This window comes from Ipomoea nil, unplaced genomic scaffold, assembly GCF_001879475.1.
Source record: "Ipomoea nil cultivar Tokyo-kokei standard unplaced genomic scaffold, Asagao_1.1 scaffold3170, whole genome shotgun sequence".
Taxonomy (NCBI): Eukaryota; Viridiplantae; Streptophyta; class Magnoliopsida; order Solanales; family Convolvulaceae; genus Ipomoea; species Ipomoea nil.
In genome coordinates, this window is record NW_017619598.1 from 2,434,854 (window position 1) to 2,506,942 (window position 72,089).

General features: G+C 36.9%; 3 protein-coding genes and 1 long non-coding RNA gene across 5 annotated transcripts; 1 reads left to right on the top strand and 3 right to left on the bottom strand.

Annotated features, from left to right (window-relative positions):
* Nucleotides 1-1,379: 1,379 nt before the first annotated feature.
* Nucleotides 1,380-32,193, bottom strand: LOC109167815 (LEAF RUST 10 DISEASE-RESISTANCE LOCUS RECEPTOR-LIKE PROTEIN KINASE-like 1.1). Of its 2 annotated transcripts, XM_019316894.1 has the most exons (6): nt 31,415-32,193; nt 31,271-31,324; nt 7,591-7,638; nt 4,893-5,129; nt 2,751-3,682; nt 1,380-1,391 (listed from the first exon to the last, which is right to left on the bottom strand). In XM_019316894.1, exons 1-5 carry the CDS (start codon nt 32,163-32,165, stop codon nt 2,760-2,762), a joined length of 2,013 nt encoding a protein of 670 aa, XP_019172439.1. In that variant the 5' UTR covers nt 32,166-32,193; the 3' UTR covers nt 1,380-1,391; nt 2,751-2,759. The 2 variants fall into 2 exon arrangements, with proteins under 2 accessions (XP_019172439.1, XP_019172438.1); XM_019316893.1 differs by lacking the exon at nt 1,380-1,391 and having other exon boundaries at nt 2,703-3,682.
* Nucleotides 19,596-20,518, top strand: LOC109167816. The gene is made up of 6 exons (XR_002051913.1): nt 19,596-19,657; nt 19,745-19,811; nt 19,889-19,981; nt 20,068-20,113; nt 20,274-20,349; nt 20,426-20,518. It is a non-coding gene; the product is annotated as an uncharacterized LOC109167816 (long non-coding RNA).
* Nucleotides 32,194-36,932: 4,739 nt separating the features above from the next.
* Nucleotides 36,933-38,270, bottom strand: LOC109167968 (zinc finger BED domain-containing protein RICESLEEPER 4-like). The gene is made up of 2 exons (XM_019317048.1): nt 37,735-38,270; nt 36,933-37,000 (listed from the first exon to the last, which is right to left on the bottom strand). The coding sequence occupies exons 1-2, from the start codon at nt 38,238-38,240 to the stop codon at nt 36,991-36,993; spliced, it is 516 nt and encodes a 171-aa protein (XP_019172593.1). The 5' UTR covers nt 38,241-38,270; the 3' UTR covers nt 36,933-36,990.
* A 14,387-nt stretch (nt 38,271-52,657) lies between these two features.
* On the bottom strand, nt 52,658-53,191 carry LOC109167879 (B3 domain-containing protein At1g10455-like). The gene has a single exon (XM_019316950.1). It carries the CDS (start codon nt 53,189-53,191, stop codon nt 52,658-52,660), a length of 534 nt encoding a protein of 177 aa, XP_019172495.1.
* Between the last annotated feature and the right edge of the window lie 18,898 nt (nt 53,192-72,089).

Genomic DNA, 72,089 nt, shown 5'->3' on the forward strand with positions numbered 1-72,089 from the left:
CAGAGCTGAAAGGTATGGTAGAAAGTCATATTGACAGAATTGCGTCAAAGTCGGAACCACTAGCAGAAGAAGCTTTGAAGAGTCAAGTCACCCTTAATGTGACTGGCACTAATCAAAGAGGTGGAGGATCTGGTAGAGGTCGTGGAAGAGGAAGAGGAGGTTCTAGTGGAAGAAGTCGTGGTAACTTCAACCAAGGAGGAGGACGTGGTAACTCCAACCAAGGAAGAGGTGGAGGTAATACCAAACAAGGTAAATTTCCATTTCATTGCTACAATTGTGGCAAGTATGGGCACAAGATTGCAGATTGATGGTATAATGAAGACAACAATCGTGGAAATCAAGCAAACATTGCTAAAAATACTGCTGAAAAGTATGGTGAGAATTCTGAAACCTTACTTTTGGCCAGTGATAGTTTTTCTGCTGATAAGAACATATGGTTACTTGGTTCTTGGATACTGGGTGTAGTAACCATATGTGTGGGAAGAAAGAATTGTTTTCCGAACTAGATGAATCAGTCCGGTCTGAAGTAACGTTTGGCAATAAGTCAAAGGTGCCAATTTTGGGAAAAGGTAAAATCTCTATTCAGTTGAAGGATGGTACTCACAATTTTATATCCGATGTGTTCTATGTTCCTGAACTACACCAAAATTTGTTGAGTTTGGGTCAATTGTCAGAAAAAGGATATAAGATACATATTGCTCAGGGGTGTTGTACCATTGAAGATGCTAAAGGAGTTTTGATTGCAAAGGTAAATATGTCCCAAAATCGACTATTTCCTTTGAAAATTAAGCATACTCTCCTTGATTGCTTTAATTCTGAAGTTTGTGATGATAATTGGTTATGGCATATGCGGTTTGGGCATTTCCATTTCTCTGGGTTAAACTATCTTGCGAGAAAGGAACTTGTTTCTGATTTACCTGTTGTGAATGTCCCTGATCGTATATGTGAGATTTGTGTGATTGGGAAGAAGCATAGAGATCCCTTTCCCGTGGGCAAGTCAATGAGAGCTACAAAACAGTTGGAGATTGTTCACTCAGACCTGTGTTCGTTGGAGGTTCCCTCACATGGATGTTGTAAGTACTTTATCACTTTCATTGATGATTTCAGTAGGAAAACATGGATTTACTTTCTGAAACAAAAGTCTGAAGCATGTGATGTTTTCAAACAGTTTAAGGCTTTTGTTGAGAAGCAAAGTGGTTATGAGATTAAAATCTTGAGAACTGATAGAGGTACAGAATATATTGCTTGTGATAATTTTCTGAAAGAAAAGGGTATTCAGCACCAAATGACAGCTAGATACACTCCACAACAAAACGGAGTGGCTGAGAGGAAGAATAGGTCTATCATGGATATGGTGAGGTGCATGTTGAAATCCAAGAATCTGCCTAAACCTTTTTGGGCAGAAGCTGTTGCTTGTGCTGTCTATGTGTTGAATAGGTGTCCAACTAAAAGTGTCCGTGATAAGACACCCGAAGAAGCTTGGAGTGGGAGAAAACCCTCTATCAAATATCTCAAGGTTTTTGGATGTTTGGCATATGCACATGTGCCAGATCCATTGAGAAAGAAGTTGGATGATAAAGGTGAGAAATGCATATTCATTGGTTATAGTGACGCTTCAAAGGCTTATAAACTATACAATCCTGAAACTAAAAAGGTTGTTATAAGTCGTGATGTCACTTTTGATGAATATGGTGCTTGGGATTGGTTAGCTAAAGATGAAAGTTCAGTTGTTATTCCTGTTGTTGAAAATATTGTTGATAAGCAACCGATTCCAGATCATGTCCAGTCTCCTTCACAGCCAGAATCGTCAGTTCGACGATCTCAGCGCGAGCGCCACTTACCAGCTCGCTTGCAAGATTATGTTTTGGGTCATGATAATGACCTGTCTGATGAAGAGATTATTCAATTTGCTCTCTTTGCAGATGCTCTCTTTGCAGATTGTGATCCTTTAACTTTTGAGGAGGCTGCTACAGAAACTCATTGGCTTAAGGCGATGGATGAGGACATACGTGTCATTGAAAAGAATGGTACCTGGGAGTTCACAGATTTACCTCTTGGGAAGAAGCCAATTGGAGTAAAGTGGGTTTACAGAACGAAATACAAGTCAGTATATCCAACTTGAAGACAGAGACATTTCTTAAATTGAAGAAGGAGATATTGGGATGACCAATACATCCAACTTGGTTTAAAGGAGGCAATGTTATAATAATAATAATAATATTATTATTATTATTAGTAATATTAAACCAAGTAGTTAGTTAATTGGTTAAAAATAATGGGAGTAATTATAGGTGCAATACATGGTCATGATGTTAGCTTTACATGGAGCATTAATTCCTTAATTTTAGCATTTGAGTTATCTTATCTAGTATAAATAGTCTTTGTATTCAAGCTTTTATTATCAATCAAGTTATGTATTCCCATCTCTCTCTCTCTCCTCAATATATATAAATATAATATATATACATATTATATTTAATATATATTATAGATATATTATATTATATTTAATATATATTATATTAAATATATTATATTTAATATATCTAACATTATATTACATACCACAACAATCTAATAATCTCTAAGAGATAATCTAACATTCCGTGAACCAAACAGCCTTAGGTGTATTGTTAAGAAATTAACTTGTCAAGCCTTAACCAAACTTGCACACACTTTTAAAAAGTTCTAAAACAGTCTATTCATCCTTTCTAGAAACTTATAAATAAAACATATTTAAAAACTGTAACGAATTATTTTCACACACTGTTTCTAGTTGTACTAGTGCTGCAAATCCACTTTTCAATCACAGAATTCGGTGAAGTCGCAAATTTGTTCTTCTTCATCAAAACCTCTTCTAGTTCTCGTGAAGGAGGGCATTTTGCAAATCCACTTTCGCCTCCTTGAATATCCAACAAACTCTCAAGGACATCATACATAGTAGGCCTCATATCCTTTCTGGGTTGCAAGCATCGAAATGCCAACTCTGCCATCAAAGTTGTCATCCTCGTAACCTCGGGATCTGTTCCGAACCCCAAAGATGGATCAATCAAAGCATCAAATGCGGTTGCTTGTATCCTGTTCAACGCAAAGTTTGCCAAGTTGATCTCATGTGAATCCCGGTCCATATCCACCGCGGGCATGGACGATATGAGCTCCACAAGGACAACACCAAAACTATAAACGTCACTCTTATCTGTTAACTTATAGCAGTCATAGTACTCGGGATCAAAGTACCCGGGCGTCCCTTGGGGCATAGTGGAGACATGAGTGACATCAATTGGGAAGAGTCTCGAAAGCCCGAAATCTGCAACTTTGACAGCGAAGTTGCAGTCGAGGAGAATGTTGGCAGTCTTGACATCGCGGTGGATTATGTCCGAGGCGTGGAGGTAAGCCAAAGCGTTGGCGGTTTCGATGGCGATGTTGATGCGAATAGGCCATGTGAGTGATTTGTGTTTTGCTCTTTCGCCGTGCAAATGATCCGCGAGTGTTCCGTTGGGGATGTATTCGTAGACGAGGAGGAGGCTACGGCTGTTTCTGGAGGAGCAACCGTAGAGAGTTACAAGATTGCGGTGCCTTAGCCGAGTGAGAATTTCTATTTCATTTACAAACTGTTCCATTCTCTTGCAATTTCGCTCGTATAAACGCTTCACAGCTACTTCTCTCCCATCTCGGAGTTTGCCTGTTGATTGATAGCGTTAGTGTTTAGACTTTTATCTAGGATATAGATTATTTGCTTAACTTATTCAATAGAAGACAAAATAATCCCCAAAAGAGGTGTACGAGTAGATAGGTAGAGTATGATTCTTAGGTAAGAAATCATGAAATTAATTATTACCAACACCATCAATATCAGGTACATTTTTAATATATTAAAAGTACATCATTTTTGTACTGAAGGTACATTATATAAAATAATGTACTCTTAATATATTAAATATATATATTTTCAAAAAATGTATCTTACGTACATAAATAATGTACCATTAATATATTAAAAATGTACTTTTTATTTATGACCCACACAATTGTGTAGACCATGGTCCATACAATAATTAGCAGGTGGCTTATGGCAAATTATACCCTGGAAACGTGTTCACCGAGAATGGTGAACACAAGGCCAAACGACGTCGTTTTTAGGCAAAAAAAAAAAAAAAAAAAAAAATCGCGGATGTGGAGTTAACGGCGCGCGTTGATCAAATTATGAATTTTCTATTATGAGATTATGAATTTTCATAAAATTCATAATCTCATAACAGAAAATTCATAATCGCATAACAAAAAATTCATAATCGCATAACATAAAATTCATAATCGCATAACAGAAAATTCATAATCTCATAACTGAAAACTTTTTAATAGAGAGGTTAAAGAAGAGATTCATCTTTTAGATGAACTATATGCTCTATTTGGAGAGTTTATATAACTCATTTTAAATTAGAAATAAGTTATAAACTCTATTTAATAAACCATCATGGAGAACATAAAGTAATAGTTTATTTTGAAACGTTACACTAAGGCTCTGTTTGGCATGCCCAGCTACAAAGTTTGTATCTAATAAGCTAACTAATTTCTAGATATGATCCTTTACAAAGTAGTAACTGTTCTATACAAGCTAAAAGCTGAAAAGTTAGTATCTAATAAGCTAACTAATTTGTAGGTATGATTCTTTACAAAGTAAGTTCAAACCTATGATCACACATTTAGAATGGTAACCAAGATGTCATCACACTACATGGTAGTTGGCAGTTAATTAATATTTAACTTTGAGTGATTTAAAAATTAATGTAGTCATATTGTAATGTAAGATGTGTGCTTTGCAATGAAATGTTAACGATTTAAATAAATTACGAACTATACAAAATGTCACTTTTAACTAGAAGATTTCTTACCTCGATAAACAGTTCCAAATCCTCCCTCTCCAAGTTCTTTTGATGGATCAAAATTATTCGTGACTTTTTGAAGTTCAGAGAAAGAAAAAATAGGAACTCCCAAGTATTTACTGCTCCTTTCTATATCTTGTTTTGAAAAGAAGCTTGAGAAACCACCAACTTTAGAAGTATTGTAATGGCGACGAGCAAATACGAGAACTGAACTCATAAAAATCACCAATGCAAGGCTACACAAAACTGTATTCAAGTAAACAGTTAGTCAAGGTTTCAATTAGGTAAAGATAAGCAGCATTATTAAGAATAGTGAAGATGTTCCCGACAGCACAACTTGAGAGTTAATTATATTCAATGTGGCGGGCTCCATACAAGCACCAAACACCGCTCCTCTTACCTAATGAGTTGTTGAGTCACCATGATTTATCTCTCCCACTATTTTATCGGGTGATACGGGTCAATGTGTGGGGACTTTAGGAGCGAGAGAATTTTGTCTTTTATGGGCAAGAATAATGAAGATGTTTAACAATGATAGAAATAATTTGATCACATGCAATAAAATCAGTTTTGACTTGCTCTAACAATTTAAAAACCATTTGAAAGAAAATACAATGTCAATTTGGCACGATTGTAATGTCCGGGCTGCATACGACGCGTATATGAAATTGCTCCGTAGTTTTTCTTCTTATTTTTCAAATGTTGATCAACTCAAATAAACGGAATAGTTTTTTTCACATTTTATGCGTGAAACATTAATTATTATCACTTGAACACACACATACACACACATATATATAGGGAGGGGTTCAGTTGTGATAATTTGCTCAGGTGCGGACGTCCAGTTTAATCTAAGTCGTTGATCTAGGTGGCTCAAATCAATGAAAATTTTTACAAAAAAAAAAAACGCGCATCTAGAAGGAACCAAGCAACTTAACTAAGCCTGAAAATAGCACACCTTCAGTACACAAATCACACACCTTAAAAACACAAATCACGCACCTAAGGTTTTAAAATGGCGCACCTTAAGTTTCAATAACTCACGCACATTAAGCATACAAATCACCCACCTTAAGAAGAAAACAACGCAGCTTAGGCTTCAGGTTGACGCACCTTAAGTTTCAACAACTACTCACATTAAGTACACAAACCATGCACCTTAAGCACAAAAATCACGAATCTTAAGCACAAAAACCACGCATCTTAAGTTTCAACTACTCACACTAAGCACACAAAGCACCTTAAGCACAAAAACCACGCACCTTAAGTTTTAACAACTACTCACATTAAGCACAAAAACCATTAACCTTAAATTTGATCTAGATGTAAAAATTACCAAATTGCAACCGCATTTTTTTAAAATTTTGTTAATCTTGGACGTTGAATTAAGCAAGATCAATGGCTCAGATTTAACCGCACAACCGCACGTAACACACTCAACCGCACGAGAACTGAATTATATATATATATATATATATATATATATATATATATATATATATATATATATATATATATATGAATGGATCTTGTGAGAACCCACTCATATATAGAATCTGCAAATTGATCTTTGATGGAGACAACTCTAAATACTGCTAGAAATTTTTGATTTTTCGACCACTTAAAAAATGACCGTAAAGGTGACATTTTTCAATTTTTTGTCAAAGGGAAATAGGTCAGAATTCCGACCACTAAGTACCTTTACTTAGTGGTCGGAAATACTGACAACAAAATAAAGGTGGTCGAAAAAAATTCGGCAATTTAAATTTTTTAAATTGAGTTAGGAATTTTCGCCTTGTCGATTTTTCCGGCCACTTTACCCATTGGATGCTATTTCCGACCACCTTGTCGGTCGTCGGGAATAGCGACAAAGGTTTTTGCAAATACCAAATCGGAACAAGGCTTCCAACTTGATTTAAGATAATTTTCGGGTGGTCAGAAATTTCATAATTTTCAACTGTGAAAGTAAGACAATCCGAAAAAAATAAATGCAGTGGTCTTTTTACAAAAATTTCAAATTTTGAAATGCATAGCACACAACTGCAAAATACATAAGATGACATGTAAAATTGAATTAAAGATGTTGCACTTCACATATAAGTAGGACAGTAGGTGCATATCATATTATTGTTCAATGCACTTTGTACTGTTGATCAATGAACTTTAAAGTTTGAAATATTTAATAATTTTGTCACTGCTTTTTTTTTCCAGATTACTTTGGTCTAGATCTATTGGTCATTCTCATATCGCTGTTCAAGATGAGTTTATAATTTTTTAAATGTTACTTACTCTATTAGTCTATTACAATATAGTATCTGTTCATATATACTTTATCAACCTATTGAAACACAAATAGTCAATATAATGCCCCCACACTGAAGATCGAACGTGAAGAACCTGAGACCTCTCATTTGAGAAGCCACACTCGACTACAAGGCCTTTGGCAGATGAGTTTATAGTTTATATGTGTGTGTAAAGTTTGTGTTTGTTCGTGTGTTCAAAGATAATAATTTGACTTAATTTTATGTAATTTAACACTTCTATTAAAAAGTAATTAGTTATATCTATCTCTTTTTTAAAAGTAAATCTTGTGTAGTATTTTTTTTTTAAAGTTTGATCTATACTTATAAATACTAAAATAAATGACAGAATGCTAACAACTAATAAAAAACTATCTTCTAAAATATTGTTAAAAGAAAATATTCACCTGTTATTAGTATCAACTTCACTTTTGACGACGACTTATTAGTTTTTCCTGCAAGGGGAACAAATAAGCAATTGGTAAAAATAAAATATCAAATATTATTAATGGCATCTACATCTCAACATGTTATTACGATCTAAATGAGATTAGAACAGCCCAAAGTTGGGTAAAGGCAGACTGGAACATGGTCGGGACTGCAAATTATAAAGCTATGTGGATCACAGTCCAAAACATCGTCATGGATATTATGAGTAAAAATAATGTACATTATGAGTTAGAATAATGTACATTTGTATTAGAATAATGTAAACTATATGTTAGAATAATGAAACATCTGGGTAATATAATATACATTGCATTTTAAAATAATGTACATTATGCTTTAGAATAATATACATTATGTTTTAGAATAATGTACATTATGAGTTATAAAAAATGAATGTTGCAGCTGGGCGCGTGAAAAAATTAAATTAAGCAAAACGACGTCATTTTTAGACCGTGGTCCTAGTTCCCCCAAAACATTCCCATCCCTATCCCTATCAGGTTAGGGTGGGGATCGGGGATGGGAAAAATTGCCATTGTTGGGGGTCGGCCGAGTTTAGCCCCTATTCGATTCAAGACATGTAATTGTGGCTTAGTATGAAGGGGTGTGGTTAAATGGTTAACATCAACCTATTTATCAGCAATTGGTTTTAAGAAGGATATGACAACCTGATAACTAAATAACTTCGTGATTAAGCGTGCTTGACTTACCGAATGGGTGGCCATTGGGAAGTAAGCATATAGTCTAGCGCTTAGATCCTTTAATTGGTATCAAAGCTGAAGTCACGGGTTCGTATCAATGGTGAGGTGAAAACTTAGTCCAGTCTCGGATGGGATGAGCCAAGTCTAGTCCCGGGAGGTGGATAATTGACGTGGAGGCTAATGATCGACTATGTCAGACATGCTGTGCAACTGGTATTTTTGATCAAAGGTTGCGATATGTGTTGGCCTAGGCATGCTGCACAATGGTATGCTGCACAACTGGGCTCTATGATCAAATGTTGTGGTAGTTTCTAGGAGGCGGATTGTTAGGCATATGCCAGGTCGACCGAGTTCAGCCCATACTTGATTCGAGATGTGGCGTTCTGGCTTACCATAGAGGGATGTGGTTAAACGGTTAGTATCCACATGTGGCAACATGTTCACCAAAGAACTCTATGGTTAAGTGTGCTTGACTTATAAGATGCGTAACCCAATTAGAAGTAAACATAGTACAGCACTGAGATTCATTAGCCATCCTCACTAAAGGGGAGGACGAGCGTAAAACGGGGATTTTCGAGGAGTGATCATTATGGTTTGTTATAATAATAATATTATTATAATATTAAACCAAGTCAATTAAGGTGGAAATGTGGCAAAATACATGCATGCGCAGTATGTGGGTTGTAGCAGCCAGTACGTGGAGTATGGATGAAGGCATGAAGCATTAGTTTAGCAATATGGTTAATTTCTTTTAGTATAAATATGTTCATTACAAAGCTTTTTAATCATCAATCAAGTGAATTCAATTCCCCCCCCCCCCCCCCTCTCTCTCTCTTCTCAAATATATATTATAGATATATTATATTATATTTAATATATCTAACATTTGGTATCAGAGCCAGTCAACCTTTCAACCCCGAGATATTGTTCATAGTAAAATATGGCTGCAAATTTCAATATTGTATGGTCGGGTCCCAAATTGGACGGGAAACTCGATTACAATTATTGCCAAATTATGATGTCCACACATTTGAAAGCTCAAAATCTTTGGAGCTTTGTTGATCCCGGTCTACCCGAAGGAGCTGACGCAGCCGCTATCCGACGAGATCAATTGGCCTTGGGACAGATTCACCAAGGTGTTCACTACTCCATTTTTGGTGAATTAGCTCGTGCTCAAACAGCAAAGCAAGCTTGGGATATCTTAAAGGTGTCAAACAAAGGAGTCGATTGGGCACAGAAATCTAAGTTACAGTCGTTGAGAAGGTTGTACAAAAATTGTGAGATGACCTCTACAGAAACAGTAGATGCGTATTTCACTCGTCTTATTGATATGGTGAATAAGATGAGGTTATACGGAGATACAATTGAAGATGGTGCAGTGGTTGAAAAAGTTCTATGAACTATGCCGATGAAGTATGACCATGTGGTGACTTCGATCACAGAGTCACACAAAACTGAGCTCTTATCAATTGCAGAGCTGAAAGGTATGGTAGAAAGTCATATTGACAAGATTGCATCAAAATCGGAACCACTAGCTGAAGAAGCTTTGAAGAATCAAGTCACCCTTAATGTGATTGGCACTAATGAAAGAGGTAGAGGATATGGTAGAAGTCGTGGAAGAGGAAGAGGAGGTTCTAGTGGAAGAGGCCGTGGTAACTTTAACCAAGGAGGAGGACATGGTAACTCCAACCAAGGAAGAGGTGGAGGTAATACCAAACAAGGTAAATTTCCATTTCATTGCTACAATTGTGGCAAGTATGGGCATAAGATTGCAGATTGTTGGTATAATGAGGACAACTATCGTGGAAATCAAGCAAACATTGCTGAAAATACTGCTGAAAAGTTTGGTGAGAATTCTGAAACCTTACTTTTGGCCAGTGATAGTTTTTCTGCAGATAAGAACATATGGTTCTTGGATACTGGGTGTAGTAACCATATGTGTGGAAAGAAAGAATTGTTTTCTGAACTGGATGAATCAGTCCGGTCTGAAGTGACATTTGGCAATAAGTCAAAGGTGCCAATTTTGGAAAAAGGTAAAATCTCTATTCAGTTGAAGGATGGTACTCACAATTTTATATCCGATGTGTTCTATGTTCCTGAACTACACCAAAATTTGTTGAGTATGGGTCAGTTGTCAGAAAAAGGATATAAGATAAATATTACTCAGGGGTGTTGTACCATTGCAGATGCTAAGGGAGTCTTGATTGCAAAGGTAAATATGTCCCAAAATCGACTATTTCCTTTGAAAATTAAACATACTCTCCTTGCTTGCTTTAATTCTGAAGTTTGCGATGATAATTGGTTATGGCATATGCGGTTTGGGCATTTTCATTTCTCTGGATTAAACTATCTTGCGAGAAAGGAACTTGTTTCTGATTTACCTGTTGTGAATGTCCCTGATCGTATCTGTGAGATTTGTGTGATTGGGAAGAAGCATAGAGATCCCTTTCCCGTGGGCAAGTCAAAGATAGCTACAAAACAGTTGGAGATTGTTCACTCAGACCTGTGTTCGTTAGAGGTTCCCTCACATGGAGGTTATAAGTACTTTATTACTTTCATTGATGATTTCAGTAGAAAAACATGGGTTTACTTTTCTGAAGCAAAAGTCTGAAGCATGTGATGTTTTCAAACAATTTAAGGCTTTTGTTGAAAAGCAAAGTGGTTATGAAATTAAAATCTTGAGAACTGATAGAGGTACAGAATATATTGCCTGTGATGATTTTCTGAAGAAGAAGGGTATCCAACACCAGATGACAGCTAGATACACTCCACAACAAAATGGAGTGGCTGAGAGGAAGAATAGATCTATCATGGATATGGTGAGGTGCATGTTGAAATCCAAGAATCTGCCTAAACCTTTTTGGGCAGAAGCTGTTGCTTGTGCTGTCTATGTGTTGAATAGGTGTCCAACTAAGAGTGTCCGTGATAAGACACCTGAGGAAGCTTGGAGTAGGAAGAAACCCTCTATAAGAAATCTTAAGGTTTTTGGGTGTTTGGCATATGCACATGTGCCAGATCCATTGAGAAAGAAGTTGGATGATAAAGGTGAGAAGTGCAAATTCATTGGTTATAGTGACGCTTCAAAGGCTTATAAACTATACAATCCTGAAACTAAAAAGGTTGTTATAAGTCGTGATGTCACTTTTGATGAATATGGTGCCTGGGATTGGTTAGCTAAAGATGAAAGTTCAGTTGTTATTCTTGTTGTTGAAAATATTGTTGATGAGCAATCGATTCCAGATAATGTTCAGTCTCCTTCGCAGCCAGAGTCGTCAGTTCGACGATCTCAGCGCGAGCGCCACTTACCAGCTCGCTTGCAGGATTATGCTTTGGGTCATGATAATGACTTGTCGGATGAAGAGATTATTCAATTTGCTCTTTTTGCAGATTGTGACCCTTTATCCGTTGAGGAGGTTGCTACAGAAAGTCATTGGCTTAAGGCGATGGATGAGGAGATACGTGCCATTGAAAAGAGTCGTACTTGGGAGTTAACAGATTTACCTCCTAGGAAGAAGCCAATTGGAGTAAAGTGGGTTTACAGAACGAATTACAAGTCAGTATATCCAACTTGAAGACGGAGACATTTCTTAAATTGAAGAAGGAAATTGGGATGACCAATATATCCAACTTGGTTTAAAGGAGGCAATGTTATAATAACATTATTATTATAATATTAAACCAAGTCAATTAAGGTGGAAATGTGGAAAAATACATGCATGCGCAGTACGTGGGTTGTAGCAGCCAGTACGTGGAGTATGGATGAAGGCATGAAGCATTAGTTTAGCAATATGGTTAATTTCTTTACAAAGCTTTTTAATCATCAATCAAGTGAATTCAATTCTCCCCCCTCTCTCTCTCTTCTCAAATATTTATTATATATATATATATATATATATATATATATATTATAGATATATTATATTATATTTAATATATCTAACATGATTTCGGGTGGGTGAGGAAGGTGAGAGGGGTGTTGAGGAAGAACTTAGCGGTTGGGATTTTATGGGAGTTAATGATGGGCTTAATGATGAAAGATTAATGCACTTGAATGTGAGTGAGATGAGGTAGTCAGGTCACGTGGGTCAAAGGGGTTTTAGTCATTATGGGCCTTCTACAAAGGATGGGATGGTTTTGGTCAAACAGAAAAGATGTAGAGTTGTGGATAGTGGGCTTGAATATGATGCTAGGCAGGCTAGTACTTCTACCTTTATGAATATTGATGGTGTTCAGGAGTTAGGTTAGGGGAACTCTGATATGTTATTAGGGTGGGTGTTGGATTCCATACCCGCCAAGCCCAATGAGTGTAATGGCATGAAATTGTCATGGGCTTAATTGGCAATCCACAAACAATTCGAGTTTTGTTGGACTTGATCAAACTAAAGAATCAAGGGGTGGGTTTTCTATTGGAAATATTCTGCACTAGGAGTGATGTGGATCTAATTAAGTGCCAACTGAGTTCTGCGTCATGTATGACAATTGGTTGTACAGGTCGAAGTGGGATTTTGGCTTTGCTTTGGAAGGAGGAGGTAGAGGTTTAGTTATGAGGTATTATAGTAATCACGTTAATGTGCGTATCTGAGTGGTTAGGACGGAACCATGGTGGTGTCTTATGGGCTTCTATAGTTTTTCTAAGCAGGGTCGACATATGGAGTCTAAGAATTTTTGCAGTATTTGGTGGGGTTGAGTTCATTATGGTGGGTGGTTTTAGTAGATTTTAACAATTTGTTAGAGGGGAGTGAGAAGCGAGGGAGGGCACTGCATAAGCCTCAAATGCTTCAAGGGTTTTGGGATGTAGTTCGAGAGTGTAGGTTGGTGGATTTTTCCTTTAAGGGGTATCAATTCATTTGGCATAGGGGGTGGGGTACTATGGATTGGGTTTATGAGACGTTGGATCTTATTCTAGTGATTGAAACTTGGCTGGAATTGTTTGGGAATGCTATTGCTTGCTCGATTATGAGGCCTCGAAAAGTGATCATTTTCATCTATGGTGGTGTTTGGGTAGAGTATAAGTAGTTGTTAGATAGGCTATCATCGTCTAGAGGCAAAGGGCTAAGAAATTTTGGAATAAGGAAGGAGATTTGAATTTTTCCACACAGCGGTGAATAACAGGAGGCGTAGGAATGCTATCCACTAGCTTTCGGATGAAGTTGGGAGTAAGGTTCGGGATAAGGATGGATTAGTACAGTTGATGGTGGGGTATTTTCACCGACTATTTTCCTATTTACCTCTAACTAGGCGGAGATGGGGTATGGGTTGGATTATTTGGAATGTAAGGTTATAGAGCAACAGAATGTGCAGTTACTTCTCCCTTTGGCACAGGAGAAGGTGAATGATGTGTTATTCTCTATGTTTCCATTTAAATCTCTGGGACCAGACGAGATGTGCCTAGGGTTTTATCAACATTTTTGAGACATGGTTGGAGATGATGTCATGGAGTTCTGTTGAGGGATGTTTGCTTCTTGGAAATTGCCAACTAGCATTAACCATACACATATTGTGCTTATTTCAAAAAAGATGAGATCGTAGTCCATGATAGATCTGAGACTTATCGCCTTGAGCAATATCCTATATAAAAAAATTGTGAAAGTGCAAGCAAACCAAATGGAGGTGTTTTGTGTGTGTGTGTGGGGGGGGGGGGGGGGGGGGGGTTGCTTATCTTAAAGGCTCAAATTGCATTTGTACCGAGGGAGAATATTGATAATATGCTGGTAGCATTTGAAACTCACCATTTTCTAATGCCTAGGTGTTAGGGTATGGAGGGTTTTACGATGAAACTAGACATGAGTAAGGCATATGATTCGGTAGAGTGGAATGTTTGAAAACATGCGATGCTGTGGTTGAGTTTTACGAAGCATTGGGTGAGTTTGGTCCTTAAATGTGTATTTATGATGCATATTATGTCTTCTTTGAGGGGTATGTATGAGTATGGGCCAGTGTGTTCGTTGTGGGGATTGCCTCAATGCGATCCTCGATCACCGTACCTATTTGTTTTGGTGGCTGAGGTTTTAAACCCTATTTTTTGTACGTAGGAGATGTATGGTTGGTTACATGGGGTGGCAATGGTAAGGGGGGATCCAATGGTATCACATTTATTGTTTGCTAATGATTATTTCTTGGTTTTTCATGTGACGCATGGTGAGGGAGAGGGTGTGGCGGATGTGTTGCAATGTTATGGCTTTATGAGAGGGCGCATCGGGTTAAGAGGAAAACATAGAGAAGTCGTCGCTTTCTTTGAGAGTAATGTGGATGACAATGGGAGGGAGGCTGTAGCGGATGTATTAGAGGTGCAGCAAGGGGAGGGAGTTGGTCGGTATCTGGATTTTCCATCTTTAGTAGGGAGATATAAGAGGGAGATTTTGCAGTTTATTGGGGACAAGATTCTTGCTAGGCTCTGTTGTTGGAATAATGGATGTTTGTATAAGGCGAGTAGGGAGGTGTAGCTTAATACGGTGATTCAGGCTATCCCTAAGTATACTGTGTCTATTTTTCTTCTCTTATTAGGTATTTAGGTCAATGTTAGGAGGTGAAAGTGGTTATGAATGGATTTTGGTGGGGAACTCGTCGAGAGAAGGGGAAAGGCATTCGATGGTCGTCGTGAGAAGAGTTGTGTTGGCTGGAAAAAGGTAGGGAGTATAGCGTTTTATAGATTACGTTAATTTAGCAAATCAATGTTGGGGAAGCAAGATTGGAAACTTAAACTCAATTCGGCGCGTTGGTTTCTCAGGTGCTTAAAGCTTAATATTACCTGCGTACATCGATTCTAGAGACACATTTAGGGAGTAACCACTCATTTGTGTGGCATAGTGTGATGGCGGTGCAAGGGGTTGTGGCGGGGGGGTGTATGTAGAAGGCGGGTAATGTGGAATCAATTTCGGTCTGGGCAGATCCTTTGGTCCCTAAACTGTCTAGCCTTTTATTCAATCGAAGTAGCCAGATGGATTGGGAACGGTAGATGTGAGTTCATCAATGAGAGGGATGCCAAAATTGTGGGACATGGATGTGCTTAGGGTAATCTTTGATGAAAGGGATAGAGTTGTGATTGCGGTTTTTCCTTTATCGTTACTTGATGTGCTGGATGCGAGGTTTTGGTTGTTTGATTTTGAAGGGGTGTACACAGTTAGGAGCTATTATACGTATTTGGTTGGGGGATGAAGAGCAGGACGATTGAATGGGATGGGCTAAGATGTGGAAGTTTCACATTCCTCTGAAAGTGAAGTGTTTTGGAGCCTATGCAATCTTTACCTTCCAACCCTTGATAGATTCAAGTAGAAGCGGGTAGTAGTGGGGGAAGTTTGTGTTCTCTGCCATTGGGAGTTGGAGATTGCATTTCATCTTTTTGTTGGGTATGAGGTAGTTAGAAAGTGTTGGGAGATGTTAGGGGTTGCTTGTTCAACAGAGGGCTACAACCATTTGTTACAATGGATTGAAGTTTGTTTCTTGCACTTAGAGGAGGAGAAACTATGCATGGTAATTGTTGAACATATAATATATATAAGGCGCAAGTTTCAAATAGGCACATCTAGTACTTCGAAATGCTCAATCCCCCCATCAACTAAAACATAATCTAACACTACAAGAAAAATGCACATAGACAACACTAGAAAGACAACAGTTTTTAAGAAAAGTGTTGTCTTTTGTATAAAAGACAACAGTTTGGTCCAAAACCGTTGTCTTTGATGCAACACTTTTGTCAAAGACAACGGTTTTTACTTAACCGTTGTTATAAGTGTGTTGTCTTTGTGCATTTTGTGAAAAGACAACACCACAACGACAACGGTTTTTTAAAACCGTTGTCTATGTGCGTTTTTTTTAAATAAGACAACGGTTTTTTTAACTGTTGTTGTTGGTGTGTTGTCTTTAAGCGCACTGGAATACACAACACTAGAAAGACAACGGTTGTTTAAAACCGTTGTCTTTGTGAGCTCTTTTTTTTTAAAAAGACAACAGTTTTATTTAACCGTTGTCGTTGGTGTGTTGTCGTTAAGCGCACTCGAATACACAACACTAAAACGACAACGGTTTTATATAACCGTTGTCGTTGCGCGTTCTTTATTTGTTTAAGACAACGGTTTTATTTAACCGTTGTCTTTGGTATGTTGTCTTTAAGCGTATTTGAATACACAACACTACAAAGGCAACAGTTTTAAATAACCGTTGTCTTTGCGCATCATTATTTAACAGGTATATAAAATAAAAACAAGGATGTTAACAACAAGAATTGAACTTATGACCTCAAACTTAACAAGTAAGCAATCTATCCAACTAAGCAACACAAACTCTTATGCCTAAAGGTGCAACATCTGGTATATAACTGAGTTGCTTCTGTGTTGTTTGTGAAAACCAAAACCACAATTTTAGAAAATAGTCGAAGAATTCCCCCTAAGAAGAATAGAACTTAAGATCTCTAATCTCTAACATAATAAACTAAGCTAAACCCACCAAGCCACACTAACACTTATGTATTTAAGTGCAACATCTAGTATATTACCAGTTTGCTTATGTGTTGTCTTTGAGAACCAAGACAATGATTGCATAAAATAGGTTAAGAATGCCACCATAAAAGATAGAACCTAAGACCTTTAACATAATAAACAAAGCTAAATCCACCAAGCCATACCAACTCTTGTGTACTAAAGTGTTACACTTTATGTTTTACCTATAATTTAACAGAGAAAGAATACAATTCAAAAGTTAATTTAATAGTTCTATTTTCGTTCATATTTAAATATAAAATTATTCACCAGAATTTCAAAGTAAATTTATTAAAGTTTTATTTTCAATTATATTACAATTACGACCAATCTATGAATTCAAAAAAATAATAATAATTATCAAGTATAAAAAACAATATGGGGTGGTGTTCATAATGGTGCGGGATGATGTGTAGGGGTTAAGGGTTGTATGATAGGGGCCGGGGTTGGTAATCGACACTTCCGGCTAGCGCATGACTGACAAGGTTAGCTATATATATGTTAGTAATCGACCATTCCGACTAGCGCATGACTAACAAGGTTAGCTATGTTGGTAATCGACCCTTCCGGCTAGCGAATGACTAACAAGGTTAGCTATATGTTGTTAATCGACCCTCCCAGCATGCCCGGGACACGTTGAGAATGGATATGAAAGAGTAGTTGATCGATGCCGTACAGTTAGCTATATCCCATTTCTTTTGCCGCGATTTTAATTAGCTCTATGTTCATAATTACCAAACTATATATTCATAATTTTTGAATTGAAATGCATATTCATAATGATTGAATAACTCTGATCTATATTCACAATTACTGAACTTTATGTTTATAATTTGCGATGTTCATATTCCCAAGTGTTGATAACTATACAGTTTAGAAATTATGAATCAACAATACAGAAATTATGAATCTGTAGTATAGAAATTATGAATTTACTGTATAGAAATTATTAATCTATACAACTGTATTTAAATTAGAAATATACTGTATAGAAATTATGAATCTACATTATAGGGAAATGGGACGTGATCTTTGTATTTGGGTCGCCAGTCTAGGCTTGTACCTCGGGCTTTATACGTACTATTTTGGACCTATCACCACGAGCTATAAAGCTAATATTTTCTTGTCCCCCGTTCTGTACCTATATACCTGGTACTCAATCATTATTGCATGGACCATGGTCCACACAATTGTGTGAACCATAACTAACAAAATACATTTTTAATATACTAAGGGTACATTATTTATGTACTTAATGTACATTTTTCAAAAGTACATTATTTTATATAAAACTACTATTTTGGACCTAGCGTCCCGAGTAATAAAGCTACTATTTTCTTACCCATGTTATATACCTATATACCCGATTTATGGTGGATCCGGTCCCTATAATAAATCATCAATATAGTTATTTAATTTGTAAAAAAATGAAGATTTAGTATAAAATAAAAATAAAACTTTCGTTATTTTGCTTATTATATTAGATATATATGTTATTCTTTAAAAGAAATAAAAGTTAAAATAATTTTGACTTTAATATATATTAGATATATATGTTATTCTTTAAATGTTGAATTTCAAAACTTGCACAATTTGTAAAAAATCTTCTTCCCTCTCAAATAAAATAATTCCCTCTTTGTAAATTTTGACTTCATTTGAATATTAACACTAAAGCGCCAAAGAAGGAATTAAAACACAAAACAAAACTAATTTTGCCAAAACACTTCAGCGCAAACACACAAAACCACCGTCGCCTCCCAGTGTCGAAGTCCAGAAGATACCGCCCTCGCCTCCGACAGTGCCGTCGCCGCCTCCAACCTCTGCCGTCGTCGCCGTCTCCAACTCCCGCCGTCGTCGTCGTCTGCAACTTCCGCCGTCGTCGCCGCCTCCAACCTCCGCCGCCGTTGCTGCATCATCCCTCCAGGTTAGTCCTCAATTTTTTTAACCCTAATTCCTAATTTCTTTATTGTATTGTTAAATTTTCCATATGTGAAAGCTATGAGTGTTCTTGGCTATGATTTTGTCTACCCTATGTTTTAGTATTTTACTAGGCATATAGCTTTAGTTTGATTTTGGCTATGATTTTGACTGAGTTGATTTTCTGTATATGAATTATGAAACCTGGGCTGTACGAGTAGTAACTTTTAGTTTTGCTAAAATCCCTAGTTATTTGCTTCATCATACTTTTAGAATTAAACATTTAAACCTTACTTTTAACCTTAATATAATAAGCACTGAAGTTTAACAAGATCACTTTTCAAGCAGAACTACTAGTGCTGTCTATTTAGCATTTGTTCATGTCAATTAAAAAGAAACATTTGCTTTACTCATTTATATGATTAAAAATTTAATCTGTCAAAAAGATTTATACAGGTTCATAAATAAAGTAAGAAGCAAAATGTACTTTGAGATGCAAACACTATATTTTCTAAACCACTCTGAATTTTGATGTTTATAGAAAAAACCACAGCTTACTACTTGCATCTAATAACATTCTAATTATGTTAATTCTGTGTGTTCAACATGAAATATTATTGAAATAATTTGGAGAACTTGTATGATGTGAACAAAACTAGCATGTCCAACAATTAGATAAAGGAAACAAAAAGGGTTATTTTGGAAATTTTACAAAGTTGATCCAATATTCTGATCTGGTTTTTGATTCTTAAAAGCTAATGTCCAGAGATATCTCTTATCCAATCATAGCAATAATTCTTTATTATCCTTATAGCGAATCATCTCTTTTTTCTCTTCTTGTTTGCTTTTATAAATGCTCTCAAACTGGCACATCAGGCAGGGCTGTATCTTCATCACCGCATTGGGCCTTATATTTGTGGAGAATGGAATTATGGGTAAGATTATTTTATATGCATATACATTTAGTTATATATGATCATGTAAAGTGGGATCCTAGCTTAATTGTATGAATTGTGGTGCAGGGGATTCCCTGTTTGGCTAAAATTTGTGCCTGGGATTGAGTTTAGAACAGACAATTAGCCTTTTAAGGTTGTCTACTTAATTAATTTGTTCATATATATTTTGCTATATATTCTGGTTTACTAAACTATGGTGATTACAACAAGGTGGGTATGCATCGGTTTGTTGAAAAAATTGTGAACATGATGAAAGTGGAGAAAATGTTTGAACCTGACGGTGGACCTATTATTATGAATCAGGTTAGAATTGAAGCTAAGGAAGAAGATGGATTATATTATATATTGGCTTAATTGTATAACTATTATTGTCTTTGTGTTTACTGCAGATTGAAAACGAGTATGGACCAGTGGAGTATGTTATTGGTGCCAAAGGTAAAGCTTATAGAAAATGGTTTTCACAAATGGTTCAATTCTACCTGATTCAACAAATGGTTGAAGCTAGGTTTTTTTTTTTTTTTTTTTTAAATTTTTTAAAATTTCATTCTTTCGATTTATTATTACATAATCTGAATAATCAACAATATATATGAAGGGCTATTAAAATGGTCCATGCGTCCTCTACGAATGGAAAGAAAGGACGCAGTAAAACTGCTTGGGAAATTGTCAAGGTAATTTCATATTTTTAACTATATAAGTGTTTGTATATAGCTAAATTGTAATGCAAATATTATTTAACATTCGTAGGCTCCTCGTCAACCGGATAGTAACCAATGCGGTTTCTTTGTCATGGCGTACATGAAAACTTTAATTGAGAATATGCCAGACTTCGATGATAAAATTCTGTTCAAGCACTGGTATATATGTACATGAAAATTCTGTTTGAAGTGAAAATCTGTTTGTATGTGCATATATAAGTGCATTAGGTGATTATTTAAAATGAGCATATAGTCATGAAATGAAGAATCATGTGAGCTTAACTGTTTGTATGTGCATAAGTGAATCAGTGTGCTGTTCTGATTTGTTGTTCATTGAAATTATATGGTCAGCAATTATTTTCTTAATGTCTTACCTTTTTTGGTGATGAATAATGATAATTCATCTCTTATCTTTCCTTTTTGGAAGACTGGAAAGCATACTGTATTGATATATACAAATTAAAGTGTGCTTAATCTTTGTGGTTTGGTGTTAAGTGCCAAAATCCTGCCTGCCAAAATCCTTATATACAAATTAAAGTGTGCTTGTGGTTTGGTATTGATATTTTTGGTTGCAGTGGCATTATATAGAGGATGCAATGTGTTTTATTTTGCTTGGGCCTTGAGGAAGAAAAAAATAGAAAGTAGGCAAAGCATGACTGGTAGATTGATAAATGCCATCCATCCCACATGGTAGTTGTCAATTGGGGGCATTTGTATTCATATTAGGAAAGTATTGCCAATGCATTGATTTTACTCGAATACACTCTAGTATGCCATTTTAGTGTTTCCTGTCTAGCTTTTTTGTACTATAACCTTCCAGATTGGAGAGCTTTCCGAATTACTCCTAACTTATTTTGCATTTCATTGCAAATTATTTATATCTATACTAATTTATTTTCTTACTTTTTACATGTAGTTTCAACAAGTTGATTATGACAAAGCGGTTATTGATCTGGTGCGTGCTGAATGGGCCGATATTCTATCAAGTCATATAGAGTAGGTATGATTTGGTCATTAGAACGTTGTGATCATTTGGACTTGAATTGGTTAGTGGAATTTTTTTTTGTGTAGTAGTATTATGACTTGGATGATAATTAGAATTGGTCATGGAAGTCTTTTGACTTGTTATTTTGAACCTTATTAGCTTGTGCACAATTATGTAACTACATTTTGCAACATATGGTGAATGGATAAATTATTATTTTTATATGATTATAATTTAAGCAGGTGAAAAACGATTAAAAACCGTTGTCTATTTTACAACAGACAACAATTAGAAACCGTTGACTTTTCTACAAAAGACAACAGTTTATGGGTGTGACAAAAGCGATTTCAACAACACACAATAGACAACAGTTTATAACTGTTGTCTTTTAAAGAAAAGACAACAGTTAATAACCGTTGTCTATGTGCATGACTTTTAACAACACCGGTTTCAACAACACTTAATAGACAACGGTTAAAAAACCGTTGTCGTTGGTAGAAAAGACAACAGTTAATAACCGTTGTCTATGTGCGTGACTTTTAACAACACCGGTTTCAACAACACTTAATAGACAACGGTTAAAAAACCGTTGTCGTTGGTAGAAAAGACAACGGTTAATAACCGTTGTCTATGTGCGTGACTTTTAACAACACCGGTTTCAACAACACTTAATAGACAACGGTTAAAAAACCGTTGTCGTTGGTAGAAAAGACAACGGTTAATAACCGTTGTCTATGTGCGTGACTTTTAACAACACCGGTTTCAACAACACTTAATAGACAACGGTTAAAAAACCGTTGTCGTTGGTAGAAAAGACAACGGTTAATAACCGTTGTCTATGTGCGTGACTTTTAACAACACCGGTTTCAACAACACTTAATAGACAACGGTTAAAAAACCGTTGTCGTTGGTAGAAAAGACAACGGTTAATAACCGTTGTCTATGTGCGTGACTTTTAACAACACCGGTTTCAACAACACTTAATAGACAACGGTTAAAAAACCGTTGTCGTTTCTAGAAAAGACAACGGTTAAAAAACCGTTGTCTATGCGCGGGACTTACAACAACACCGGCTTCAACAACAGAAATTATACCCCTACGACAACGGTTATTAACCGTTGTCTATGTGCATTTTTCTTGTAGTGTAATTGGATACACTTACCTCTAAAAATTTGTCGATTAGCTTTTTTTTGCAGGATACCTCTGGAAGAGTCTAACTTGGCCCGGTCACTGATTATGTGGCAATGATGACATATAGCAATAAAATAACAAAATTAACCCCATCCTAAATATGTAATTCGAAACCCTAATTGTTAATTCCTAAATTTTGATTAATTCGAAACTCCCGACGCAAAACTAATACCAGTGAGAAGGCGTCGATTACTAGTGAATTGTAATCATAGAGAGCCCTTATGTGTTCGAATAGCTTATGCGAAGGCGTCGAACTAGCGTGTCACATTACCTGGTAACTGGTAATTCAATTCCTCGTAAAAAGGCTGTCTCAGATCATCATCATCAAATGTAACCCACTCCCCTATTATTAACGTATGCAATGACGCAATGTCCTCCTATGGCCTATTGGGGTCAATGTTTTACATCAACCTTCACAAACTAGTTCAATGTGCGAAGATGTGCAAAGAACCGAAATTATTAAGAATGGAGATTATGAAAAACTGAAGGAACGGAAATTAGTTCGCTTGTTGGACTAAGGTTCTCGTTGAAGATTAGGAAGTAAATTCCACATCATCACCATTGTTATTTAAATTAAATTACATGTTAGCAGTGTGGAGTGGCAACCTAGAGGTAACCTGCAAAAAAAGCTAATCGCCAAATTTTTAGAGGTAAGTGTGTCCAATTAGATTATGTTTTAGTTGATGGGGGAATTGACCACTTAAAAGTAGTAGATGGGCCTATTTGACACTTGTGCCTATATATAAACATAAATTTGCAATCCAACTATCAGCTTAGGCTTTTAGTTGAGATGGAGCACATGTTTCAATTTGGTATCAGAGCCATGTCAAAGGTCATGGGTTCGAATCTCCGCGTCACCCGATAAAAAAAGAGACTACGGTCCACGTGTTGCTTGGAGCCCATTAAAAAGTAATCGGCCCATGACTAATAGATAAACCCATACCGTCACCGCGATTAGTTGCCCGTGTATCCGGGATCCATGTCTGAGGCCTACACTGAGGAAGTCCGCCAACTCCTGGAGCACCGTCACCGCGACTCCTGGAGCACCGTCACCGCGATTAATTGCCCGTGTATCCGGGAAGTCCGCCAACTCCTGGAGCACCGTCACCGCGACTCCTGGAGCACCGTCACCGCGATTAATTGCCCGTGTATCCGGGATCCATGTCTGAAGAGTACCAACATCTGAATTTAATCACGAATAGGGATATCACGGCTGGAGATAAATTCCTGGGCACTGAGGAAGTTCGCCAACTCCTGGAGCGTGATCGACGGGGACGGTGAGAGAAGCAGTGAGGGCACGGAACTCCGGTCTCAAGCCGGGAAAAACAATCACATGAGCTCGTCCGATTTAATCCGCAACCGACGAATCACCCTGGTCCAGTCCTTGCAACTGGACGAGAAGATTCAACGCGCTGGCACGGGATCGGAGGAGGACGACAACGTCTAAGTGCTCTTCAACAATCACCTGAGCTCGTCCGATGTAATCCGCAATCGATGAATCACCCTGGTCCAGTCCCTGCAACTGGACGAGAAGATTCAACGCGCGGGCACGGGTGGAGGACGATAACGTCTGGACAATGGCCTCCCAAAGGGCACGACTCGTGCGACGTCCTACGGCTATTGGCATGACTTCATCGGAGAGGGAGGAGACAAGCATGGACAACAAAGCTTGATCTTGACGCATCCAAACGGCATAGGCGGGGTTTGGCCGTGGCATGGCGTCGGCAGCAAGGAGAACGGGCAGTGAGGGTTTTGTACCATCAACAAACCCCATTAAGTCATGCCCGTGAAGAAACGGGACGACTTGCGTACGCCAGAACAAATAATTCTTGTAGGTTAACTTGGTACTGATGAAGTGATGTGTGGTTGATAGCGACACAATTGACGAAGAACTTGACGACATAGCAGCATCAGAAACAGTCCGTTCGGAGGAATTAAGGGATCCGTCAGCCAAAGGGATGAGAGAAACCCTAGCTTACTTATACCAGATGAGAACTGATTGTATTGTATTTACTGAACTTAATTTCAATGAGATCAGATGATGTGAATATATACAATAGAGAGTCACAGTGTGACAGGGATAAGAAGTTCTAAACAGATTCAGATACATAGAGTCCTAATAGACTCGTCCGGGCGGAATTCTCGAAAGGATAACTTGAATTCTGTCCGGGAAAGGGCATGCTCAAACTTGAATTCCATTGATACTCGTCCGGGAGAGGGCATGCTCAAACTTAATGTTGATACATAAATTGATTTTTCTCGATGTTGCATGGGGTTTATGTGGGTGTTGCGAGATGCTAGGGGGGGGGGGGGGGAGGGGTTTGTGGGTGATAAGCATGATATGAGGGGCAATGTGTTCTCTGCTCGTGAGGCGAAGGCGCTTGGGGTTCGTGAGCCTCTTAGTTGACTTGCGATGGACTCCTCTGGGAAAGGGCATGCTCAAACTTAATGTTGATACATAAATTTATTTTTCTCGATGTTGCATGGGGGTTATGTGGGTGTTGCGAGATGCTAGGGGGGGGGGGGGGGGAGTTTGTGGCTGATAAACATGATGTGAGGGACAATGTGAGGGACAATGTGTTCTCTGCTCATGAGGCTCTTAGTTGACTTAAAGAGATAATGATGGATTTGGTGGAAGTGTTGATGGATTCCCAATAAGTGGTGCTTGCTATTCGGGGAGAGGCTTGTATGACGCGTTAGGATTGGTGGTAGATGATATAAAAGCTAGAACTTGTAGTTGTGTTTGTTTGATGGTATGAAGTTCTTGTTTGTTAAGTGATTTATGAAGGGTGGTGCCTAGCACGCTTTAGCTAGCTAGGGAAGCTCATTCTTTGTCACACTACGGGGAGTGACATGTCACTTCGCTTATTTTTTTTTTTTTTTAAAAAGATGTATTAGCTCGGGATGTTTAGTGAAATATATAACCATATGCCATAGAAGGATTATATATAGATTAATCCATTTTACGTTTCACTTATGTGTCTAATTCGAATAATTAGATTTTTCAATTTTTTCATAATATTATTTCAATAGTATTATATAAAATTTATATGTTTAAAAGTATATAAAATACAATTAAATACAAAAGAAAGAATTTTAAAATTATATGAAAATTTTATAAACAAAATAAGAAAAAAACAATTTGTTTAACTAAAAACAAATAATAGAATTGTACCGGAAGAGAAAATAATTTTTAAACATTGAATCGTAGTGTGTCAATTATGTCCACCCTTGCATGTTACTAGACGGAAATAACGGAATTATCAGTATTTTCATTAGTGTTTCCTGTATGAATGAGTGTGAATGGGACTTTGAAATGTCTTAAATGAAAGGGACACAAAACTATTAAAATATTATATTGTGGATCAAGATGAAAGTTTTTGTGTATGGGTTTGCCTGTTATGATAGTGATGGGAACATGGGACGCGGGGTTGATTTTATTGAATAAATCATGTGGTGCCATGAGGTTTGAAGTCACAACTTCATGAATAACAACACAAGTTTTAAACCACTAAGCACTCGAGATCTTGTATATTAAAGTGAGAAAGATCCATTTATGTATGGAAGTGTGGGATACATGTGTGGCCAAAAATAAAAGTTGCCTAATATGGTACATTTGTCAACCATCCGTGAGTCTTTCAATAATATAAATAGGGTCTCTTCCCTTCCCTTAAAAATCATTCATAGGTTCACAACCTCCATTTTGTCTGGGTGGTTTTGTTAGTATTATTATTATTATTGTTGTTTTAGCATATGTTTTTATTATATGGTATTAGGTGTAGTTGACTTGGTGAGGCCTAGTTATTAGGAGCAGTTTTAGTTTTGTTACAGATATACTTTGTATCACAATTCTATCGTAACTGAATGAATTGAATTCTCTAATCTGGTATCAGTCAGGTATCGGTTCTCTCTCCTCTTCGCAAAATTATTCCCTCTCTCACCCGTAAACCTCCACCGGCCATATTCCCTTCCACCTCCGACCGCGCCATGTCGTCAAGCTCATCCGACAGTACTGCTTCCGCCACCGGCAGTCCGTCTCCGGCCGGCGGTAATGCACTATCCGGCGCTCACCACTTTGTGAGCATGAAGCTGACACACCGCAACTTTTTTGTTTTGGCGCACCCAGGTGATTCCTTTCCTTCGCGGCCAAGAGCTATTAGGATACGTCGACGGGAGCCTGCCTTGTCCTCCGGCCACCGTCACAGTTCCGTCGACCAACGCTGCCTCCGGCGCGACTGCTTCCGTCATCCCCAATCCGGCGTTCAAGGCTTGGGAGAAGCAGGACCAGTCCATCGTATCCCTCTTGGTCTCCTCCATGGCGGATGAAGTCCTCCATCTCGCCGTCGGGAAGGAAACCTCCGCCGCTGTCTGGACCGCCATCACCACTGCTCTCGGATCTTCGAGTCAGGCGCGCTGCCTCAGCTTGTTGGGGCAGTTCCAAGTATTACGGCAAGGCCACTCCTCCACCGCCGAGTACCTTGGTCGCGCACAGCTGCTCGTGGAAGCTCTAGCCCAGGCCGGCCGGCCATTATCTCTAACCGAACAAAATCTCTATGTTTTCAGGGGTTTAAGGCCGGAGCTTAAAGCCATGGCGGTTTCCCTCACGGCTTCGGGCAATCCAGTCACATTGGCACACCTCTCCGACCATCTCCAAGCCCACGAGTTCATACTCGTGGACGATTATCCGGCAGCAAACGACCCTGGCAGTCTCACGGCGATGTACGCTAGTTCCGGACGTGGGCAGCAATCCGGCGGTGGTGGCAGGCAGTCGCACAATCCGCAAGGCCGTGGTGGACGTGGCAACCGTGGCGGGCAAAACCGTGGTGGCCGTGGTGGTCGTGGAGCACCCCGATGTCAGATTTGCAGGTCTCACAGCCACACGGCGGTATACTACTTCAAACGTTATAATACACAGCCACCGGCACAGGCCCACGTTGCTCTCTCCGGCGATGCTTCGTCCGTACCGGCCACCGCTGCTCCTTCCGACGCGTGGTATCTGGACACTGGGGCGACTGCCCATGCGACTCCGGATGCAGGGATGATGAGTCACTCGGACGAGTACACGGGTTCAGACGTCTTGCGTGTTGGTAATGGCGCAGGTTTGGTGATCTCGCGAGTCGGTCATGCATCTCTACCGTCCAATTCAAAACCATTATCTTTGTCTAATATATTACACGTTCCGTCGTTGTCTGTTCCGTTGTTATCCATACAAAAATTCACATCTGAAAATAATGTATTCGTTGAATTTCACTCTAGTTGTTTTTTGTGAAGGATTCAACAACCAAGGAAATTCTTCTTAAGGGTCCCACCGCTGGCGGGCTATACAAACTCCCGGTCTCCCGGTGTCATCTAGCGTTCGTCAGTTCCCGGGCCACTCCCACTGTGTGGCACCGTAGGCTTGGTCATCCACATAAGCAGCTTCTGCATAAAATCCTCCCAAAATGCCTGGTCATTCCACATAAAAACGAGCCCATGGAGTCGTGTGTTGCGTGTCACCTTGGCAAATCCACAAGGTTTAAATTAGATAAAGTTCCCAATATTAGTGAAAATGTACTAGACTTAGTATATACAGATATATGGGGACCATCTCCTGTAATGTCTACAAATGGTTTTCGCTATTTTGTACTTTTTGTAGACGATTTTTCACGCTTCACCTGGTTTTATCCATTAAGGATGAAATCATACATTTATAAAATTTTTTATTTGTTTCGTGTCATGGTAGAGCGACAGTTCTCGCGCTCTATCAAGTCTATTCAATCCGATTTAGGGGGTGAGTATCGGAAGTTACACACAACTTTCCAAACACTTGGTATAAATCATCGCCAGTCATGTGCCTATACCCATGAACAGAATGGACTGGTAGAACGCAAAAACAGGCACATAGTTGAAATAGGTCTTGCCTTGTTAGCACAAGGCAAAGTCCCCCAACATTACTTGGACTATGCTTTTGAAACAGCATCCTGCTTAATCAATTACTTACCCTCATCAGCTATAAACTTTGAGATTCCATACACCCGTCTCTTCAAAATACCACCACCATACACTTTCCTTCGTGTTTTTGGGTGCCGGTGTTTTCCATATCTACGCCCGTACAACAGGCATAAGATAGAATACCGGTCCACCCCATGTGTCTTCCTAGGTTACCCACCTACCTTTAGGGGTTACAGATGCATTGATCTGGCGAGTGGGAAAACTTATATCTGTCGTCATGTCCGATTTGACGAGACTATGTTTCCCTTTTCTACAGGACATATACCTACTGAGGCGTCCATTCCCGCTCTACCTTGGGCTTCGGGCCCTGTGGTTTCAGCAACTTCTCCTGAAGTGGCACCTAGTGAGGTCCTACGTCACACTGAGCCGGAACCCGTGCCTTTGGCACAAGAGCCACCTGCACTGGCTATCACTCACACAGCACCGGCCAAGACCCGCAGAAAAAGGGTTGTGCCACAGAGTCGGGATCATGTCATGCGCCTACGTCATCAGACCAAAGGCTCGGATGAACAGTTCCACGCCTTAACAGCCACCACAGACCCAACATGTTATTCTCAAGCCGTGGGTCACTCGCACTGACGTGAGGCAATGGATCAGGAGTTCAATGCGCTACTTCATAATCACACTTGGCGTCTTGTAGCTCCTGAATCTCATATGAATATTATTGGTTGTAAGTGGGTATTCCGCACCAAACGTAAGTCAGATGGCACAGTGGAGCGTTACAAAGCGCGCCTCGTTGCCAAAGGGTTTAATTAGGTGGCTGGAGAGGACTTCTTCGACACGTTCAGTCCGGTGGTTAAACCCACTACTGTGCGTATACTGTTTTCCCTTGCAGTGTCCAATCAATGGACATTACGCCAGCTTGACGTTCATAATGCTTTCTTGAACGGACACCTGGCAGAGACCGTCTACATGAAGCAACCTCCGGGGTATGAGGACCCTACCAATCCCGGACATGTGTGTCTTCTTCAGCGGTCTCTATATGGCTTAAAACAGGCCCCACGTGCCTGGTTTAAGCGTCTTCACGATTTTCTGTTGTCTGCAGGTTTCCAATCCTCCAAAACGGATGTCTCCCTGTTCTATTACACGACTGGGGATTCTCGGGTTTTCTTACTCGTCTATGTTGACGACATTATTATGATGGGAAATGATGTTAATCTGGTCGCCTCTCTATTGAAAAGTCTTGCAACTGCTTTCAAAATCCGAGATCTAGGGGCTCCTCATTTTTTCTTGGGTATTGAAACAATTTCCGATGGTGATTGTATCATTCTTTCACAACGGCGCTACATGACCGATCTCTTAGGGCGAGCTGGAATGGTTGATTGCAAACCACTTGCCACACCAGCAGCTATTACCAAGTCAGTTACTCCGTCTGATGAGCCGTTTGAGAATCCGACTCAGTATAGACGTGTGGTCGGGGCTCTCCAGTATCTTACCATCACTCGGCCAGATCTTGCTTACTCGGTGAATAGACTCTGTCAGTTTATGCATTCACCAACGACTGAACACTGGGGTCTTGTCAAACGGGTCCTGCGCTACATTAAAGGGACTCTTTCTCTTGGGTTACGGTTCACACCGTTGTCTTCCACTCGCATACAGGCCTATTCCGATTCTGATTGGGCAGGGTGTCCTATTGATCGCAAGAGTACAAGTGGGTTTGCTGTCTATCTAGGTTCCAATCTCATCTCCTGGTTATCCAAGAAGCAACGTACTGTCGCTCGGTCTTCCACAGAAGCAGAATACAAAGCCCTGGCGGACGTATCCGCTGAAGTCACTTGGGTTGTCTCTTTGTTACAGGAGTTAGGTCTACACTCTGGGGAACCTGCCTACTTATGGTGTGACAATCTTGGTGCAACTTATCTATGCGCAAATCCGGTATTTCATGCGCGCACTAAGCATGTTGAGATCGACTACCATTTTGTTCGGGACAAAGTGGCTTCTGGGGACTTCATCGTCAACTACATCTCTACTACAGATCAGCTAGCTGACATCTTCACTAAACCGCTTCCAGCGCCTCGCTTTGCCACTCTACGGGACAAGCTCAATGTTGTGCTTCACCAACCTTGTGCTTGAGGGGGTGTGTTAGTATTATTATTATTGTTGTTGTTTTAGCATATGTTTTTATTATATGGTATTAGGTGTAGTTGACTTGGTGAGGCCTAGTTATTAGGAGCAGTTTTAGTTTTGTTACAGATATACTTTGTATCACAATTCTATCGTAACTGAATGAATTGAATTCTCTAATCGGTTTGAGTCTTCTCTCTCCCGCCGATACGCCATGTTTGACGACTCTTAGCGGTAACATTATTGTTTTTATTTCATTATTAGGGCTATAGCTGGTATTATTTATTATTTAGACCGTCATTTTGGGCCGGTGTCTCCGGCTTTGTATGTAATATTTTGGGCCTAGTGCCACGGGTAATAATACTACTATTTTCTTATCATGTTCTGGAACCGGTTTATGGTGGACCCAGTTCCAACAAAACCATTAGATAGATTGGTCAATTTTTTTTCAAATAAAAAATGTTGTATTCCCTATACATATTACACTCTAAAATTTACATATTCATTTAGGTATTTGATTTTGAAATTCATCAACTTCACTATAGTAGAATATATAAAAAGATTAAACAATAATTAAATATATTCAATGCAATTGTGACAAGTTAGAAAACATGACTATTTTTAAAATTAAATATGTTTGAGAAAAAAGTAGTCTATACTTACTTGTTATTCCATTCACGTCCGCCTTTCTTTTTTTACCAATCATATTGCGATTTTCTACAATTAAAATAAATCAAGGCCGAGTGAAAAACTGAAAATCAGAACATAATATTACAATATTAAATTGGGTTTAATTATATATCATACCTTCTAAACACTTGAAATTGTTGTTGCTATCAGATTGGCACTGGCCCCCTCTATAGTGACACTCTGAACAATTTTCGGACAATTTCCAAAAGAAAATAATCTCAGGACTTAACTCCTCAAATAAATCATTGCTTTTGGTTGAGTTGTCAAATGGCAATTGAACAAGCGAACAATCTTTAGGAACTTTGTTTTTGGGAATAATATGATGGGATTCTTTGTAGTATAGAGTGAAGTTTTTACATTTACGGTAGCTCTTGTATCCCGCAAAATAATCATCTATCTTTTGACGACTATGGTGTGATGAGCCTTGGTTGCATTTGAACAAGAAAAGGAATTGGACTGCGGGCACTTCAAATGAAATGGAAGAAGAATTGGTAAAGGAAGTAGATGAGTTCAAGTTGAAAGAATCACAACTTCGATTCTTCAAGTGATCACTGAGAACTGGATCAGAAAGCATCACAAAATCCTCTTCCCCGACATATATAGTGTTATACAACTTACTATCTAATTCTAGTGTAGGACGACCTGAGACAACATTACAACCTAACTTAAACAACCCACAATGAGGGAGTGACTTATTTGTGAAAGGAAAAGTAGGAATGCTCCGGTTGCTACAAAGGAATTCTTTTGGGCACTTGGGTCGTTGGGGTTTGGTCTCCACTTGAGCTAAGTGAAGAAATATTATGAGTAGATAAAAGACAAAGAAGGAAACTGAAACGGAGGGTGTGGGCGTACTGGACTGGTCTCCCATTTGGCTAAGCTACAACGTGGTGTTTGTGCTGCCAATTCTTCACTAGGACAGATATATATATATATATATATATATATATATATATATATATATATATTTGAATTGGTGGAAAAAGGGACTTGACATAGACAGTGGGAATGCATTTTCTCTTTTTTTGTATTTGAAGTGGAAGTCATGTTTTCATACCTACCTACTTAGGCAGAAATCATTTTTGTCCACACACCAGGGTGGACCACACTTTCAAATAATATACATGCAGTATACAAACAATATACCAAAAAAATATTTTATTTAAGTACTGAAACTATATTATTTTGTATAATGAGTATTTGGTTGAGTGTAATTCAATTGTAATTGAGTTGTAATTCAGTGAATGCCTCATCAATCACGTTGTTTGGTTGGATTTTGCTGAATTAAAATTCAAACCCCCTCCCCCAAGAATTGTAATTCGGGGATGAATGGGAGAAAAGAAGAAACTGTGAAAACATTTTTGCCCTTCAAATGCAAATGACCATTCCAGATTCCATTTGGATTAATGATTCAACGCCAATTGTCGCCAATAAACAAAAGCAAATTGAAATTGCTTTCACAATTAACTAAATCATCCTATTATTATTATTATTATTATTATTATTATTATTATTATTATTATTATTATTATTGTTGTTGTTGTTGTTGTTGTTGTTGTTGTTGTTGTTGTTGTTGTTGTTGTTGTTGTTATTATTATTACTATTATTAATATTATTATTATTACATAATAAGGACATTTCAGTCATTGTATAACTTATTTCATTTCAATTTCCTGTAATCATATTCCTCTATAACAAACACTATAATTTGAATTCCTACTTTATTCCACCTTATTTTTTTTCCACTGAATTATAATTCCCTTTTCACCCCTAATTTCTTCTTTCTAATCAAACGCCCTGTTAATTAATACATAAATAATGTACTTTTTGATATGATCTACACAGTTAATATGCCGGACAGTGAGTACGCTCATTTTTTAAAATCCCTTTCATGCATTTTTCGCAATAATGTGTGAACTTTTTCTTTTTCTTTATTGCTGAATGCCTTTGATGGGAAAGCTAATTAATTGTACGTTGACCACTTGACTGTGTCTGGGTCTACCGGTCTAATACATCAACTTGCATTGATGACCAAAATAATTAAATAGTCTATTTGATTACGGGAAAAAATAATATAAATATACTTTAACACATTCTGGTCATAAAGCTGTATAGGTTGGTAAAATTATGGGATAAGAGATTAAGAGTTAAATATAGTCTTTAACCGTAGGTCAAAATGTAATTGAATTATTCAATTAAAAAAGTTTCAATTAGACAATTTCGCTCCTCATTCTTATGCAATTTAGGTAATAATTTTTTAAATTGTACAATCAGATTAATTAATTTGCAGTTAAGCTCAATGTAATATATAGTAGGTAAAGTAATTTTCAAAAATTAAATATAAATTAATAAAAAAATGACACAACTGGACGAAGAAGCCCACCGGCAATTTTCTCCCTTCAAAGGGACAAAGTAGCCGGACGTCCGACTTCTCCGTCCAATTGGATGAAGAAGGTTGAAGAAGTCAAGCAGGATCTCAGGTCATGGACTGGTGAATGTGGACGCTATTCAAAGCGCTCCTCCCATTTTTAGTATGTTCACATGGTTGGTTAAGTACATGGAATGAATATTGAATAGTAATTGCTTAGTCATTCGGAATTTCGGATGGGTTCGTACTCCTCGTATTATGCATGGCATGTATTAAGTATATATTATCATGTACATATATATTATTTCTTTTTGCATGGACGACGCATACATAAAGATATAAATATATATACATATATTATTTTATTATTTTGTTTACATGCAGTACATATCCTACAAAGGTACATTTTTATTATTTCCCAATGGCGTGTGGGGTGTATATATATATATATATATATATATATATATATATATATATATATATATATATATATATATATATATATATATATATATATATATATATATAACCGGTGGCTTGTGGTCCACTGGTATTGAATGGCTCCTTTATGTGGGAGGTCTAGGTTTCGAGCATTAGTGTAGGCATAGATTGTATGAGTATCCCCCTTCCTTTGTAATAAAAAAAAAAAAAAAAAATATATATATATATATATATATATATATATATATATATATATATATATATATATATATATATATATATATATATATGGAAGGGATCAGGTGCATTTGTTGCTTCCGTGCGGATGTCTGATGAATTAATGTGCGTGAGATTTGTGCTTAATGTGCGTGCGTATTTCAGAATTAGAATTACGAGCTCAGAAGGAAGCAGAACAGAAACTCACGCACATTAACGCCCAAGCTTCTTGTTACTTCTTCCTTCAATTTTGGCCATGGATTCTGGATTATCAGCTACCTTCAGTGCAGTTGAATGTTTATATAAATGATGCATGCACAGTAAAATTTGCACAGCAGCTAAGTGTGAATTTCTGTTGTATTATTCCCATAATTTTTAACCACCATAGCTCGCCTCCGCATCATCATCATCAGGGAGGAGGCAAATGGCTACTGCCTACTGGGGATGGGGAAGAAGCTGTCATCAATATTTTCTGCTGCATTTTACACATTCACGCACATTAAGTACAAATTTCAGGCACATTAAGCACAACACTCAGCACATTGAGTACAAATCTCACGCACATCCGCACGGGAAGCATTCACCGCACGGGAACCTTTCACTCTATATATATATATATATATATATATATATATATATATATTGAAAGTTGGAGTTTTGAACTACTGTAACTTGCATGTAACATTTCTTAACTGTCAAAATATTTCATATAAATATGTTAGAGAGACGTCTAAAAGAGAGATGTATATGCACTTGCAGTATACCATTTCGTGAAGAGAGCTCACGGGTGAAGAAGATATGGAAAGGGGTTGATTTGTTTATTCATTTTAGAGAGAAAGTGGAAAGTGACATTGCATTGAAAGGGGAAGACTGCCAGTTATTTAAATAAGTTGGAGTCAGTTGTACCTGCATGGGTTTAGTTCAATCGTTTAGTGGACAGTATTTGGGAGAAGAGACCAAGGTTCGAACCTCGGCGGCAGCAGTGTGGGAATTATGTCTAAAGTGGGCATATTTCTTGTGTGCACCGGCATTTGACCCTGTCTACTGAGCCATTGAATTACTGTGATTTACAACTTCTGACAATGTCGGGTCAGAGTGTGGAGGGCGCTTTTGTAACAAACAAGAAAGATTGAAAGTACATTTATGCCCTTATCTAGTGGTGGAAATGGGCCAGGCCAGGCTTTTAAAAATTAAGCTGGACCTGTATGTAGGCTTTTTTCTAGGCTCAAGTCTGAGCCTGCAGTAGACCTGGCCTAGCCTAAAGCCTTTTTAAAAGCATATTTACTAAATAGGCTTTTGAAAAGGCTTCAAAGTAGGTTCTAAATAGGCTTTGAGAATATTTAAATAGGCTCAAAGTCTATTTAAAGTCTACATTTTAAAGACTTTTAATATACACCTGTAAAAAATAAAAAAAAATATTAAATTACAATCAACTAATAATCATAAACTACAAAACCAAGTTCATATTTTATAATAAAATGTCCAACAACACAAGTTTAATAAGTAGGAGTTCATAATACAAAAATCATACAAGTTTGATAACTTCAAGTCTACAAGTCCATAATACAAAAGTCCATCATAAATTCACAAGTTTAACAACAACAAAAATCATAAGTCCACAATACAAACATGAAACATTAAACATAATAACAACAATAGTATTCAAACATAAAATTAAACAAGTCATGGCTTCAACATAATCTCCTCTTGTCCAGAATTCCCCGACACAATGAAAAAAATTGAGAATCAATAATAAAGTCCATTACAAGTTCAAGTGCTCATAATTCATAAATCATAAACCATAAATATTAAAGTAACAAGTAGTAATATAAAATAATATAAAATATTAAAGTAATAAGTAGATTCTTACCTTTTGTTTTTTCTTCAGTCCATACTTGTTACGAAGCCAATCCCCACCAGAAATAAGAGCTTCAATAGATTCCTCATTTAAGCTAGCACGATATTCATCAATGACTCTTCCCCCAGCACTAAATGTGGATTCAAATGCCACACTTGAAATAGGAACAACTAGTATATCAGAAGCCATCTTTGATAAAACTTAAACTTTGGACTATTATTTTTCCACCACGCCAAGGCACAAAAGGATGAAGTAGAAGAACTAATAAAAAGATTTTCCTCAAGATAAGTCTCCAACTCTAATTTCATAAGAGGAATTGATTGACTTTGGTAGACCATACTCAATATTTCTTGCATCCCTTTATCCATTTGTTGTCCACCATCAACTAGAGTGCTGCTTTCAACATTGACTTCACTATGTCCACTAGTAGAAGAAGCATCTTGACTATACAAGTTCACATAATCAAGATATAAATCTTCTAATGCCTTTTTCACCTTCTCCACATTCTTTTCAACATCAGTTGGTGTTTTATACAATAAGGGAAAAGTTATCTTAATACCATTTAATTTCATCCTTGGATCCAAAACACATGCAATAGACATTAACAAATTACACTCCCCCCAATATTTGTCAAATTTTACTTTCATAGGTTTTTCCATATCACTCATGAACATGTCAAAACACTCAGTTGCTTTATCAATAACCTTTTTCACCCTTTGAGTTTCAACTAGATACAAGTTAGAAGTAGGATAATCACTACCTGAGATGACATGAGTGACATCATTAAAAACCTCCAAAAGTTTACAAACCTTCTCAATCTTGTCTCAATCCTCAAATGATGGTGCATACTTATAATGTGGCTCATTTTCATTGTAATCTGAAAATGCATGCTTAAATTTACTTGCAGTACACAACATCAAGAATGTGGAGTTCCATCTTGTTGGACAATCAAGAATAAGTTTCCTTTCTTTCAATCCTTTTAATTCAACAACTTCATGGAATGACTTTAACCTTGCATCTAAAGAATTTATAAATTTCACACTTTCACGAACATTGTGAATGACATCTTTAATAGTGTTAAGGTCATCTTGCACCAACAAATTCAGAATGTGAGCACAACATCTAACATGAAAAAGTTGCCCACCAAGTACTAACTTACTGCTCAATGACATGTTTTCTTTCAAACTTCTAACACAAGAGTCATTGTAAGATGCATTGTCAACAGTTACTGAGAATATTTTATTCTCAATGCCCCATCCTCTCAAACACTTGAAAATAGCATTTGCTATATCTGTTCCTCGCTGAGGAGGATCCACTTTGACAAAATTCAAAACTCTCTTCTGAAGGTTCCAACTTGCATCAACAAAATGACCTGTCACAACCATGTACTCAACTACTTGGTGACTTGACTTCCACATGTCTGTTGTAATGCTAACCTTACTCACATTATTCAAAATCTTTTTCAAAGTATTCTTTTCAACTTTATACAATTGCAGACAATCACTTCTTGATGTTTTACGACTAACTCTTCTAAAATTTGGATTTGCATATTCAAACGCCCACATGAACATGTCATCCTCTACGATGCTAAATGGTCGCTCATGCACCATGATTCCACTAGCAATAATCTCTTTCATCTTTTCATTGGAGTATTTAGCATTAGGAACAATAAAAGGATTACCACCAGATTCACTAGGCGGGTGAAATTGTATCGTTGTTTGCTTATTTTCTCGAGAGATATGCAACTTGCGCTGCAAGCAAATCTCTGAGTGCCTCTTAAGATGGCTAGTGCTTCCACCCTTTCCACCAGTAGAGTATTTTTCCTTATAATACAAACACACTGCTTTCTTTGTACCATTAGCAAGTACAATTTCTTCAAAATGATTCCATACCGCAGATGTTTTTTTCCGCTTTTTTGTTAAGATTGAATCATTATCAACCCTATTAACTTCTTCAGAATTGTTACTTTCAATTGGTTGACTTGAAGAAATTGATGTAGTTGTAGTTGTAACTTGCACATTAACTTCTTCAGGAATAGATTCATTTGTATTGTTACTTGTCATCCTATATAATTTATTAAATATTTAACCATCAATACACATAAACAAAGTAACATCTAACTATCTAAGTATCTAATATTAAATATTATAAACAAGTAAACAACTAAACATAATTAGTTTATTACTATAAACAAGTAAAGATTATACTTAATCAATTTATTACTAATAGTATATAGCAGTATATTAAACTAATCAATTTAGCAGTATAACTAAACAGATTATAACTAAAGATTAATCAGAAGTTCAATTTATTACTAAAGAAGTTTGGCGGTATTGTTTGGTGGAAGTTTGGCGGGGGACGACGGTCCCAGATCGGGAAAAGGTTGGACTCAGAAGTAAAGGTTGGCACTCGGAGGTATAGGTTGGAACTGTGATAAGGCCTGGGGTAGCCATAAGGGTGGTACTAAGGTATAATGTTGAAACATAAACTTGTCATTATGTGATTGATGCAATTCCTTGCTTATGTGCATGTGTATGATGAACTCTACCTTGTGCATGGTATGTTGCATCTAGAGTTATGGTTGTCGTTTGTTGTTGTGGTCTCTATTGATTTGATTGAGTTGTGGGCCTTGATCCTTGCTGAGAGTGTGTTATGATTGATTGTTGTCTCGTCTCTTGGTTTTTAAATGCTATATACTGTATTCCTTAGTTCCAAATGGTTTTGATTGTATCTATGTATATATATATTGATACTTAACGCGTATTGGTGGGTTACCAGCTTTATTCGCTGACCGGGTGTCATCCCTTGTCTTTACAGGTTTTGATTAGGTTGGAGAGCGCGCTAGTAGATCTAGTTAGCGTAGCTTGCTTCCTTTTGTTTAGATGTGGGCCTGTGAGCCTTAGATAGATGTGGCTTGTGTGCCTAGTTTGCGGCATGTGTGCCTTAGACAAATGTTTTGTTATGATGGATTTTGTAGACTTAGCCTGTGCACCCGTAGTTTTATGGGTGTGGCATAGCACCTTTCCCGGATTATGTTAGCTTCTGCTTTTCTGATATTAATGTTTAGAATGTTAATCTTTGAATTTAAGTTTTAAATTGTTGGTAAAATTCGGGGGTGTTACAGTTACATAATGATCTCATTTCATGTCCTTTGGGTAATAATAATTTTTTTTATTGAAATAATGAACATTTTAAGGTTGGAAGAATGAACCTTGAATTTATTTTATTGTTGTTTTGATTAGAGATGTTTGTATTTGGTAATTGTATAATTATATTTATGCTTTAGCTAGTAGAGTTTTTTTTTTTTTTTTTTTTTTTGGGCAGTTGATGTCAGTTCTCCGATTACAGTTGATTGGGGTAGGGTGTGCTAAATAAATTCAGCTATACTATACAAAGAAATAATATATTCAACAATTACTCATATTGGGGGTGTTTGGTAAATAGTTCTTAGTTGATTGAGTTAGTGGGTAACTAGTTGATAGCATTAGCTGATTGTTGTAGTAATATATTTGGAAAAAATTAGTTGTTAGCTAATAACTGATTAAATGCAAAATTACTTTATTTCTCAAAAAGCTTTGCTTTGAGTGCTTTTTGAATTTTAAGGTTTTGGAGCAATTAGCTATTTAACCAAGTCATACATCTAATAGTGACAAAAAAAAAATCGAATTTGACTGATAAGCTAACTATGTTACCCATCAGAGTCATTATTTGTACATTTTAAATAAAAAGCTTTTAAGTATATATATGAAAATAGAGAGAATTGTAACTATAACAAAGTGATGCAAAATAGATTTGAAGTCAATATATAATAGGGAGTAATATTTACTAATCATATATACAAATGGGAAGTTTAGAATCCTGCAGATTCGTACATATGGAGATGCATGGATCGTAGCAAAATTTGATAGAATTAGATAATTAATGATTGAATCATTCTAAGATCGATTGGGCATTGAACTTGCGAAACAAGAACCTTAGATTCGGAAAGTCCCAACACAAGGAAATGGTGTCACCCTGGTGCAAACTCCTCCTTTTCACAAACTCTGTATTCCATTTTCTAGTGAAAAGAAAGTTGCCAGTCTCCCACTGCTTGAGGGTGAGTTGATGCTGTGACTCAGTGTCCAAATCCCATATTTTGACTCTAAACCCATCCGTGTTTTGACAAGCTCTACAGCTCTCCATATCCATGAGAGGCAACACGTATTTTGTAATTTCCTCTTTGGGCAGCAACAGCCTTGATGGAGGGTTCACATCACTTGTACATAGCCGCTTATGTATCCAGTGATGATGATGATTTCCCAGTGGTTGCGGCTGCCCAGTTGGGGAGGTTTTATCCACCACCTTCTTTTTCTTGGCGATGACTCCCTCCTCCTCTTCTGCTGGTTTCTTGGGAGCAATAATTATGAATCTTTTGCGTTTGGTTGGCAGGGAGAGAGAGAGGGAGGAAGCAGCGTGAATAAGCTCATCATCAAAATCCCAACGATGATGATTCTTGATCGGTTTCTTGGATCCATTATTTATCGGCAGTAACAGGGAGAGGGAGAAGGAGGAAGCAGCGTCAATTAGGTCTGCGAAATTACCATGATTCTTGGTTGGGGAATAATAATCTTGAATTGTTGGGGCACAAGGAAAGAGACTTAGAGCAGTGGGAGTGGGGTTGTCTTCATGATCTGATCCTGAAAAAAGCGTAATTTGTTGATGATGATTGGGCACTGGCAGAGGGAGAACGGGTGGTTCTTGATATGGATGGACATTATTAAGAGAGGCAGCGGCGGAGAGAGAAGGATTCACGGCGGCCTGCGGATGAGCAGCAGCTGTAGGTGGGTGATCCTCCACCGTTGTAGTTGTTGAATTTGAAGACAGACTCTCCATTGGGCTATTTTCAGACATTATATTTTCAGAGTGCGTGTAAACCATGAAACTGCGGGCACTGCACATATTTGTTTTAATTTTAGGAAGCTATGAAAAATACATATATATTGGGGAAATAGAATAACCTAATTCCAATGCCGGTGGGATTAGGCAACCGTTAATGATAGAAGAAGATATATATTTTCCCGCTCCCATATGCACTAGGAAATTAATTTTAAAAAAACCTACCATTTCATTAAACCCACATTTTATTGGGTAAAAATTATATTCTGAATCACCAATAAATATTCATTATATTTTTAAAGGTTTCAATGTTTATTTTTAATTAATCTATCTATATTATATATAAAAATAAAATCCTGAACTTTAACTTTCCGCCCAATTCCTAAAAATCTAGCTTTTTAATAAAATATAGGGATAAGGGTCAAATAGACCCTCATACTATATAGCAAAGTGCAATTAGGTCCTCGAAGTAAAAGAACATCCAATTAGACCCTTGAATTTATTAAAACAATGCAATTAACATATTTAATATGTTACTAAAAGGTAACCGGTTAAATTCAATAAAAAAATTTAAAAAAAAATTTACAGGAAGTCGAAGCAATGAAGGCTGTGAAGCCGCATGTTTACTGGCATGCTTAATCCATTATTAATCATAACCACCAATAATTTCAACATCATAAATCCATCATTTACCTCCTTAATCCATTTTCATTATTTCCACAATTTTGCTTTTGTCAGCCAAGCATCATCATCGTCAAGAACATCTCATCATCGGCACATCACCATCCATCTTCTTCAAAATACGTTGCTACTCATCCGACCTTGCTACCATCGCCGGAACTTCACCATCACCACCAACAGCTAGTCCAACACCATTGCCAAGGTTGCAGGTCAAGGTCGACGGGAAGGGGAGGTCGCTGAGAAACACATCATGCTTCGCCAAAATAGATTGTTCACCGGAGTTGTTGTTGGTTCCGTACGAGGTCCAGACGTTGCCGATCTACTACACGCCGGAGGGGAAGTTACTATCGCTGGCCTGCCGCTGCTGGAGGGAGTGAAAACAAGAGGAAGTCGCCGGTGGCCTCTGCTCGCCGGAAAGAGCCTCGCCATTGCTGCAACTGCAATGACTTTTCTGTTTGTTTGTTTCCTTTGTTTTATTAAAATTATTTTATTTTTTAAAAATAAATTTAAAAATATTAATTCAAGTGATGTAGCATCTTGTAGGTAACTTGAAGATAACTTGCTATTATAGGTTAAATGGATTAATTACATTGTTTTAATAAGTTCAAGGGTCTAATTGGATGTTTTTTAGTTCGAGGGCCTAATTGCACTTTACTAAATAGTATGAGGGTCTATTTGACCTATCCCTAAAATATATATTGTTTCTTACTTTCCTATTAGTAATATAATTCTACATTAAAATTCCTATTCGTAATACAATACAATTCCTAATTGAAAAATTATAAAAATCCTCCGTATAAGACAATAATAGTATAACTCAGGCTCGCGTCGCCGCCTAGTGCAGAGAAGCTCCGTTGCTCACTTGCTCGTCCTCCAACTCTCCGGTCCGGTTCCCGGGTTTCGACACTTATGTAATAAAGCTTCTGTCGGTTCCCGGGTTTCGACACTTATGTAATAAAGCTTCTGTCTTTAGTCAGCTTATGTGGCAATTGAATTTTGTTCTTTTATGTTAGTGTTTAGGGTTTCTAAAAAATCATGTTTTTAATCTGGCTTGATTGATCTAGAACCTGGATTCTTATTATTCGTTAACATATTTTGTAACCTTTTTTTGATTATTTTGAAGATATGATATCTAAAAATTTCTCATTAGTATCAATTATTTTGATAAACTAGGCAAAATTTATTTATTTGGTGACAGCAAATTTTCAATTTAGATTTGGAAGAGGATTGATTTGATGACAACAAATGAACACAAGGAGGTAAACCAGTCTTGGTTGTCCAAACAAAATTTTCCATTTTAACTTCCCGCTTAAATTAAAACAGTCCAATACTATTTTTATAGAATTTGTTTAATTGTTACGTTCCTTCTAATCAACACTTTTTCTTCTATTACATTGAATGGAAACTCACATAGCTCTTCTCTTTTGACTTACAAGAAGTTCTGGGTCAGACCTTGACACCGGTAAAATACTGTCGGATAGAATTGGTTACTATATGATGTAAAAATTCGTCCAAAATAGGTTGTCGACCTAATTTTTGAAGCCAAAGTAAGCAAGCTGGTTGAGCTGAGATTTGGAAGGGAGGCTGTCATACAAGTTTTGAAGTTCTTTGATGGCAATGAAGAACAAGCTCCTGCATATTTTTTGGGGTTGATCACCATTCAAATTTGATTAGCTATAATATACATTTTCCACTTCTGTAACTCTTATTCTTTTAGACCCACATTCATAAGTTGCATAGGAACTGTTGCACTTTAACTCCTAAAAGGGGTTGGTTGGGAGAGAAGGAACATCATACACATTATTGTTTTTTTTTTTTTTCATTTTTCTAATTAAATTTCAAAAATATTTTAAAATAGTGTAATACAATTCCTAATAAAATATATTGTTTCCTACCCTCCTATTCGTACTACAATTCTACATTAAAATTCCTATTCATAATACAATATAACAATATTAAAATTGAAAAATTATAAAAAAATACTCTGTATCATCTAACTATATTAGATTGAAAATGTTACAGAGTATAAAATATTGTAAAAACATTTTACATGTCAATCATTATAAATTGGAAGACATGATAACATTTTTTTTTTGTGAATAAAATAATAAAAGTATTCTGTCACTACTCCAATTCAACAATATTATTCTTATTCATATTCGTACTACTGTCTATCTATACTATTATTAAAAACAAAAGTTTCCTTCCTTGTATTCCCGTCCAAATAATAGAAAAGGAAAAAAAAAGTAGTAATTAATAATACTAATCTATACCAAGGACCTTGTGGTGCACTAGTACCTAGTTGCTCCCCTGTGGGAGGTGGATGGTTTGAGCCTCAGTGGAGGCAATTGTGGTGTCATTTGATGTAATAGGTTGTATATGTGGGTATCCCGTTCCCTTAAAAAATAAATAATAGTAATCTATAGTATTAATAAAAACAAAGTCCTAAATTTTAAGTTCTCATGCAAAACAGTCCTATACTATTATGGCCCATTTGGTTCATGGATTTTATTTTGATTTTATTTATTTCATCATATTTTGTGTTTACATAATGATCTCATTTCATGTCCTTTGGGTATTAATAAACTTTTTTTTATTGAAATAATGAACATTTTCAGGTTGAAAGAATGAACCCTGAATTTATTTTATTGTTGTTTTGATTAGAGATGTTTTTATTTGGTAATTGTATAATTATATTTATGCTTTAGCTAGTAGAGTTTTTTTTTTTTTTTTTGGCAGTTGATGTCCGTTCTCCGATTACAGTTGATTGGGGTAGGGTGTGTTGAATAAATTCAGCTATACTATACAAAGAAATAATATATTCAACAATTACTCATATTGGGGGTGTTTGGTAAATACTTGTTAGTTGATAGTTGTTAGCGGATTGGGTTAGTGGGTAACTAGTTGATAGCATTAGCTGATTGTAGTAATATATTTGATAAATTAGTTGTTAGCTAATAGCTGATTATGTCACACCCCACTTCTAGAACATGACCCCGCCGTATCGCTACATGAAAACCTGTAACAATACGAAGCCTAGCCATACATACCTCTCGGAACCTTCATAACAACACTTGAATACATAATAATTCCTCGACCCAATATGACAAAATATAAACACTAGTTCTTCCCAAAAACTCATCAAAATCACCAGGGCCGTTCCATTACAAATTAGGGTCCTGTGCAATATTTAAATTTGGGTCCCCCCTTTTTAAGTAATTTTTATATATAAATAATAGCAATCGTTATACTCTACACCACGACGCACGTAGCACTGTGCGCCGCGCGCCTCCCAAAATGGAGGTCGTTTTGGGAGGCGCGGTAGGAAGTTGTTGTGATTATGTATATTTGTTCATACAATTATGTATATGTTTTATACAATTATGTACACTTTTTTTATACAATTATGTACATCCGAATCAGGAAATTTTTGTGTATTATGTTAAGAGTTGATGTGTATTAGGTTAAAAGTTTATGTTTATTATGTATTATGTTAGATTATGTGTATTATCTTTTAAAAAACAATATGTATATTTGTTATACAATTATGTACATTCATGTATAACATTATGTACATTTTTTAACATGGGTTTTTTAAAGAAAAATTAACTGCCAAACACTGAGGCGGGAAATTTCAAATGCAACAAGACTTCAAATCCATATCTGCCATAGAAACTAAACAAAAAACCACAATCATCTTATAGATTGTATTCTTATTATTTTCATTGTCACAGTGATACCTATCATTGTTGTACACACTATCATTTAGATTTTTTTCAATCTTACAATCATCTTGATCTTCTATATGAAGATTAGCATCTAATAATTTTTCATTGGCATCATCTTTTTGCTCATCTATTTGAGTTTTTTTTTTGTAATGAATTTTTCAAGAGCCCCCTTTTGAGATTGAGTTAGTTGCTCAATTCTTCTTTTCTTTTTACGCTTCTCAAACTCAGATGAATATTTTCTAGAAGACATAAAATCCAAAGGAAAAATAAAAATTTATTTAGAAACTCTATGAATAAATAAATAATTAATCAAGAAATAAATTCTTAAATATATTATTCTGAAATCAGAATTATTAAGTCATGTAAATAAGTAAATAACACAATAAAGAAGAATTGTAAAACAATACATAATTTAAATTACATGTCAAGAGAATTAAAGAACTTTAGAGTTTGTATGATAAAAAAAGAATTGAATAATCAGAAGCACACGAGCTGAATCTGTTGTCTTTACGTCAATTTTGTCAATTCATTAAGTTGTACTGCCTGGACAAACAATAAAACTAAATTATGTGATAATTTATTCACTGAATTTGAGAATTCTCAAATTGGCAAATTTAATTTTAATTTTGATTTTTGCATAATCATTTAATCAGTAACTAACAAGTAACAATTAACAAACTAATAGCACTACTCAATTACTGAAACTAGAAGTAATAATATTGAATCTGCAAAACAGCAAAAGTAATAACTAATAAGTAAGTTTTCAAAAAAAAAAAAAAACTAATAAGTAATAAACACATACCTATTACCTAGTCTGCTAGAGTGCTAGTCATAGACATTAGAGTATTACACAATTGTCTCTCGTCTCTTCTGTGATCTGTCCGTCTACTCCGTGTATCCGCCACTCTCCGCCGTAATACTCGTACGCAATACGCTACATAAAGGCTTAGTCGCTTAGGGTAATAGGTTTTTGACTTTGTCGGCTTCACATGCTTCCGTGATTCGCTATTTCGCTTGATATATATACATAGTATAATTTTTTTTTTTTTTAAATAAGGGGCCCCCAAAATTTGGGGGCCCTGTGCGGCGGCCCTGGGCAGACTTGCCCAGGGCCGGCCCTGAAAATCACCACTATTAAATATTTACAATCAAGAGTAGTATGTCCAAAATGTATCAGAAGCACCAAACCAAGCACAATGTGTTACCAAAGATACAAAGGGTCAAAGGAATATCCAAAATAAACAAAATCCGTAATACGCTCCAAAATTAGGACTAAGTCTCCTAGTTTCAAAAGTCACCTTGGAGACCTCACCACTTGTGCTCGTGCTATTCACATGTCCTTAACTACTCTGAAACATGAGATAAAAAATACAAATAATGAGCTAATGCCCAGTAAGTGGTACTCCTCTCAACCCCGGATCAAGTAACCCCAATATAATACAAAAAACTTTAGAGTAATATCTAGATGCAAAACTTGATCTTTAAACTATATCGAAGTCATAATATTCTCCATCATACTATACATAGGCTCACAAAACAAGAAACTTTAGCTACATGGGCATCAACAATATTTCATAAAACAATACTTTCAAAAGCACAAACCATTCCTTAACATATGACCCATTGGCAACCTACAACCACCATTATATTCTGTGGTCGCACATGCCAATATCAGTATAATGGTCCCAAAAAGACCCGACGATTCGGAATGAGTCAGGCTCGACGATTCGAATGAGCCGGATGGAACGTTCCAACAAATAATTCAAAAGACTCGACGATTCGGAATGAGTCAAGCTCGACGATTCGGAATGAGTCAAGCTCGACGATTCGGAATGAGCAATTAGGAACGTTCCAAGCCAAACAAAACAAACCTGTAGGTTGCCTCATGAGTTTGATCAAATGATCAAAATACTTATTATAATCAAATAGCCCGATGTAGCAAAAATCATTTCTTTAAAATCACATAACAAAGTACCTATTTCCAAAATAGATAATAAGTTTATCAAACTAAGAAATATGCAAGGTATAAACCATTCTCAAAATAATAATTTTCTTAGTACATAACTCTTTAAAAATCATAGAATGGTTTATTAAACCAAAATAATTTCAAAGGGATTGAAATGGCTTTCTTGGAAAGAACTTAAATTAATAAGCATGAGTTTAAGAGTTCAAGTCTCACTTTAAACAAATAATTCATTTTATAAGCATATATTACGTATATAAAACAACAGACGGTATGCCATGGAACCGTGTTCACCATTCTTGGTGAACACGGTTCCAACACCATTCTTGGTGAACACGGTTCCAACGGTGTTAGTACACCGTTATCTTTTTTTTTTTTTTTTTTTCTTAATTAATTGCGTGACTTTTCTTCTTTATTTTCACATTTTGCGGTTTCACTTTAATTTGAGGTGAACAAAGATTTCGGACATTCATAAATTATGAATTCATGCCTGCACATTCACTTTGGAACCATGCCTACACATTCCCGTCCGAAATCACGGACATTCATAAATTATGAATCCATGCCTGCACATTCACTTTGGAACCATGCCTACACATTCACTTTGGAACCATGAGATTATGAATTTTCTGTTATAAGATTATGAATTTTCTGTTATGAGATTATGAATTTTCAGTTATGAGATTATGAATTTTCTGTTATGCGATTATGAATTTTCTGTTATGAGATTATGAATTTTCTGTTATGAGATTATGAATTTTCATTACATTCATAATTTCGGACATTCATAAATTATGAATTCATGCCTGCACATTCACTTTGGAACCATGCCTACATATTCCCGTCCGAAATCACGGACATTCATAAATTATGAATCCATGTCTGCACATTCACTTTGGAACCATGCCTACACATTCACTTTGGAACCATGAGATTATGAATTTTCTGTTATAAGATTATGAATTTTCTGTTATGAGATTATGAATTTTCAGTTGTGAGATTATGAATTTTTTGTTATGCGATTATGAATTTTCTGTTATGAGATTATGAATTTTCATAAAATTCATAATCTCATAACAGAAAATTCATAATTTGATCAAACGCGCGCCGTTAACTCCACATCCGCGAATTTTTTATTTTTTTTTGCCTAAAATAACGTCGTTTTGCCTTGTGTTCACCGAGAACGGTGAACACGATTCCATGGAATAATTTGCGATAAAACAAACATAAGGCCATATTAGCAAAGTAGAATTAAACTCTGGACCAATCGTTACCAACACAGCAACTATAAACCATTCAACCATCACTACACATGGTGTTAGTTTCAGTCAGCCATTTAGCTAAACCTTATTCCGAAAACACAGTTCCAACAAACCTAAACACAATTTTAGTCCAAACTCCAAAATACATAAGAATTCCAGTCCAGACTTCAGCTTAGCGTTTCAAACCCAAAAAATATCATAGTCTAAAATATTTTTAACTCATACTAACCCTAAAATGGGTATCCAAAGTAGTAGAGATTTCAAAATAGGTTATATATATGGGTTGCGAAATAAGGAGAGAAGAGTTAACCACTTACCTGAAACACCCAAATCTTAGCTATTTAGCTCACCCAAATACTCCTTGTCAAATTTCCTAATATTTTCAAACATCAATCTTAGAGCTCAAATGTTAAACCCAACTAAAAAAGAGTGAAATATGGAGGTCAAACTTACCTAGAATACTCCAATAACTTGAGACCTAAGCTTGAAGAAGATGGAGATCAAAGCTTCAAGATTTTTCTTTTCCTCTATCTCTCTAGTCCACTCCTCTTATCTTCTTTCAAAAGAGATGTTTATCCAAAGACCAAAGTGGTTTCTTAACCTTTAAGGTTAAGGAAGGGCAATTTAGTAATTTCATCCCATATTAAATTTGGATAAGCTTTGACTTGTTGACCACATTTAATAAACATGGATATAATTTTATTTCTAAGATAGTGGGTATTACAGATTAAATGCAAAATTACTTTATTTCTCAAAAAGCTTTGCTTTGAGTGTGTTTGAATTTTAAGGTTTTGGAGCAATTAGATGTTTAACAAAGTCATACATCTAATAGTGACAAAAAAAAATCGAATTTGGCTGATAAGCTAACTATGTTACCAAACAGAGTCATTATTTGTACATTTTAAATAATAAACTTTTAAGTATACATATGAAAATATAGAGAATTGTAACTATAACAAAGTGATGCAAAATAGATTTGAAGTCAATATATAATAGGGAGTAATATTTACTAATCATATATACAAATGGGAAGTATAAAATCCTGCAGATTCGTACATATGGAGATGCATGGATCTTAGCAAAATTTGATAGAATTAGATAATTAATGATTGAATTTCATTCTAGTGATGATGATTTCCCAGTGGTTGCGGCTGCCCAGTTGGGGAGGTTTTATCCACCGCCTTCTGTTTCTTGGCGATGACTCCCTCCTCCTCCTCTTTTAATGGTTTCTTGGGAGCAATAATTATCAATCTTTTGCGTTTGGTTGGCAGGGAGAGAGAGAAGGAGGAAGCAGCGTGAATAAGCTCATCATCAAAATCCCAACGATGATGATTCTTGATCGGTTTCTTGGATCCATTATTTATCGGCAGTAACAGGGAGAGGGAGAAGGAGGAAGCAGCGTCAATGAGGTCTGCGAAATTACCATGATTCTTGGTTGGCGAATAATAATCTTGAATTGTTGGGGCACAAGGAAAGAGACTTAGAGCAGTGGGAGTGGGGTGGTCTTCATGATCTGATCCTGAAAAAAGCGTAATTTCTTGATGTTGATTGGGCACTGGCAGAGCGAGAACGGGTGGTTCTTGATATGGATGGACATTATTAAGAGAGGCGGCGGCGGAGAGAGGAGGATTCACGGCGGCCTGCGGATGAGCAGCAGCTATAGGTGCACGTGGGTGATCCTCCACCGTTGTAGTTGTTGAATTTGATGACAGACTCTCCATTGCGCTATTTTCAGACATTATATTTTCAGAGTGCGTGTAAACCGTGAAAGTGCGGGCACTGCACATATTTGTTTTTATTTTAGGAAGCTATGAAAAATACATATATATTGGGGAAATAGAATAACCTAATTCCAAAGCCGGTGGGATTTGGAAACCGTTAATGATAGAAGAAGAATAGAAGATATATATTTTCCCGCTCCCATATGGACTAGGAAATTAATTTTTAAAAAACCTACCATTTAATTGGGCAAAAAATTGTATTCTGAATCACAAATAAATATTCATTATTAGTATTAAAAATTCATTGTAGTTTTAAAGTATTCAATGTTTATTTTTTAATTAATTAATTTTGGTCCTCTTCCATCCATAAGCTGTTAAATTGGAGGACAATATTGCTGCTTCATTATGAGATGCTAGATTATGATCATGCTAATAGTTTTATTTCAAAAAAGAGTAAATACTCAAAATGTTCCCTCGACTATAGCTAAATTCATAAATTAGTCATCGACTTTCAATTTCAACCAATAAAGTCCTTAACTTTGTAATTTTGACACGATTTGGTTATCCATCTATTTGACCGTTTGTTGACCGTGATCGACAATCTCAAGAAGAACCTTCAGCTCTCGTCGGAGCACGTGGAGGACTCCAGGATGACGTTGCACTGGTTCGGAAACACGTCGTCTTCTTCGCTTTGGTACGAACTCAACTACATAGAATCCAAAGGGAGGATGAAGAAAGGCGACCGGATTTGGTAGATAGCTTTCGGCGGTGCATTAAAATGTAACAGTGCGGTTTGGAAATGCAACCAAAATCTTAAAAAACTGACGATGGACCATGAAATTACATATATATCCTCAAAAATCACAGTCAACAAACTGTCAAATAGACAGAGGACCAAATTGTGTTAAAATTACAAAGTTAAGGACTTAATTGGTTGAAATTGAAAGTCGAGGACCAATTTGTGAATTTAGCTATAGTCGAGGGACCATTTTGGGTATTTACTCTTCAAAAAATGTATGTTTACTTTTTTTGGAAGACGAAATGTTAAATTTTAATACGTAAACAAACTAATTTAAATATTATGAAGATGTCCTTTTTAATCTTTTTACATTTATCAGCTTATCAAAAAGCTAATTTTTCCAAACACTTTTAAGAATTTCAGCTACATTAACCGTTCTTCAGTTTTCTGCTCCTAAATTATAGTTTTTCACCATTCAGCTACTTTTCAACTAGGTTTGCCAATCAGAGCCTAATTGAATAATTTTGATCACTTACCAATTAGCAAACATTATTAAGAGAAGATAATTGTACTTGTAGAGTTGTATTCACAATCAATAATAATAGTAGCTGTACAACAAATATATGTAACACACTAGTAACAAGAGATATAAAAGGAATATAACTCCTAGAGTGCTAATACACCCCCTCAAGCACACAAGGTTAAAGAGGCACAACATTGAGCTTGTCCCAAAGAAACTCAAAGCGTGGAGCTAGTAGAGATTTAGTAAAAATGTCTGCAAGCTGATCTTTAGTAGATACAAAGTTAAACCAGAAGCTCACCAGAGGCAACCTTATCCCTCACAAAATAGATTTTGAAGGATTTTTTTTTTTTTGAAAGGAGATTTTGAAGGATTAAGAATGTTATTTCATATTAATTTCATTCTATATATTGTTTGGTTCATTGAAAGATTAAACTTGATAAATTATTTCATTGTTTTAAGAAATAAAAATAAAATAAATATTTGATGACTGATGAGGCCATAACATCATACTTTACCAACCAACTAAACAATTCTATTCCTGTTTACAAAGGCGTAACAGGCTCTATATATTCACGTGAAAGTCGTTGGAAGCAAAGTAGTAGGGGGACACATACATGGTATAGATGGAAAACGGTACACTATCACTCTATAGAGGGGGCTCCTACACCATAAATAGGATGGCTTGTCCCCTTTCATATATACCGTTCCATTATAGAGGGGGCTCCTACACCATAAATTGGAGGTACATTTTATTCAATTAATGGAACGGTATATATGAAAATACAGAGAAGTACTATAACTATTAAAACATAGTGATCTCGTGCAAAATAGATTTGAAGTCAATATATATTTAATACGGAGTAATATTTACTAATCAATTCATACACTAATGGGTAGTACAAAATCCTGCAGATTAGTACATACGGAGATGCATGCATGGATCCTAGCAAAATCTGATGGAATTAGTTAATTATCATTGAATTTCATTCTAAGATTGGGAACTGAACTTGCGGAACAAGAACCTTAGATTCTCAACGTCCCAACACATGGAAATGATGTCACCCTGGTGCAAACTCCTCCTTTTCACAAACTCTGTATTCCAATTGCTAGTGAGAAGAAAGCTGCCCGTATTCCATTGTTTGAGGTTAAGTTGATGCTCTGACTCAGTGTCCAAATCCCATATTTTAACTCTCAACCCATCCCTGTTTTGACAAGCTCTACAAGACTCCATATCCATGAGAGGCAAGACGTATTTTGTGAGTTCCTCTTTGGGCAGCAACAGCCTTGATGAAAGGTTCACGTCACTGGTACTTAGGCGCTTATGTATCCAGTGATGATGATGATGATGATTTCCCACTGCATCCAGTGGAATTAGGGAGATTTTATCCACCACCTTCTGTTTCTTGGGGATGACTCCCTCCTCCTCTACTGGTTTGTTGGGAGCAATAATTATGAATCTTTTGCGTTTGGTTGGCAGGGAGAGAGAGAGGGAGGAAGGAGGAAGCAGCGTGCATAAGCTCATCAAAATCCCAACGATTATGATTCTTGATCGGTTTCTTGGGTCTATTATTTATCGGCGGTAACAGGGAGAGGGAGAAGGAGGAAGCGGCGTCAATGAGCTCTGCGAAATCACCATGATTCTTGGTTGGCGAATAATAATCTTGAATTCTTGGGGCACAAGGAAAGAGACTTAGAGCAGTGGGTGTGGGGTGGTCTTCATGAACGCCAATTGACAGACGCAGATGCTTTGCGTCAGTCCTTTTTTACTCCTGCTAATGTTACTCAACGCACCTCGTCACCCCTGCGGCGCAACCACCAGTCCAACACCAACCGGAGGGCCCGCAACAATGACAATCATTATGGCTCCAATCGGCAACAAGGGGAACACAATCGCTCAGGTATCGTCTGTAAGTTTTGTTATCTTACGGGTTATGAAACAAGGGTGTGTCGCAAGCTAGCCCTATTATTAAAAGAGCATGATGTTCCTCCTGTGCAATCCTATGTATCTCCTACAGCCAATTCAATGACTAGGGCTTCTCCTCCCTGGATGTTTGATAGTGGGGCGTCGCACCATGTGACACCAAGTCTCGCTCCTCTGCAGACTTTCGCCCAGTATAGTAGATCGGATGAAATACGCCTGGGTGACGGTAATTCCTTACAAATATCCCATATTGGCCAATTTGTCATTCCCACTCCTTCTAATGTTCTCACTCTAGATAATGTCTTGCGTGTCCCACAGTTACACACTAATTTAGTTTCTATTTCCCAGTTATGCAAGACTAATCGTGTGTATGTTGAATTCTTTGACTCTCATTTTCTAGTCAAGGAACTTCGAACCGGGATTCCACTGCTACGGGGAGTGAACATTAATGGTGTCTATTTTGGACCAGTTGCCTCTCACCCAACAGTTCATGCTACGCAGTTGGCTTGTTTGTCTCAGTGGCACAAACAACTTGGCCACCCGTCGAATAAGGTGTTGCAACGCTGTAATGTTCCAGTCTCCATGTCATCTCTGCGAAAATTTTACTGTTCCTCCTGCAATGTTCATAAAATTCATAAACTGCCTTTTTCTAAAAATACACTTGTTAGCACTAAACCTTTGCAACTTGTTTATACTGATGTGTGGGGATATACTGAGAACTTTATTGATGAATTTCGCTATTATGTCATTTTTGTAGACCACTTCTCAAAATACATTTGGCTGTACCCCATGAAACGTAAATCGGATGTGTTTACAATATTCATTCAATTCAAACAGCTAGTGGAAAAATATTTTAGCATGTCAATTATTTCTGTTTACTCAGATAATGGGGGCGAGTTCATGAGACTTGGGCCGTTTTTTAATACTCACGGTATCTCTCATTTCACCATCCCGCCACACACTCCTGAGCACAATGGTGTTGCAGAGCGAAGACACATGCATGTTTCTTCTTCACTCCGCGTCTTTGCCATCCTCATACTGGACCTACGCCTTTCAGATAGCCGTATATCTTATTAACCGGCTCCCTACTCCAATTTTAGGTAATCAATCCCCATTTTAAGTCTTGTTCCAACAATTGCCAAATTATGCCAAGTTACAACCCTTTGGTTGCTTGTGTTTTCACTGGTTGTGTCCCTATAACACCAAGAAACTACAACCAAAGTCACGTCCATGTATTTTCCTTGGCTACTCGAACACCCAATCTGGTTATAAATGTCTAGATTTTGGTTCGAATCGTATTTATGTATCTAGGCATGTTAGATTTGTGCCCCATGTGTTTCCTTATAACGATTTGCAGAAGTCATCTACCAGCTTACCTTCTGCTTCTAATGATTCATAATCACGTAATATTTTGTGCAAGTCGTCTCCTTTGTCTACACAGATACAACCCGTGGGTGTTCCAACACCAGTTCCAACACCCGTTCCAACACCAGTCAATACATAATCATGGCACGCAGGCCGAAAGGGAAACTAACTAATCTACGCTTCAGATCTCTAGCGCACTCTGGGGTCTACTCATCTGTGCCTGAAAGCCAAATATATCTGTTCAGCGAATGATGCTGGTAACCCACTCCAACGCGTTGAAATACTATATATATATATATATATATATATATATATATATATATATATATATATATATTATATGAAACCATTTTGAAGTAGGAAGATATATACTTAGGAGACTCTAGCTTTAAAACCAGGGATAAACTCGACAGATAGGGGTAAGCACATTAAGCGATGATAAATAGTTATATAGAGACAATATCATAAAGAACATGTATCTAAGGTCACCGTTCACTTTCAAATCATTCACATTATCATTCAATCATCATTCAAATCACACAAGCATACTTTGGTGGCGCCACGGGACCAATCGCATGCCCCGAACATGAAGGTTAGTACATATAGTACTAACACAGCCCCGCAGCACTCTACCTCATACCGCAGCATGAAGGGGTTGATCGCAACCAACCGTATAGACCGTCGACGAACTCAACGGCGGATCACAGCCCTACACACCGCTGACGCGCTCAGTCGGTGGACTGTGATCCTCTTTAAGGGGGACTGCGACCCTACACACCACTTGACGAACTCAGTAGGTGGGTCGTAGTAGATCAAGCCCTACACACCGCCTGAGGGACTCATTTGGTGGGCGATGATCTTCGGAGACTACGACCCTACACACCGCTGGCCCATACACTCGGTGGATCGCAGCCGACCGTAGCCCTACACACCGCCTGATCACTCATTCGGTGGGCTATGGCCTTCCTCGGGCTAGTGGCCCTACACACCGCCTGGCGCGTCCAGTCGGTGGACCACAGCACACGAGGCCTACGTGGACCGCAGCCCAAGAAGTGAATCACTGACCGCAGCCAGGAGAATGAACCGCAGCTCATAAGTAATTAATTTGACCGCAATAAACTTCTGAACCGCAGCTCAGGAACACCCAATTTGATCGCAACCAAATTGGGGTATCATGCATCACATAACACATTGTAGCACATATTAGCACATTGGGAAGGGGGAGATGTATAAATAAACTTACGTGTGATCCTTCACATACTAAGAATAGTCCTAAGGGGTTCATGCATCTTCCACCTAGGCCAACGGGTTACCTATTCAACTAGCAAGCAATTCCTAAGACTCTTCCATCCTACGAATGGCACTCGAAACATCAAATTACACTCAAGCACGACAAACGGGGTCGGTTGGGACACCACGGGGATTGGGGAACATCAAACGGGGAAGCCAAAGTCCTGAAGTGGGCAAATTCCAGCGGGTGGCCGGCGGGTGGAGGGTCACCCGCCGGCTGCGCGCCGGTGAAGAACCTCCACGCAGCGGGTGCCCGGTGGGCAGTCGCCTGCCCACTGCCGGCGGCATTAAAACTGGCAGCGGGTAGGTGGCGGGTCCCCCTCCCCCCCACTGACTCTTTTTCCAAAATACAAGTCCCGGGATCCTCCGTGGAACCCGAAACCATGCTTAGACATTTTTAAACGCAAATAACGACACCTTGTAGTAAATTAACGGATCAAAAGCAAGAATCACATAGAGCACATCCTATCATGACTTCTAAACATAATCAACACCTGAACATGTGAATTCCCACCCAAATATACCAAGAATATCCGAATACGAAATTCACAATTCAGCCTAGGGCTCAAATCATATTTAAATCATCAAGATTATAGTTCATCTTTAATATTAAGAAACATCAAGATTTATCAAGAACATCACACAATCATCAAGACCCTCTTATCATCATCAAGATCATCAAGATCACACATAAAATCATCTCATCAATTATCAAGATCATATCATAATTACCATAGGAGATTTCATCAAGAGATAAGCATATAGAAGGAGCCAAAGAAGAAGATTATAGCAAGGAAAATAGGTTTTTTTGAGACATGGGTTACCTCTTAGCCTTAATTAAATTCCTTGGCTATGAAGGGTCTTTCTTTAAGATTTCTTCTTTCTTGATTTCTCCTATGGGAATTCTTGGGAATTTCTTGTGTGGTGAAAGTTATTGTGGTGTGAGTTCTAGGTGTCTCCTATGTCCCTATTTATATATCTAAGAGTCCCAATTAGGGTCTAAATGGTATGGGTTTTGCTAATTCTATTTCTTATAGGACTAAGGGATTGGTTTTAGGGATAAGGGTTCATGGGCTTATGGTGGACCCTTCCTAATTAATTAATGAAATTTAATTCTTTCTTTTGAGTAAATGATTAAATAATTAATTAGTTTAGAGGCCGTAACACGGGGTGTTACATGGGGTCTGCGCCAGCTAGATATCAATAATGCGTTCCTTAATGGAACATTGCATGAGGAGGTTTTTATGAAGCAGCCTCCCCAGTTTGTTGACCAGTCCTTTCCAGCTCATGTATGCAAACTGACTAAAGCCTTATATGGTCTTAAACAGGCTCCCAGGGCTTGGTACTTGGAACTTTCCCAGTTCTTGTTACGTTGTGGGTTTTTTAAGTCACAGGCAGATGCGTCTTTGTTTGTTTATTCTGCTAATGATATTATTGTTTATTTCTTGGTGTATGTCGATGATATTATACTAACAGGAAACAATGTTGCATGGCTTGATCAATTTGTTGAAACTGTAGCAGCTCGCTTTGCCCTTAAGGACCTTGGTCCCTTGCATCACTTTCTAGGTATTGAGGTTGTTTCAACACCCACTGGCATATTCATGTCTTAGAGTCAATATATCACAGACATACTGGTTCGTTTTGATATGGATGGTGCAAAGGCTGTTTCAATGCCACTTGCAACACCAGACAAGTTACTCCTTGCGCAATCCGGTACTGCTACGGTGGATGTAACTCAGTACCAGCGTCTTATTGGCTTGTTGCAGTATTTGGTCATCACTAGACCTGATGTGTCCTATGCAGTTAACCGGCTCTCACAGTTCATGCATATGCCTACCGAGGTGCACTGGCAAGCTGCAAAACGGTTATTACGCTACCTGAAGGGTACGGTGTACCATGGGTTGTACCTCCGTGCCGGGAAGCCTCTCTCACTAAGTGTGTATACGGATGATGATTGGGGTGGCTGCACTGCTAGTGGGCGATCCACTACCGCTTATCTATTATATCTTGGGACCAATCTCGTCTCTTGGAAATCCTCTCGTCAAAAATCAATTTCGCGCTCGTCTACAGAAGCCGAATATCGAGCCTTGGCGAATGTTGCTGCAGATGTTTTGTGGGTTAAGAATCTGTTGCATGAGCTTCGACTGCAGCTGTTGGGGCCTCCGGTTCTACTATGTGACAACCTCAGCGCTACGTATGTGTGTAAGAATCTAGTGTTCCATTCACGCATGAAGCACCTCGCGCTCGACTATTTCTTTGTTCGTGACTTGGTTGCTAATGGTTTGTTGGTTGTTCGGCATATTTCTTCGTCGGCTCAGCTTGCTGATTTTCTTACAAAGCCGTTGGGCCGTTCGCTGTTTTTCAGTTCCGTTCCAAGATTGGATTCTCCGACGGCTCTTCCATCTTGCGGGGCCGTGTTAAGGATATCTGTGGCTGACATCTTTTGTATATGATTAGTTCTAGTTGCATTCCTTTTATGTAGCATTGTTAGACTGGTTGTTACAACAACCTGCTAACTACCTACTATCTTCTCTCCCTTGTATGCTATTTAAAGCTTATTGTTTTACATCAATAATATCAGTTAAGTTCATAATCTATTACTATAAACCTCTAATTTATTTTTCTTATATTTTTCTCTCCTGACTTGGCATCATTTGATTGGTTTAACATTTTTATCTAAGGGCTTGAATTCTAGTGAAGTTTATTCCTAAAATTGTTGGGACTATAATATCTCTATTGGTTCAAGTGTTGTGTTTGTGTGTTTTGATTGTTAATTACATAGAACTGGGCCGGCCTAGTTATATGTAATTTAGGGTGTGTTTGGTTGGTGGGTTTTGTCCATAGGAATGTGTATGAAAGTGACTGTTATTGTTTGGTTGATAGATTTTTAGAACACTACTATGGGTTTCGAATACCCCATGAATTGAAAAACTCATACCCAAATAAAATAAGGGTTTCATTCCCTTATTCATTTTCAAGCATTACTGTTAGTAACCATTCCCATTCCACCCTACTACCAAACATGTTAAATACTTTTACCAAAACTCATTACCATTACCAAGTATTTGATACCCATTCCGATTCCAATTCCTATGTGCGAACCAAACACACCCTTAATGTTTATTAATTATGAACAAGATCGAGTGAAATTTTAGCTTAGACAACACAATTACACTAGAAGGCACCACATGAGAGTGAATGATTTTTCTAAGGGACTTTATATTACTTACTATTAATTAATTGGTTAAATCCCATGGGTCGCTATGGGAGTTGGATTTGCATAGCTTAATCAAAATACTTGTGCACAAGAGTTGCAGTTATACTTAGGAAATATGTTTGTGTAGATTTTGATAATGTGATTGATGTATAATTTTAAGCACTTGGGACTCTCCAAAATTTACTTTATAATAATTATTACCTATGAAGTGTTCAAACTTTTATTGTTGGTCATGTAAACTAACCAATTTATATGGATTGTGATTATGGACTATGGTAATGCTGTTCTTGCTTAGGTGTATGAACACGGTTGGATATCACAAAATTTACAACCACCAGAAAGTGGTCGGCAAAGCCCTAAATCCGGGCAAAAACACCCTTTCTGACCACTTTCCCGACCAAAATGGGTAATCGGAAAACCCTTCATCGGTAATTCCGACCACCGGCAAAGATGGTCGGCAATACCGACCACCTTTGTTAGTGGTCGGTAAAAAAATGACCAGCAAAACAACTTGACGGGCCCGGATTTTCCAGAAAACTGTAAGCACCAAATTAAAAAAAAAAAATCATTCTGACCACCTTTGTGGTCGGAAAACTGGAACCAACAAATAAAAAAAAGGCAAAAGTGTCAAATCGCATCACGAACCAAATGCGATTCTTCATCCTGCACCCTGCACTTTCATTACTGCCTATTCGATGCACAAACCGTCTATTTTTTTCCAATTAGTCATTTTTACAGGTTGAATGCAAGTTGTAGGTAATGCATTGCTGATGTGGAAGTGTTATGCTATTGACGTGTTTTATTTTGTAGAGTTGGCAGCCGATTCAGCAGTTCTCTAAATTTAACCCAAATTGAAACCTAAATCCCTAACCCTAATCTGAAATCTACGACGCAAGGAGAGTTGTGAAACCATTCAATCTTCCGTTCTACTACACAAACCAAAAATCCCTAAGCCTGACGACACGAAGACGACATCCCACACATCGCAACTACCATTGGACGACGAAGGAAAAGTTTCTGGAATTCGAAGGCAATATTTGCGAAGGAAGAAAGGCAATATTTGCGAAGGAAGACTAAGGTAATTCGAAGTAGCTGTATATGTAGAACAATGTACACTGTTATAATGTTTTCTTATGCGAATATGCTCTGAATTTGCTTTGATTGGGGTTTAATATGCTTTGAATGCGGTGTGGTCCATGTTGTTGTTGGCTTTGCTTTAATTCATCATTATTTTTGATGTAGTGGGGTCCATGAATACTGCATTTTTGTATGTATATGCTTTGGTAAAGTGTGGCGTTGCATTTGTTTACTCCTTTTCGATAAAGTGGCAGGACAGTGTTGGCAGCTGCATTACTTTACTCTTATTTATCACAGTTGAAAGGCATTTGTTAAAAGCTTTTGTCTATTTAAAGTGTGGCAATGCTTTTATGTTAAATGTGCATTGCATTTGTGTTGTCAGGATGAATGAAACTGTGGAATTAATTATACATCATGGTGGGAATTTCGTGCAAAAGCCTAGGTTGAAATATTTGAATGGGGAGACAGAGGTAGTAAGGGTGGACCCTGATGTTATATGCTATCCACACTTAGTCAAGTATATAACAAACCAATGATATGGGAAAATAACATCTCTGACCTATAAGTTGACCAAGGAACCCTTTACAGCTTTAAAACTATTAAATAATGATGCTACTAGTATATACACTTAGCTAAGATTGCTGTTGAAAATAAAAGGGTTGAGATATATGTGGAGCATGGGGTTGATGAGCCTGAAGTACTTGGTTTATGTTTACCTGGGACTGGAGTTCAACCTGAGGCAGAGTAAGGAGCTGAGGAAGGGGGGGCTACATATGAAGTTGAGGGTGAATTAGGAGCTGAGGAAGGGGAGGCTACAGTTGAGCCAGAGTTAGGGGGTGGGGCTGCATCTGAAGGTGAGGAAGGGCTTCTAGTGCTGAAAGAGGAAGATGAAGGGCTTCTAGTGCTGAAAGAGGAAGAGGAAGGGCTTCTAGTGTTGAAAGAGGAAGAGGAAGGCCTACTAGTGCTCAAAGAGGAAGAGGGAGGGCTGCTCAAACTGATGGTGTTGGACTGTTATCTCAACAAAGTAGTCTTGGAATCTCAGGTAATTACATTAAACTAACTGTGTTCGTAGGGTTTATCTAATGTTGATCATAGAAACTGTATTTGATTATGATATTAATATTTTGTTTATATTTGTAGATTGCAAAAATCAGTGAAGAGTTGCAGGTGTGGTCAAAGTGTATTTTGGCAACAATTGAAAGGGTTTATCTTTTGTTTTGGTGGAAGTGTATTTTGGCAGTTTAATTAACAATGAATGGCAGTTTAGGCAGATTTGGTGAATGTATTTTGGCTACTCTTTAAGCAGATTTGGTGAATGTATTTTGGCTACTGTTTAAGCAGATTTGGTGAATGTATTTTGGCTACTTTTTAGGCATTTTGACTACTGACAATGTCCATTTGGTATATTATGGTGAATGTATTTTGGCTACTCATTTTAGCAATTTTAAAGACTTTTATGTATTTTGGCAGTGCATGGAAATTTATGTTTGTGAATTGCATTTGTGTATTTTGGCAGTTTACTAGACAGTGAATGGAAACATTTGTGTTGTTTGGCAGTTTACTTACTCACTTTTGGCAGTACACAAATTTCTCCGTACTTAGCCAAATTCAAACAATTAACTTAGCCATACTTAGCCATTTTTGGCAGTAAACAAATGTAGCCATACTTAGCCAAATTTAAACAGTTAAGGCTTCACTGGAAACTGCTGGCAAATTTTCATTACAACAACCACAATTACAACCACAATTCTCACTACAATCTCGCTACACGAATACTTTTTAACTTAACATTCTTGCTACAAGAACAACAATTACAACTAAGAGAAGTATCCTTAACAATTCGTTTTCTTTTTTCAGAGCACTATATTCTTTTACAATTAGTTCTCTCAACCCTTCTAGTTCACCCCTCATAGACACCACCAACTTCTTTAGTTGTTCATGGTCACCTTCGCCCCTCCTTGCACTGTCGTCCTTCCAACGGAAGAAGCCACAACCATTTCCATCCTATACAAACAATACAATTTTAATAAATCCAAAGCTAAAAATTTTAAGCCAAACAAATTAAATTACAATTACCTTAAATCCAAAGAAAATTGAATCCAAAACCCTAACAATTGCTGGAATCATTATTATAGCATATAGATACAAATTGGAAAGGAGCAGGAATATAGAGAAAATTTTTCCCAAAATTAACAAAAAAAAAAACCAAAACGCTAACAATTGCTTATCCTACGAAGAAACCAAAAAAACCCTAAACCCAAAATTCATTCAAATAGGGGCTTTCAATCCACACGTACAATAAACACCCGAAGAATTGCTTTCCCGAATCTCTACTCGTGCAAATAGGGGCTTTCAATCCACACGTACAATAAACACTAGGCTCGTACTCCATGTTAACTCTCACTCGCGATGAATTGGAGGAAGATGACATCTTCGCCGGACACCTCTAGTTCGTCGAAGGAGATCGCTGTGGTTGATTAAGCCGTCTAAAAACACTGACCAGTGGTTGTGCGAAAGGGAGAAGACGAGAATGAGGCATAAATTCTACAACTTCGCCTAAAATGCTAAACATAGCCTCCACGTCGGATTAAGACCTGCTCCATGTCATCAAGTTTACAGGGAAACCTGTAAAAATGACTAATTGGAAAAAAATAGACGATTTGTGCATCGAATAGGCAGTAATAAAAGTGCAGGGTGCGGGATGAAGAATCGCAATTGGTTCGTGGTGCGATTTGACACTTTTGCCAAAAAAAAAATCATTTCAGTACAGAGAGAATCCCTTTGTAGTGAAGATATATATATATATATATATATATATATATATATATATTGTTGCAAGTTGGTAATATATTTACTAAAAAAACATATACACATTTCATACACTTGAAGAGAATTTATTCATGAATATACAATTAAAAATTTAAAACAAGTCAAAGTGTAGAAAAAATTGTTTTCAGTGGAAGACCAATAAAGACCTTGGAGAGCTGCAGGAAAGGTGTCACAGGCAACTAAAGCATAGACGATAAGAGCATTCATTCCCATCTGTTGAACTATAATCATTGGTTTTCTCAAACAAATTACGTCAACCTGCAACATATAGTTAACTTTTTCTTTATTAACCTATTTCAACACAAACCATTCAGGATGCATTGGCCTAACTATTATTTTCCTTAATTTCAAGCTTGGATGAAAGGAATGACTTAAAATTAAGTGTACACTCACAATGTAATATATGATGGTAAAAGCAATGGCTGAAGCTCCAACGGTGGTGAACATATAGCTCAATGTATAGAGTGGTTTAAAGAGAGGAACCCCTGAAAGAACAAAACCTCAGGTATTGTTTTATTACAAAATTTTAATTCATAGATATGAATGGATGTCAAATAATACAAGCAACATTACCTACAACCACCAGCACAAGTCCAACAATCAGTAGTGGGAAGGAGAATATGGACCAAGATATTATCCTTTGCTTGTGACCGTACATCAAAAGAACAGATACATGGGATAAAAAAGATGAAGAACAGATACTACAATGTAATAGAGTCACTAGCATTCAAAAAGATGAAGAAAATAATGATATGATTAAATTTAAGTTTTCAAATCAGCCAAATAGCAGCAGAGTGCCTCTTACCTTGACCTCAAGAAATGTGCCCATAATGTAATCCAACAAGGCATGTTACGGCAACCATTAAAGAACTGAAAATTTTCAATTAAAACGAAGAAGAGGAAAACATTTGGATTAAGAAGGGAGAAAAGGGAAAAATGACCACTCAAAATTGAACTACCAACTTGCAACAATATAAACTCTCCAACCTAATTGATAATGATAGATGACGATGTGAAGCTTCACCAATCAGTTTTTTATGCAAAGATATAATATTCGTCCCAACTTAGTTCTCCCAACAACTCACATGATCCATAAGCAATTTCTTGGGCAATGAAATCTTCAAATTTTGAATCTGTCAAGCTATTGTGTTTCTTAAAGTATGAATCTGCAATATATTTTTTTATGAGAAGGAGCCAGGTTGAATGGAGACAAATAAATGGAAAATCATTAAAATGAATTGAAGGCTGCACTGATAGAGTTTGGAATCCAAGTGATCAAGAATTGATTAAATCTTGATATCAAAAAAATTGAGTCCAATTTTTCCGAACTACATTAAGAACTAAACTACATGGCAATTCATCACAATATCAGTAGTATATATAAAATATGGATAACAATTAGAATCAAAGAAAGGTCGGCCTCCTTCACCAACCTGGAAGGCCGAGCATCGTTCACCTCTGGCTTCCTCCAAGTCTTCTCTGTCTTTTCCTCAGGAGAGCGAGAATGGCCATTGTTGGCTTGCAATTTCCAGCCCTTCTTTCTGAATGAAGAACTATCAACAATGTAAATCATGGTGGCCTGAGAAAGAAAGCCTTACAAGAGACTGGAAATCAAAGTAAAGCACTATAAAGAAATTAACAATATAAAAAGGAATTGATTAAACCAGGAAGTGTACAATCTAAGAAAGAAAGCCTCACCGTCATTTCGCTCGATCTCCTCTATTCCCTTACTTAATAACTACTTTGAGAACCCCCTATATGGAAAAATACTCACCGTTATTTCAGTCTGATGATGCATAAATTGCTTTGTTTGGTCAATTGGTTACTGTGTAGAGAGACGAAGTATCATCTGTATGTGCATCAGGCCATCTCTTGGCATTAAGATCCATCACTAAGCCAGGTTCCAGATTTGTGTATCTACATGGAATGGGCACGGTCTTATTTTTCATAGCAAGAATGGGGAGATGGTATTTACTAGTAAACTCTCTGTGTCGTGGTCGGTTGAAATCGGAAAAAAAAAAAAAAAGAAAGATTATAAGTGAAATAATCAATGATAGAAAGGTAAATCATGTGGCTTTCATACCATTGAACCAAAACGAAAAAGGATTTCCAACCACACTTCAAGGGTGGTCGGAATACCGACCACAAAGGTGGTTGGAAACAAGATTAGTTTACATAATTTAAATTGCCAGAAAATATTTCCGACCATCCTCTAGAGGTGGTCGGAAATACATTCTAATTTAAAAAATTAAATTTTGTGAAATGTTTCTGACCACTATGTAAATAGTGGTCAGAAATATCGACCACGTAATAAAAGTGGTCGGAAGTTCTAACCATTGTAACCCCATCGAAAAACTAAAAAAAAGGGTCACTTTTTGCGACCAAAATTTCGGGTGGTTGGAAAATATGTTGGAAAAACGCTGATTTCCAGCAGTGGAAACTTTTAGCCTTCTTGCTCTTTCAACAAGATCTAATGCAAGCTCCAAATCTTCTATTTGTATGAACTTCTAATGATTGTTAGGAAGCAGGTGAGTGGAAAGTATAACCCATGCTTCCATTTTCATGCACTTCCGTGCATTGTGACTTGTGTTCTTCAAATATCTTGACAGTTGATAACCTAGATTTTCATATTCAAACATCAGCCTTATGTGCCTCTTAAGCTGATTTCTGATGAAAGTTTAGCAGTAATCTTTCTTTCCATTGCTAACTATGGGGCTTAATGTTTTAGATTCCTTTTCTGGTTGGTTATAATAGCCTAGAAGGTTAAACTTGTATACTTTAAGTTTTCAATATAAATGCATCTGACAGTACATGGCTACTTTTATGGCATATTAGAAATTTTGATTTGTTTCCTTCATCATCATGAATGCAAATTTTGTTTATGATATAGTTAGGGAATTAGATGCATTATGAACAAGAATGGAGAGCAATGAAATGGAATTATTTTTTATGTTACATAATTACTTCGGAAAATTAATTTTTTTTTTGTCACATAATTACTTTCCGCCGACATAAGGTGGTCAGAAACTGATCCACATAAAGAAGTGGGAATTTCCTACCATCAATATGCCATGCTCCCTTTCTCACCCCGACCAAATTTTCCGATCACTTTGCAATAGTAGGCACTATTTCTGATCACTTCAGGCTGTGGTCAGAAATAGCTATGAAGGATTTTGTGGATACCCCTAGTGGTCGGAACATGGGTTTCCAACCGGAAATGAGCTATTTTCGACGACTTTACTATGGTTGAAAAATCAAACATTTTTAGCAGTGTAACTCTCACGGGTCCATCTTTAATTTGTATAGACCAAAATTAGTACTTAGCTGTTGCTAGGCCTCTTGCAGCTAAATGATGTATCCCAACAGAATTTTATAGGAGCGTTATAGTTAATTGCATTCACTATCAGCAAACCTTATCCAATGGATTTTATCAATGTTGCAAAAAAACGTTAGGCGCCCCCTAGTTGGCAAGGGGGCGCCTAGCGCCTAGGGCGCCTAGGCGTCGATTTTTTTATTTTTTTTATTTTTTTAATTAAAAATTAAAATTATTTAAAATTTAGTAATAAAACATAAGGTTTTCATAGTTATTTCGAAAGTGGTTGTAAAATTGTTCAAAAGGTTGTTTAAACAATCTAAATACTTAAAAAAAACTAAAATTAATAGTTAAAGAAGCATTTTTTTGAGAAATTAGTGGACCAAACCGCCTTTGGCCGTTTGCGGTGGATAGATCTCGAAAAAATACGCGATTTGAAAAAAAATTTCCAAAACGGACGACCGAGTCAAAAGTTATGCCTTCCCGAACTTTTCACAATTTAAAATGCAAAAAAAATAATAATAAAATAAAATTAAACCAGCGGTTCAGCCGGCTAGGCGGCCGCCTAGACCGCCTAGCCGGCCGGCCGCGGAGGAGGCCGATTCCGATCTTCTTCGCGGCGGCGGCCGGGCGCCTAGGCGCGATTTTTGCAACCATGGATTTTATAATTGTGATTCCAATCGATCTTGCTCTTGATCGATAGACCCTAGTAGTATATCTCATCATCAGCAAACCTGACTAACATATCTCAACTTTCTTGGAGTTCAAGTCAACAACAAACCTCTTAATTCGTCTATTAATGTCCTCTAAAAATATGTCTTATCATATATGGCTTTGATAGGAATCATCAGAAGTATTGAATTCAAGACTCGACAGACCTTTATGCAGCAGATCCTAGGTTTACTAATAGACATACTTTCAGTTGAGTTTAAGTACGAGGAATGTTGTTTATCCTTTTCTGTGTTGAGCACATTTTCTAAGGACTCCTAACAACAAGTTATCTTCTAATTAGAAGCAAACATGTTTTTCTAGACCTGCACCAATCAAATACATTCCTTTCACTTAAAACGAAATAGTTTTTATAAAATTATCAATGGCGTCTTGCTGAAAAGGAGGAGACGTCAGCATTTAAACACCTACCAATGGGAATTTATCAAACGTTCAAATTTGAAAGTTCTCAACCCAATATAAAGAAAACTTCCTTTGAAGCGTTGAAGATATTGTGAAAAAAGAGAAAACGAAATGCTATATGAGCAGACTAATTCTTAGTCGAGTACACATCTATTCTAAGTGCTTTAACATTTGAAGAATCTACCTAGATTATGTTCATTTAGTTTTCAAGAATAAATTCCTTGTCCTAAAGAATGGTGAGATTCTCTCAAGGTTACTTATCATCACACGTAGAATCTGTCTATGTCCTTGTGTATGTGGATGATATAATTGTAACCGGCAAACGTGAAAAAAAATTTTGTTCTTTTATTTCTTGTTTAGCTCACAGGTTTTCTTTTAAGGATCTTGGTTCCCTTTCCTTCTTTCTTGGTGTTGAAGTGTCTCCCTTCTTACACAAACTATTTCTTAATCAAAGTACATTTATGACATTCTTTCTCGTGCTGGGATGGTGGGTGATAAACCTGTGGCCACCCCTATGGCTGTTTCTCCAATACTACATCTCACAACCGGTTACACTCTTTCAGACCCGTTTGAGTTTCAGGCACTAGTGGGGAGTTTGCTATTTCTGTCATTGACCAGACTAGATGTCACATTCTTTGTTAAAAAAACTCTCTCAATTTTTGGTAGCACCAATATAGATCACTGCGCAGCGCTGAAACATTTGCTGCGATATCTATGCAGAACTTTGGATCATGGCATAGTATTTTCCTTTCTGCTGATTCTCCAGTGCAACTTCATGCTTACTCAGATGTTGATTGGGCAGGTGACAAGCATGATTACCGTCCCACAGGAGCTTATATTGTTTACTTAGGTTTCGTAATTCTATATCGTGGAGTTCTAAGAAACTGCAGACTGTTGCCCGCTCCTCTACGGAAACTGAATATCGTGCTGTTGCTAGTACTGCTGCGGAACTTGATTGGCTTACTTCTCTCCTAGGCGAGCTTGGTTTTCCTCTCCCAGGGAAATCAGTTATTTATTCTGATAATCTTGGCGCAAGCAGTTTGTGTGCAAACCCAGTCTTTCACTCTCGTATGAAGCATGTTGCTCTTGACTTCCGTTTTATTCATGAGCGAGTACAAAGTGGTGAACTTAGTATTTCTAACATTGCAAGTGATGATCAACTGGCTTGATGCTCTTACGAAGCCTCTACCACGCTGACGCTTTCAACTTTTACTGTCCTAGATTGCCCTCGCCGAACGGATGTCCATCTTGCGGGGGCATGATAATAGATAATATATGTAGTTTGTTGAATTTGTTTCAATTCGTATTTGTTGTTCTGATTACCTTGAGTTTAGTAGGTTGTTAGCTTCATCTTTGTAGTATAAATACATTCATTGAGTAATGCAAATTCATCAATTCTTCACCTATCTACAACTTAGTGGGCATGCAATCCTTGAAGATGTCGGGCAGTGAATTGAAGATCATGTCGCTTAGTAAGGAAGCTAAGGTTGTTTGAAGGACTGCCAACGGAGCTTAATGAGTAAGTAACCTAGTTATTGGGTTGGTTTGCAACTTGGGTGACAAGACTACTTGTTTGTATTAAGTCAGCATTAGACCAATTTTGTTAAGGAGAAGAGTGTAGTAGGGTTTACTCGAACAACTATAAGAATCATTGACTCAATAATGTTTCTCTACTTTTATCTCTTTATTAATTTTTGTTGACAATAATCTTCTCTGATGGACAAGTTTAATAGTTTTAACATTGCAAGCGAGTCTAGAGTGGTGAACTTAGTATTTCTAACATTGCAAGTGATGATCAACTGGTTGATGCTCTTACGAAGCCTCTACCAGCTGACGCTTTCAGCTTTTATTGTCCAAGATTGGCCTCGTCGAACGGCTGTCCATCTTGCGAGGGCATGATAATAGATAATATATGTAGTTTGTTGAATCTGTTTCAATTCGTATTCCTCTTATGGACAATTTTAATAGTCTTCACAAGTGCACAAATCACATAGTGGCACAATGTGCAAAAGCAAGGGTCGATGAGTCCATTAAAAAATAATATAATATTATGCAATTTATAAACTCAAATTATAGGTAGGTTCATTTTAACTATTATTACCAGATTACTCTGTATGGCTTCTAGAGGTAATAATGTATTCTTAATTAGTTGTTCATATGCCTAAAGCATTTATTTAAACATCTAAAAATCCATTAAGCACGGATCGGAAGATCAGAACTACAGAATCCCCAATTTAAAATAATTTGCAAGACAACATAAAGTACTTACCTTTTTATCCTACAAAGCTTCAGAGCATGTAATTAAATGGAATGACATGTACTCAAATAATTTCGTCAAAACTCTTGACTAAGTTACAGTCAAGTTGGCTAGACTATAACATAAATAATCAAGAGAATAAAAAAATTTAGCTGATAAAACACAAGTCTAAAACTATCTTGGTTATTTCATCATATTCAAGACACCAAAGAATTCTTATCGTAATTCTTATTAAGCATATCCTCATGAAAGCGAAAATACTAAAATACAAAAGAAAAATGTGTAAATAATGACAGGAAATGCTAACAATTTACAACCAACGATAGAAGTCCCATGGACAAAGCCTTGAATAGAGTACAAGACCATGTGCCTTTTTAATTATCTTTTGTTCTTCTTCTGAATGCCTTTTTTGAATTTCTGAATGCTGTCTTCTACTTTTTTTTCCACTCTATTTATACTACTCAAACCATCCAACCACCTCCATATTTATCTCCTCAAAGGTTGCCGAGACTAATTATTTAGGCTTCAAAACTTTAATATACATAATTTCAAATTTAAAACCTTAGTTTATCATGAAAATATTTGAAAAGGAAAACCAATTTAAAAATGACCTATTATTATTATTATTATTATTATTATTATTATTATTATTATTATTATTATTATTATTATTATTATTATTATTATTATTATTATTATTACTACTACTACTACGTACTATTACTACTACTACTATTATTATTACCATTGTTATTATTATTATTATTATTATTATTATTATTATTATTATTATTATTATTATTATTATTATTATCAAAGTAAAATCCAATTACCCAACTTCGTTCTTTATTTCCATTATTATTAATCGAATAACATACAAAATATGTGTTATTTATTTATTTCATACCTACAACTTTTTATATAGAAAATAGTAAATTCTAATTTATTATAAATTTAAAATGAATATTAAATTTCAACTAAATAATATATAGATATAATTATCATTCTCACACACTCGCACGATTTGCTACAAAACTATCTTTAAAGGTATGATTAAAGACTTCTGATGTGCGAACACTCAAAAGTATTTTTCAAAAATGTTTAAAGGAACAAGTGTCAAATAGGTCATCGAACTGTACACAATAATACAATTAGTTCATTGAACACTAATGGAAATTATGAAATTTTTGACCACCTGAAAGTGATCTTAAATCAAGTCAAAAGCCTTGTTCCGACCACTTTTAGTATACGAAAAAACCTTTGTTGCTATTTCCGACCACTTTTTGCTTTCAACTTGATTTAAGATCACTTTCAGGTTGTCGAAAATTCAATAATTTCCAGTAGTGGAACCTAAAAAAAATTACAATTTGATTCTAAACTAACTAATTTCATACAATTTATTAGTCCAATTTGAAGGTTTTCCGGTTTTTAGCAGGTCACCCCAAATTTAAAATAGTTATTTAATTTTTTTTTTAATAAAAAAAAATCGTCTCTGCCTGAGAGGAAGAAGTTATCTTTAATTTGTCTCCATGGCCGGAGACGAAAAGACTCTACGTCTCCGACCAGAGACGAAGAAGGTTTCTTCATCTCTTGTGGAGAAGATAAGTTTTTTTTTTAAAAAAAAAAATAAAATTAAATAATTGTTTCAAATAATAATTTTTACAATATTACATTAAGAATGGTGAAAATGCTCTCTGATTCGTCGGAAAAACAACTTCTGACCGGAAACTCAACGGAGGAAGAGGACCTTCTCCAACGAAGCACAAAGAAGACGAAAAGAACCACTGGTGATAGAGATGGTGATCCAATAGAGATGGAAGCAGATAAGGATCAATTGGAGCTTTCAGATCAATTGCGGTTGATGGTGACCGATTGATCACATAACAGGCGGTCTTTACTGCTTCAGCCCAAAATGAATTTGCCAAATTTGTAGTCCTCAACATTGCTCTTGTTCTTTCCAACAAGGTTCTATTCATCCGCTCTGCCACTCCATTTTGTTGTGGAGTATACGCCACTGTGA

What these genes read in the sequence shown, in the direction of transcription:
- LOC109167879 (XM_019316950.1), bottom strand. Translation starts at nt 53,191, where the DNA reads ATGAGCTTATGCACGCTGCTTCCTCCTTCCTCCCTCTCTCTCTCCCTG.
- LOC109167815 (XM_019316894.1), bottom strand. Translation starts at nt 32,165, where the DNA reads ATGGGAGACCAGTCCAGTACGCCCACACCCTCCGTTTCAGTTTCCTTC. An exon ending in GGACGTGAATGGAATAACAA is followed by an intron (nt 7,639 to 31,270) that starts GTAAGTATAGAC and finishes TTCCCCTTGCAG; the next exon opens with GAAAAACTAATAAGTCGTCG. An exon ending in ATTTGGAACTGTTTATCGAG is followed by an intron (nt 3,683 to 4,892) that starts GTAAGAAATCTT and finishes ATCAATCAACAG; the next exon opens with GCAAACTCCGAGATGGGAGA.
- LOC109167968 (XM_019317048.1), bottom strand. Translation starts at nt 38,240, where the DNA reads ATGACAAGTAACAATACAAATGAATCTATTCCTGAAGAAGTTAATGTG.